Source organism: Ornithodoros turicata, chromosome 5, assembly GCF_037126465.1.
Source record: "Ornithodoros turicata isolate Travis chromosome 5, ASM3712646v1, whole genome shotgun sequence".
NCBI classification, from domain to species: Eukaryota; Metazoa; Arthropoda; class Arachnida; order Ixodida; family Argasidae; genus Ornithodoros; species Ornithodoros turicata.
Window position 1 is genome coordinate 58235438 of NC_088205.1, and position 53809 is coordinate 58289246.

At 44.9% G+C, this 53809-nt stretch overlaps 2 protein-coding genes across 2 annotated transcripts; both read right to left on the reverse strand.

Moving 5' to 3' along the window:
• Positions 1–2987: 2987 nt before the first annotated feature.
• On the reverse strand, positions 2988–38053 carry LOC135394506 (protein disulfide-isomerase A5-like). The gene is made up of 22 exons (XM_064625281.1): positions 37896–38053; positions 35204–35339; positions 31031–31121; positions 30787–30852; positions 30578–30623; positions 29682–29774; positions 28472–28532; positions 24434–24501; positions 23750–23841; positions 23137–23205; positions 21070–21209; positions 19902–19969; positions 18803–18897; positions 17129–17194; positions 14767–14906; positions 12582–12652; positions 11962–12090; positions 10611–10800; positions 10457–10524; positions 9353–9447; positions 5781–5914; positions 2988–3162 (listed from the first exon to the last, which is right to left on the reverse strand). Exons 1-21 carry the CDS (start codon positions 37947–37949, stop codon positions 5815–5817), a joined length of 1938 nt encoding a protein of 645 aa, XP_064481351.1. The 5' UTR covers positions 37950–38053; the 3' UTR covers positions 2988–3162; positions 5781–5814.
• A 753-nt stretch (positions 38054–38806) lies between these two features.
• LOC135394508 (ATP-dependent DNA helicase Q4-like) lies at positions 38807–43500 on the reverse strand. The gene has a single exon (XM_064625282.1). The coding sequence runs from the start codon at positions 43373–43375 to the stop codon at positions 39581–39583; it is 3795 nt and encodes a 1264-aa protein (XP_064481352.1). The 5' UTR covers positions 43376–43500; the 3' UTR covers positions 38807–39580.
• Positions 43501–53809: the final 10309 nt, after the last annotated feature.

The window sequence follows — 53809 nt, forward strand, 5'->3', positions numbered from 1 at the left end:
AATGAATCCTTCTTCTACGTGTCGTACTTAGCGAGATACAAGCCCTCGAACACACTCCCGAGCAAAGCGCAGACATCACAGAGCTCAGAGTTGCGTCCGTTCCAACTGGCAACTGTCAGCACGTGACTTCTCGTGCGCTGCCTCACAGGCGGCGGCTAGGGCTGTGATGTCAGAGCCACATGAGTTTTGATATTCGCGGTGCCGATTTTCTCGTCTTTTATTACCCTCTTGGCTGTGAAACTTTCAATGTAGATTCACATCGGTGAAAGGAACCATCTCTTACGTTTTTCTGGAATAACGTGGGATGACCTGTCGCAACCGCTTTAACATCTGGAAGAAAGCGGTCGTTTTGTTCACTAGGAAGTGTAAGGCATTACCTTACGCATACTTTTGCCTCAGTGAATATAAGATGAGAATCATGCGTTAGGGACCAGAGTCTTCTTTTTGAAAATTCTTCTACTTTCCATAAGGGCATAACAAATATATCCATCTCTGGTGCATAAACTCGGCACAATTTCATGTATCACAAATAATTTTGTTGAACCTCAGGGTATGCTTCACTTATTATATATATATATATATATATATATATATATATATTTTTTTTTTTTTTTTTTTTCACTGTTATTCCAGACCTTGAATTTGCCATCTGTGGTCCGGAACTCTATAAACAAAGCTCAATCCTCCGAAATAGAAACTATTCCACAATGTTTCATTTCTATTTTTATGATTAGCATCTTGGTAGAAGCACATGCTACAACTACGAGCATATCCTGGAAAAACTTGTGTACCTACTATGACCCACTGTAGAAAACTTGGAGACTAATATTTCTTTTATAAATTCGTACATGTAATTGTTGACTGCTGCATTGATCAGCTTCCAGCACCCTCACATGCACCGAGATGTCATCTTATATTTTATCCAGAGCTATGCCCTATCAACCATTCTATGTTGTACAAGAGAGAAACTGGTGTTCTGAGGCTGGAACAACATAGAAGGGACAGATACAAACAAAGCCTCAAATTTTGAGGCTTCCTTTGTATCTGTCCCTTCTATGTTGTTCCAGCCTCAGAACATCAGTTTCTCTCTTGTTCAACAGGTGCCGCTTGCGTCGATTTCCGTCGTATGAATGTATGTATGAGTGAGCAAAAAATGTAAGAGTGAAAGCAGGGTGAGTGAGAGTGAGTGGCTGGTTTGTCGTCCCTTCAGATGACGCACCCCGAAAGTCGCTGGTGAGGAGTGTTAGCTTAGCTCAATTGGTAGAGCCCTGGACCGGTAATCCAGAAGATGTGGGTTCGATCCCTACAGCTGGCTAACCTTTTCAGTGACTTTCATCTTTCATCTATGTTGTATTTGAATGACCTGTCTTTGAACCACACTACTGACATCCTTGCACACTTTGTTATATACTCTGTTTTGTTAGTTGTGTTACAGTTACATGTTATTACCGCAAAATGTACATGCCCTAGAAGCTTTGTATGATTCAGTGATGCACCAATCCTCGACCTCTATGGTCTGACAAACAAAAAAATATTTATTATTAACATATAGGTCAATGGAATATTCACTTGATTTATGTTCTAAACGAGCTGCGTATGAATACCTGCTTGCTATATAATATAAAAAGTTATGTTCTATATCTTGTCAGGAGACAGATATTGCAGTCACTAAGTTATTCAATCTTGAGGTACAGATTTATAGTTCCTCCTAGTGGCAAAACAGGATTGATGGAGTGCTTAGGTCGGCATTAAGAAGTGTTTCCTATGACAAAAACTTTGGTTTTTCGGAATCTATTTATCGAGACGGAAGTCATTAAACACTTTTGGAATGATGAATATAAGATTGTTAAAGCTAGTACTGTGCCTGAAAGGCAGCAGGCCATATACAATATTCCGAGAATTTGCACATTACGGCAAAGGTCGGCAAAAATTCTATGTGCCAACTCTGTTTAGCTCTTTAGTGCTAGACTTCTTGCAACTGTCATCAATCAGGTCTATAAAAATGGAACTTGGAAAGTACTTTTATAAGTAACATTATTCCCTTTATTATGATGTTTCAATTAATGTTTTGTGATAATGTGCTGAATATATTAAATAAATTATTATTATTACAGTAGAATCTCGATGATACAAATCTCACGGGGTCGCGGAAAAAATTCGTATCATCCGAATTAAACCAAAATAAAAATTGAGGCAAGAAAATAGACAGTGACTGTTCATTTTCCGTTACTGTCAATGAAAGAGGTCGGTTGTAACGCTTTTGGGTCTTCGTTTTTGGCCAATGCTGCCCAAATACGCGAGATGATTCAAAAGACGTAGCACGTGCTTTTTCACCCGCGAGTCGCGCGACAGTGGCCTAAAGCGAGCTTCTCCTAAAGCAAGCAGGCGTTAGGTGAAGCCGACTTGCGGAATGGTGACGCGTAATGGTGCCACAAGTTGTCCTGATATGTTCCCTCCACGTGTTCTGGGGTTCTGGTCGCTGTTTTCCGCAAGAGCGATGTCACACGGCTTCGCGGTTTATTGTTGCGAGGGGGGTAAAAAGGTCAAACCAGAGATAAGGATAAGGTTACAAGGTTCCGGGCCGTTCAATCTTATCTCCACCACCACCACCAAAAGGAAAGTCATTGCTTGCATTGCGCTACATGATGTAAGGGAGTTCGTGGTGAGGAATGAGGATCGCCCTCCCTTTCCGAAAGACGCAGCAGCATGACTCGCATGCTCTCGCGTCAAGGGGGAACGACCTCTGTCGCATCCACGGCTCATTCGTATCATCCGTAAGGGCAAGATAACGCGTTCGTATCATCCGAACTCTAATACACGGGAAGAATAGGCATTCCGGCCGGGACCGGAAAAATTCGTATCATCCCGAAATTCGTATCATCCGTGATCGTATCATCGAGATTCTACTGTATTATTATTATTAACTGTAGTACACATGATGTAGCTGCTTCATTATTATCTCACCTCAGATCAAAAAGGCAACACTGTTGCAAACGTATAAAACTTTTATCTCAAAACATCGACCAGCCATATCACATTGTGCTAATGCAGCTGACACTGAAGTGCAGCCATCACAAGCAAAAGATGTCAAGGCAGCGCTGCACGTTCCAAAACAGCAGAAGAGGAGGAGGAGGAGGAAGAGGAGGAGGAGGCAGTCCCGAGCTAAATGTAGCCAGAAAAAGAAATTTGAAAATTAGACAAACATCATGGTCACAAACACAGTTACGAAGTTTCATTTGGCTGACGTCATTTGTAACCAGTGCTGGATTTACAATGGTGGGGGCCCCAGGGTGCTGAGCTCTAGGGTCCCATCTGCATGACCCATTAATGGTTCGTATGAATGGGGGAAGCCAAGCTTTTACATAATTTTAACTTCAGTATGACCTACCCATATTACTGTATGATACATGTTGATGTGCACAAGAAATTGCAATATGCAGTACTTGCTTCATTTATTAACTCGCTGTTGTCAAAAATGCTAATTCACTTCTCGCCACGCCAAATTTCACACAACAGAGATTCCTGCCACGTAGTTGTCTTCTGCCATAACGTCCAGGTACTCAACACAGTATGAAGACAGTTTCTTATGTTTATTATTTATTTATTATTAGTGTTTCTTCTATTTTTCAGTGGTACTACTAATATATTGTACAAAAACATTCTGACTAGATATAAGGGATGTTTACAAAGATAAAAAAAAAGCGTTATAAACTGATTGTGCGAAAGTAGGGGCACTAGGGGTGTACACAGTGTCTGACCCCTTCAAAACTGGCACCGCCTGTAACTCATTCGTGCATGCATGCATTGCCTCTCCTCCACCTTTGGCAGACCAACCTCGCGGAATTCAAAATGCGAATGCAAGTAAAAATGAGGGAATTGAAGTTACAAGAGGACAAAAATTTAGTAGAGAAAAGCAAGTGCAGCCTGGATAATTTATTTGAAAAGGTGTTGCTGGGAAGGCTTGAGATATCCGTGGACACAGTACGGGTAATTGGAAACTGGATTCGGCAGCATTGTGCACTTAGAATGCCCACACAATGCACCTTCTAAGGTGCCATAGCAACACGTGCACTTACACGCACATTCTCCCAATGGCTCACTTTCGATTAGTAAATGTACACTGGATATTTTGTCCCACTAAGCCCTACTGTGCACTCTACTGCCTTTTACTTCATCACACAGATTTAATAATGTGTTCTATCCAAAAACAGTAAAAGACCAACCACGAAACAGACCTCAGAAAACAGTTATGTCAACATATATTTATGTTTTCTGAAGGTCCAGATTCCTTCTTTGATCACAAATAAAACTTCTACAAACACAACTGCGGGCCAATGTAGCACTTTCAACACTAATTTAACGTAAAATTTACAAAACCTGTCAAGACCTGAGGGTCAATACGTATCGCACGTCACTGACACTGATATCTCCACTGTTGCTGAGCGGACTCGTGTGGTATCAAGACTGTTTTGTGACATGGATGCGTGAGAAATCACAGTGAAATGCCTGCTGGGAACCAGTGCAAGCATTTCTACTGCACGAACAATTATCAAATTTCTGACTTTCACACAACTATGGTGTTGCTAAAAGTTGAGACTCTAGGTGCTGCACACAGCTGCACTGTACCACTAAAATGAAACACTTTTGTGAAAGACGTGTGCTTGTGTATACTATTGACAAAAATTTCAAAACATCCTAATTAGTAGTGTGCACTATTATAGGCAAGCTTTGACAACAGATAATTCGAACAGCATCGAGTGGATGGCTGGAAGAAGCTTGAACCAGAGGACGTCCCTACCGCACTCACTCATTTGAATAATAAACTACTATGGACTATGATCACGAGAGTAGATTTTCACCTCGCCGATGGTACTGACCGGAGAGATATGTTCGGTGTTCGTCCGTGCCTTTGACGGCGGTGCAGAAAGCAGACGTGAACTAGAGGTACACTATCCCTCTCGAGTGGCAAGTCCTGAGTGCCCGGACGGTCCAGTTTTCCTTTCCGCGACACATCGGTTCGAGGTCAGGTTACAGACCCCTCCCACACAAGCATTGGATCCCCGCTGTTACCAGCCGACCCATTTCGGGGAATAAGCGTTCCCTCTTTTTTCTACGAAGGCGACACCAAGAGTTTTTTGTTTGTTTTCCTGCCCCTTTGTTCCGAGGGTAACCTGTCACCAGGCCAGACACAACACAGATTAACAACGCCCTTTCCTTCCTACTGCTCCCGAACGAGAGTGGCCTTGAGTCGCCGCTAAAACAGATCACTCCAAGATTCGTCAGAAGTCCACAATGGGGAAAGTCTGCGGGAAGCAATAACTTCACAATGAGCGGCGCCACAGTGGTCGGTCTGTGGATTAATTTTGTCCACCTGTGGGTCCTTTAATGTGCGCTGAAATCTCGTCACACGGCAAACAATATTTAACGTCCCTCGCAACATGTCAAAGCAACTTGTACCCTGCCTTACGCTTTAAGAAACAACCAACACAATTGTACAAATGACCACAATGGCAGCCAAGCACAACTGTGTTGACTGCCTATCAGTAATCTGAAGTGTGGTCGCATAAAATGAAACATCGTGTTGTCAGGTTCCGCCTAATGGTCACACTCTCCCCGTACATTGCTATAGGCATACCTACCCCGCAGTTCAGGGGATCCCTCAGGGGGTAGGACTTGTCAAGGTAACTGCATGTAACCACGACTGATCCAGAATGGAGTTTGGAGAAAATGCATTTGGGACACTAAAAACACAATTACCCTACAGACATATCTGTGCTCACCTGGAAAAGTCTGATTCAGTACTACTCCTCTGTGCTATAGCTCTGTCTTTTTGGTAGATGGAGGGTTCTTCATGTAATTAACTAGATCATCCGCTGTCCTCTGCTTGTTGTATTCTTCCACCAGATTTCCATTCCTGAAGAGTGGCATTCAGGCATGTCAGCAGGGAACAACATATATTCTGTCAATGTTTATGGGCAAATGACATTTTCTAGCATCTAGCGTGAAGCTGCTGCGATTGAAGGAAGAGTGAGATAACTGCACTGATGGCATTCTGAATTCTGTGACGTACTCCACCATGGTCACTCCTACCCCAGTTTCTTTCAAGGGAATTGACTGTCTTGACTCTTTCCTTACCACGCCCATAGAGCGTCGATCACCGGTGACCGACGGTTTGCGAGCAGCACTACTCGGCCTACAAAGCAGATGTGGAAAAGTGTTGACATTTGGTGGATACTATAAACACTAGTGAATGAGTTTCGTTTTCACTTTTAGCTTTTCCTCGTGGTGGTGATTTATGAAGCTGGCTCTGCACCATGAAGGCAGTGTGGAGATTTTACCTTGGTTGTGGTGTCGCGTTCCTGCGGCAGACCTCTTTCGCAAATGCGCAACACTCACATTTGAAGCATCTTTGGGTTCGATTTCGTTTATTAGCACACAAATACCGTAACAACTCTGAAGGTGTTAAATAATCAGATTTTTCTCCTGAATGCGTGGATACGTGTAACTTGCACTATTGCTGTTCTTCCTGCCTTAAAACTAACTGGGAGGAATAGAAAAGCATCGAAATAGGAAAATGTGATACAACAGGAAGGTTGATCATGAAACTAATGTTTTCTGCAGAAATCATGATGTTCAATTCTGTTTTATCCCTTCAATGAACCCTGCCACTCAGTTACATGAACAACGTGGCTGTTGACGTTATTTTCCACAACTCATTAACTTCTTGATCTAGAGTGTTGATGTCTGCAGATATTTCTGACAACATTTGCCACTTTTTCCATATTTTGGAACTTGTAGATTGATATTTTTGTTCAAGATACAGGCGTATTTTCATGAGGCTTCTCCTGTTCGCACAGATTTTTTTGTGTTCCAAAATTAATTTTGGAAATACAGGGATAGCTTTGTTTCTGAAACATACATCACTCGATAGGGCATTCATTTGGCTACATTTTGCTATGTAGCAACACATTTTGAAGTGATACTGTCAGCCACACAAAATATATATTTGTTGAACCATACGAAGATTGCAATCCTTCCGGCGGTAAGGAAAGAGTGAAGGCACCAAAACTTTGCTATATAGAGTAATATTGAGAAACTTCCACCTTTGAGTTTAGTCATACTTTCTGGCTTTTTTAGAAATTGTGAAAGGCTCAATAACCACTAATGTGTAGAAAAACAAGCTCCTTGTGTAGCATTCATACCAGTGTGCAAGCTGTTGCCACTCTGACAGCTGGTGATAATGGACGATATACTGTAGAAGTGGTTTTTTCCGCGTTTTCGAGCAGAGCTGCTTTGAGGATTGATTCGCGAGAACTTAAATTCGCGACACAGGTTTCCGGGAGTGCTTTGCTCTTCCATATCGTGCCGCCGTCAATACTCGGGCATACTTCGGCACATACTAAGACATCCGTTGTTCACGTGGATTGCGGCATTCTAGGTCTATTCCTTTCTTCTCCTCACAGAGATAGGAGGAAAGGTCCTGTCAAATGGCCTTTAGGGACCCTGTAGGAGGCCATAGTACTGGCCGTGTGCAAGTTAGCCAGTTTATATTAGCAGTTCTTATTAATTATCACTCGGGGCACTGACCAGTTCGGTTGAGATGTGGTACTCAAGCTGGTATTCAAGCTGGTTTTGAGAATGCGGGGAAAGGCATGTTCTGGCTTCGTGGTATAGTGGTATATTGCATGTATAGTGCAAAGCGTTTATAGGAGTAACAAAAGCATGATGAATTTTCATTTCTTTTCATCTTGCCCGATGGGATAAAACAATCTTCTGCGCTAGCTTATACTCCCTATGCTACTGTAAACGTATTTTTATTCGCGATGTATTAATTTTCGCGAATCGCATTTGGGAAGTTGTTCACGAGTATTTAATTTCGCGATTCCTGGCCTGTTTCCTTCCGCGGGATCAGTGTCAAGCTGTGTTCGCGAGTACAATTTTTCGCGATTTTTTAGCGGTCGCGAAATTCGCGAAAATTAATACACCGCGAATAAAAATACGTTTACAGTATATGGAGTAGAAAGTATCAGGTAGTCGCGGTATAGCGTCGAACGCCGAACGATTTTCGCCCTCATATGGCAGGAATTATTCGCGGGAACTTAAATTCGCGATTTTGGAGGTGTGCGCGAAAAACGCGAAAAATAATTCAGCGCGAAAAAAACCACTTCTACAGTACAGAGACTTCAACTTCATTACTCACTACGGTATGGTTTAAGTGTTTTGGAAATACTTCATAAATAGAAGAAATTAGGTTTACAGCAGCTTGCAAAAAGCTACAGTACTCAAATCTCAGGCAATATGAAGATGAACACCTGCTGTTGCAGTCCATCATCCAGTCGACAACATAATCTACAGCCCTGCAGCAAGCACCAGGGATATAGGATGTGCTCCCCTATGAACAAGCAGATTATCTCATCGAGATTGGGTATTGAAAAGAGATTTATGCCAACCACAGCCACTCTATGTTGATAGTTGTCGGTCATGGGTTGCTCAGCAAGGTGCTTCGGTCAAGCAACAACATCGCGGAGAGAACTAAATTCCCAAAGAAAAGGGTGTAGATGTGGTAAAAGCACACTTAAACCTCCTGCTTACACATTGTGGCAAGCTTCAAGAGGGCTCGGCGAAACGCACGGCTTTAACAACGCAACCAAAGCAAGCTCACGTGCGTAGCGCTCAAACCAAAATCCAATATTGGAGAGAACGAGACACTGCTGGCGAGCACTTGCTGTGTTCTCACTTTTTGAAGCTTGCATAAGTAGAGCCCGAAATTTTCGGGAAATATTTTTTCCCAATTCGGGGGATTGAATTAAGGGAAATCAACATGTGCTCTAAATTCCTGCGAATTCGGACGGAAAAATTTCCAGTATGCTAAATTCGGGGATAAATCGGGCTCTATTACTCAAACAAACTGTACTGCCTTGGTACAAACTGTGATGTAATTGCATTTGGTTCCAAACAAGCTAATGTGCAATCCTACAGACGTTTCAGCGAGGGCAATTTGCCGGGTAAAAATCGGGTTTCACCCTGAAGAGGCAACCTACGATTCGGGGTGCAAATTTGGGGAAGAAACCGGATAAACCCTAAAATTTCTGTTCAGAGAGAAATGTCCTGTCGAATGGGTCGCACAAAATCTGTCAAGTGCGCGTAGAATATTCCTCTGCACCTTCAAGATCAAGGATGCCCTGAGTGTGCGCATAAACAAGTAGGAAGGAGGTCCAAACACCCACTCTTCTAGCCCTCATGGTAGACCCTCACTCAGAGAGATTTTAAATGCAGCGGAAGCAGCACTGCATGTTAACAGTGGTGTGCACCAAATAGCACTGATATTCTACGGATGAATGCGGCTTCTCACTTGAAATACTTCAACGTCGGGAAGCCCCGCACGTTGTACTTTGACGCCAAGTCCCTCTCGACTGTTGCATCTACAGCAGCCAGGGCTCCGGGGATCTAAGAATGTAGAATAGAAAAATGTTGAAGATTAGAGAAAGATTGGAGGTTTCAAGCGCTTCATAAAAATGCTTCATAGGCAAAGATAACACTACAAACATCACTATGCCTACCTAATCTAGTACATGCTGGGCCTGACACTGTGACAGTAAGCCATAATGACAAATTAATGCTAACGCAAGCCATGAAAGGGTGATATGTGAGGTCAATGCAATTACTAAATTCTGTGCTGGCTCGTATTTGTTCCTCTACAAACCTCATGTACAAGATTCTGGTGAGGAACAGGGTTTTGGAGCACCTTCTAGAGCAGCTCAGGAGCAGCTTACAAATAACTGTGTCTCGATTTTAAAGAAAGCGTCGTAGCATATTTGTACCAGGAGTTCTACATGCCGCAAATGCAATGTGTCAAGCAAACCAGATTCATGGAAAAAATTACAACTTCACGGTGACATATGAAAGCATCAGAAGCAGGGACGATTGCAGACATAAATCATGCATTTGAGGTGAAACTTGCTTGAAAAAGTAAAGGGGCATAACTCGAAATATTTATGCTTAGCCTTCTTCCATGCCCCTACTCTTTTCCAAGCGTGTGTTCGGTTCGGAGTTACCGTTGGTGAAAGATATGTGGCCATGTCTACAGTGCTGGACAAAAGCTTACGGAACACTTACGCTCCGGCACATTCCTTCCTCAGAGTGACACACGCTAGCAGCAAACGGGACCATACAGACTTACAGACATGTACCTAGGTGATTCAGTCACCTGTTTGCAAGTCACTCTGAGGAAGGCATGTGCCAAAGTGCATTCCGTAAACTTCCAGCACTGTACGTACCCTGTCCAAGTCTGTGTTTCACTTCCGAACTGATTAACTTTCCTGCAATAAGGGATTTATCTCAGCGAAACAGATATCACTGCCGCTATGGGAACTTTCATTAGACTTCCTGTGCATGCTTCCAGTAAGTGAACCATCTGTTAAAGGAAGTGTGAGGAATAGGGAACCAATTCATTTACCTTCTGCGAGTCCATTGCTGCAGCTGCCTCGGCGTATGCTGCCTTCATGTTCTTACAGTGGCCGCACCCTGACATGGAAGATATGTGACGACACATAGATTACAAAACAATTCATGCAGCTATAGCTTACATGCATATGACAGCACATACTCACAAGGGGCATAGAACATAACAAGTACGGAACTCTTTTCCTTGAGTACAGAGTCAAAGTTGTCCTTTGTCAGCCGATGAACATGATCTGCACCGGGACCCTCCCACCATTCCTCCTTGGGCTTCTCTGTGGACGTTGCAGATTCTGCTGCACCAGCGATTGGCTCCTTCATGAAATTAACGAAGTCTGCTTCCTGGAAATAATACGAAACACGGTTAAAACTTGGGCTGGTTGACACATTCTTCGTTTAAAAGCAATAATATAATAATTGGGAGGAGATTTACACACAAGATGAGCCTGTCTACACTTGTGTGCGGCTACATGCTGCACATGCCACAGGGTAGGACTGCAGAAAAATAGACAACTTTGAGTTCTGTAACGTATGCTGGAAATCTCCAGCACACAGTGCTAGAAGCAATGTTTACCTATCCCACATTGCTACCATCCTCGTCCAGGCTCAAACTCACAACCTTGAGCTCAGCAAGTGAGCACACTGGCAAATGAACTACAGAGCCTAGCTAAGAGAGGTAGGACCCCCAATAGAAGGCATGCAGATGCATGTCATGTGTCATCTCAGTTATTCCATTTTTCCCATCACTGGAGGTTTTATTGCTGTAAATAATGTGTACAGTGCTACAGGGAGGAAAAACTATTCATTCCAAAAAACTACTCAAAACCACTCTAGTAAAATTTGTTTACACAACCAGTGCAAGGATTTGTAAAAAACAAAAGAAAAGTCACACAGATTAAGAGAAGGCTATGTAGTGCTATCACTCAAAGGCAGGGCTGCTTCAATTGAGGTGTCATTAAGGGAGCAGTACAAGCATGCAAGCATCGATATTTAATTTATTAATCATCAATACTGAAGTGTCACAACCAACTGTATATTAAGTGATTTGTTGATGTGAACCTGCAAGAAAGGCATAAGTGGATTGCATGCAACAAATATTTTAAAAATCATTTCAAACTGTCTTTTGTGACATCCAGCACCTCACCCACCTGGTCCTACGTAACGTGTTCCACTAGAGCAATTTGATTGCTCATTGATCAAGTCATACAAACGCGAGTGAAAATCCCAATTTTCCTCCAACTGTCGAAATACAGAGAAAAATTTTCATCTCCATAGTCATGTACATGGACCAAAAGGCAGAAGGACAGGCAGTCTGGGAGACAAGCAGAAAAACAAAATGCACTCAAGCACACAATATGCAATAATGCAGTATGCAATAACATATGCAAAACAGGTACAAATAGGGTTCAAATGTGTTAGCTTCTTGTCTTAATCGAGCATTTTTTATCAGTACCAGAACTGTTGTGATGGGCACAAGCTAAAACGAATTTTATTAGTTATTACCTTGCGCCCTCCATCATACTTAATGGCCGTTTTGAAGTAGGAGAAGTACTTGAAAGTTGGGTACCCAGACACATCATGTGCAGAACACACTCCTTGGTTTTCTGTGCAGTCTACAGCTGCATATTCCACCTGCAACATCATCAACGCTTTCTTTACACAACAGACACTCACTCTTCAAGTCATCTGCGAGAGATTTCAGAGTCACTCTGGCAAAAGCTGCAGGTGCTTGGGAGAATTTACATCAATGTAGAGAAATTAATGTCTCCCCAGAAGCTTCGTGAGAATGAGCTCAAGATGCATGACACCTCGATGATCAGAGTACTGCAACGCAAAGCCATGACGGTGGTCCCCGAAACACTCATTTAGGTCACATTTAATCAGATGTTATTCTATCTGGTTAGATGAGTTGAAAAGCTAATTGCTTTGCCCTAAGTAGCTTTCCTCCTCTATGTTAGCTTTTCAATATTTGGCAAAGCATTATTCTTCTCTCAAACCACTCAGTAATCTATATACAATTTAATCAGTTGGACTGGAATAATACAACTTCCGTTTGTTGCATAGCACCTCGTAGAGTAGGACATTCTTTTTCCATACATTCAGAGGTCAACAAAACAACAAACCTTGGGATCATCCTTAAATTGGGCAGCTGCTGCTTGAAATTCTGGCTTTGCTCGTTTACAATGACCGCACCCTGAAGAAAACAATGCACTTTGAGACAGTGTTGAAGCTTTACCATTTCCATCAGCCAGGAAAAGTGTCAGACCACAGCAACAATAAAAAGATAATTCAATAATAAAATGCAACAAATTCAAATAAATTTAGAACTTTCCTTGCATTTACTGACCAAGAGGAAGGGATGCTCCGCCTCCTGGCAGCGGGCCAATAGGAGGACGTACAGGGTACGCACTTCCCAAGCCTCTGCTCTTGCCTAAGAGATGGCGCAGCGTTACCGTTGTTTTGCATGTCGCACGGCTTCCGCCATGGTGCACCGATCTAACCAATGCTTTGCCGTCCGTTAACCAGCAGCTGCCGCTGTTTTGCCTGCAGCAAGGCTTCTGCCATGGCGCACCAATCTAACCAACGGCTTCACTGCCCATTACCAGCGTGCGCGCGACTCCCGCCTGGTCTCATTCCCATACTGACGGACGGCAAAGCCATTGGTTAGATTGGTGCGCCATGGCAGAAGTCTTGCGATACACGAAACAACGGTAACGCTGCGCCATCTCTTAGGCGAGAGCAGAGGCTTGGGAAGTGCCTGCCCTCCTCCTCCTCCTATTGGCCCGTATCCAGGAGCGGAGCCTCCCTCGCTCTTGGTCAGTAAACGCTAGGATAGTCTAAAATTCAACAATAAAAAGAGAAGTTGAAAGTGCCAAAACCACTCAGGAACACAGAAAGACGAACACACACAACACTGAGCGCTTACTATCAACAGTTTCCTAGCAAGCATACAATCTGGTTACTTTAATGGTACAGAAAAGAATTCCCTTTCCTTTATCTGATAAACGCACACTCTCCGACCGACAAGCACACACAGACAGGCACGAAAGGACGTCTTTGTGCAAAGAAAAAGGAAGTGCGTAGAAGTGTAATAAAAACCAAAGTAACCTTATTACTGAAACAGCTATAAATAGTTGCACTGCTGATGGCAACAAGTCATCATTGCAGTGAAAGAGAAAAAAAAGGAAATAACCACTACTACTGCTACTGCCCACTGAACAAGGAACATTAGTTTTTGTTTCCACAGCACCATACATATACAATTTAACAAGCAGATACGACATGATCAGTCTCATTTGTGAACATATACTCAAGTTTGCATTTGTTGCATCTTACAAGTACATGAAGCTCATGTGATGTCCTAGCAGGAGAAACCTACTCAGTAGGGTATGACAGTCACTTGACAGCAATGTGTTACAGTCGCCGACTGAATTTTCGGACCCCGATTTTTCGGACATGCTCGATTATTCGGACTCGTTCGCGGAACGGCCGCGGGTCCCATAGAGTTGGTGTATAAGAGCGTCCGAAATTTCAGACGTCGTGCAGCTCCGTCGCTCGATATTTCGGACTCTGTTTGCCCAACCAGCGAATTTCTCTCTTGGGGTGACGAATAAATATTGGTATCGTCCGAAATTTGTATCGAAAGAAATCAACCAACTAAAATATTGAGGCAAAATAATAGGCACTGATGATTGTTCATTTTCCATTCCTCTGAGTAGAAGAGGTCTGTCGTGGCGCCTTTGAGTCTTCAATTTGGCCAACGGCCCAGCACGTGCTCTCCACCCGCGAGTCGCGCGACAGCGCTGTAAAGCGAGCTTCACCTAAAGCACGCATGCGTTAGGTGAAGCGGACTTGATGACGGCGGTGCCTCTGACAGTGTACATTGACGAAATGTCGCTTCGGGAAATAGAAGCTGATGTCATCATGCAGAGCTGGAAGCGCGTTACGAAGGCATCGACAAATTTTTCCAGCTTACTAGGGCTTAGTAAAGTTTATTTTGAAGCGAAATTCGTTTTTTCGGACTGCTCGATTATTCGGACTTTTGCGCGAACCCCGTCGAGTCCGTAAAATCGGACAGCGACTGTAATATGTTTGATGACACAACCAAATGGCCCTGTCTCAATAACCTGCAGAACAGACTTTTTCTGTGGTCTTTCAACATGAGCAAGAGAAGGAAGTGTTACATGACATTCTACATTAAAAAAAACCCAAATGTAAAGAAAGTGATACCACTCTTGATTCCATTATTTAAATTTTCCACTGTACCACAGACAACACATTTAAATATTAGACATTTAAGGGACTCACATGGAGCATAAAACATGACGAGAACATGCTTCTTGCGTTTCAGGAAGGTTTTGAAATTATTTTCATCCAGATGCACCACATCGCTTGGCACTTGGCTCCAGGGAACTTCTGGCGGAGGGGGTGGTGGAGGTTCCTTTGGACTGAAATGTCATTTGAGGGTGGATTCAAATATCATTGGTGCAAGAGCTACTCGTTGCAAAGGCAAACCATCAATGCATGTCAATTCAGTCCAGTAGTCTTGGGTAGACTGAGCACTAGATTTTGATGCCTCTGCACTACAGTGTAAAACTGCATTGATGAATGCAGTGGTTTAATCAGTGCCATTGGGGATGGGGCAGCAAAATTACATCTTGGAATTGCCAACAAAAACTTTACTGCAAATTGCTCACTTCGATTTAAATTGCAAAACCAATGCTACTGACAGCAGTTATGAAAAATTGATCTGTACAGTTGCAAAAACGAGGTGATCATTTAAAATCTAAATTTACTGCCAGCCCCGCCTTGTTATCAATAACCTAACACCCAAACATACGCTTAATTCCAGTTCCTGAAGCAGGCTTTCTTCTTTTAGGCAGAACTAGTTCTAGAGGACTCAGTTACAGATTCAAGGATTCCATTAAAGGAACATCGGGGGCACCTCGAACATATATATTTTATATATCTGCTACAAAATATCTTCTGACTGAGCTGCAGGATATTCCACACGGTTAGAAGAGCACGAAAAGGCATAACTCCCATAGCAGACGACACCACTGGTTCTCTCGTCTGCTACAGAATATCTTCTGACTGAACTGCTGGATATTTTGCGCAGTTAGAATAGCGCGAAAAGGCATGGCTCACATAGCAGACGACACCACTGGTGCTGTAGTCTGCTACAGAATGTCTTCTCACTGAGCTGCAGGATATTCCACGCGGTTAGAAGAGCACGAAATGCATGACTCACATAGCAGACGACATCATTGGTCCTGTTGTCTGCTATGGAATATCTTGTGTCTAAGCTGCGGGATGTCTTTCCGTGCTCTTCAAACCGCAGAGAATATCTTGCGGCAGAATCACAAGATATTCCTTGGCAGACGACAGGAACACTGGTGTCGTCTGCTACGAGCATCATGCCTTTTCGCGTTCTGCTAACCGCGCAGAATATCCTGCAGTTCAGTCAGAAGATATTCTGAAGCAGACGACAGCACCAGTTGTGTCGTCTGTTATGTGAGTCATGCCTTTTCACGCTCTTCTAACTGCGAGGAATATCCAACAGTTCAGTCAGAAGATATTTTGTAGCAGACGACAGCACCAGTGCAGTCGTTTGCTGCTCGAACTCCCAATATCTCAACGTCGTGCGCATGTTCCACATAAGACATGGCACAACTTCAATTCCATCAGCAGTTTTTTTTTTTACTTCCACTAAAATACTCTACAAAAATGTCCCTCGTGTGGACACACGGTTATAGTGCTTAAAAACACCATAGATTAACTGTGATGGCGCCAGGATTTTTTATTTTTTTTAAATTGCGTGTTAGCGCCGCGAAGCAACTGTGGCTATGAGCGGCGTACAGATGTGGACAGACGGAAAGAGGACAGTAGGAAGGGGTGGGGGACAGGTGGATTAGTATGCGTCCTGGGCCGACTTCAGGGGGAACTGTGCCGACATTCGTCTGGAAAGTCTTCGGAAAACCTAGGGAAAACCTCAGAGAGCACCAGCCGGAGGTAGGATTCGAATCCAGCACCTCCCAGTCTTCTGCACGACCTTGGTTACCACCAACGAGCGGACGCCTTAGCCCACTCGGCCATGCCACTGGTGCACCGGGATTAAAATGAATGGCGCCCGGACTAAAATGAATGGCGCTTGGATTATTTCAGATGGTACCTAGACTAATTCAGATGGCACTTGGACTAAAATGGACGGGAAAACCTGTAGACACTGTCCCACCTGTGTTGGTCTTGCAGCATGGACAATTTCGTAAAGCAGGCTTCACCTCATGCACAGAAGCATCAGGTGAAGCCCACTTTTGGGTTGAGTCCTTTATATTCGTGGAATGGGCGAGTGTTCAAAAAATCCAATATTGGATATTCGATTCGCGAATTGAATAGTTTGAGCGTTATATTTGCACACCCCTACTTTATACTATGATGTGATATTCAAAATTTGATTCGATATTTGAGGGCAATCTTGCAGATACATATTTGTATTTGATTCATATTAAAAAATTTCAAATATTTCCACACCCCTGCCAAAGAGGCCATCTAGGTCAGGTCATGCAGCATTTGTAAAGTAGATATCTCTCTTGTTGCTGTGTTCCTTTCAGTAAGTCCGATCAAGATCATTTAGGAAAAGGTCTGGGTGTCTGCACACACAGTTACTTACTCCTTCATGAACTCCACTATTTTTGCTGCTGTCCGCTGGTTCGCATCAAATGCAAGCTGTCCATTCCTAGAACAAATACGTCGAACTCATATTGTCAATCATGATATTGAACTCAATATGCATTGCAGAGTGCATCAAATAGATTTGGATGCCATATAAGACAAATATGCAAATCACATATTCTTTGCATCACTCCTCTTCTGACTGCTGAAGCATGAATAAAGCTGAAGAACAGCAGAACCGTTCACCATGCTCAAATGACTACTTCAAGTGTCATGACTACAAAGCACAAGCACAGGACTTGAGGGCAGCACATCATTGGGGTTGGTGAGAACACATAATTCAAGACAGTTGAGCAACGATTGCAGCAGCAAGTTTGACAAATACAGGGCAATCCCATTAACTTCGAGACTAAGGGGACCGAAGATCTGTTCAAACTAAAGGGAGGTGTTCTGAATGAGGGTGTGATGCGTTGGCAGTGCATGCCAGTTGCATCAGAGACGAATCATGGCTCCCTAGGCCTTGCCATACATTCACGGTCATGTGATGCTGGAAATACAAGTGGCTCATTCATATTTCAAAAGGTTTCCTTACAAGCAAGCATCAAAACACCTTAGGGCTGAAAATGATCTGTTATATGCGTTTGCATTAATTTTTTCATCCACGACTCTATCAACATAATTGGCGACGTTGAACCCAACCCAACAATGAACTCAATTTGAGAAAATATCGTCCGTCATCCGTGCCCTGTTGTTGGCTATGTGGTCTGTAGGAAGGGTCTTGACCCAGAGAGATTTTGAATCCAACTCAATCGCAAACCCTGCGAATTTGTAAGGTTCGGCCGGTGTAGTTGGGCAATCTTGTTCCAACGCATTTTTATGCACGTTCCTGTATTTGAACTAGCAGGTGTTTCCCCGCTTCTGAATACACATGATGTTGACGGGACCCAAGCTCCAGTTCTAATTAACCGAGCTCGAATTAACGGGATTCCACTGTACCATCTTGGACAGACACAAGCTCCTGATAATGTTGGCACGCAACAATACATAAGTAGGGCCTGACTTTTTAGGGTTAAACCCGTATCCGCCCGATATTTACCCCCCGAACGAAATCTGTAAAATTCGGGTTTAACCCGAATCTACCCGAAAACATCCGGGTCGCGTGGCACACTCATAAGCGTGCATTAAAATAAAGTTTGATAACATTGCTAAACATTAGTTCCACGTTAAGACAAATTTTTATTAAACAATAAAAAATCACCCGAATTCCTGACGACAGAATATGCCGTAACGGGATTTAACCCGAATACACCCGAATTTTCCAATGAAAAATATCGCCCGATATTTACCCCCCGAATTTGGCCAAAAATAAAACCCGAAAAAGTCAGGCCCTATACATAAGCTTCTGCGCTCGAATCGTGTAAAATTCGCCACAGAGATAGGCTCTGCAATGCTGCAAGACACATGAGTTAGTCTGAGTGAACCTTTCTTCTCCAAATGGTTTGAGCTGAAGTTAAAGGTCATTTCTACATTCACACGTAAATGTTCTTTAATACGGGATCGTCCAAAGCAGGTCTACTGTAGTGAGGGTTTTTCTCCAGAATTGACAATTGCTAAAAAACCTGCATAGATGCAGCACACATGGATAACAATCAAGGCTTCATAGTGACCTTACTTGAAATACTTTACAGTAGGGTATCCAGTAATCTTGAACTTTTCAGCCACAGTTTTTTCAGTCGTAGCATCAACAGCTGCTAAGACACCAGGGATCTGCATCGAGGTAACTTTATTATTCTTCGATAATAACAGACAAAAGTGCATGCCAGCAAGAAGCCATTACATCTAATCTTTGTGCACAATATGTTACAGGGACCATCGTTCGGCACCACTTCCATTCCACAGTCCATTTGCCAAGTTTCACTTCCAAGAACAGCTCACATCTTAAATAAAGGAGTTTTAAAGATTCACACTCCCTCTACAGCTAAGGAAGCCCCAGCGATAGTAGCATCATGATGACATAAGTTAGGCACACGAATGGGAGCGCAGCACAGGCGATTGTCTCAGAGCTCGTCTGCTTCACGTTCACACCGCAATACACTCCGCAGATTTTTGCTTACTAGTGTGAGCCCTGATGCCACCATGTCACGCGGAGCATGTCGTTATGCTCCTGGCTGTATGGACACGTATGACACTGACCCAGAAACTACATTCCACAAGCCGATCACAGACTCTCTGCGACCTGCAGACGCAGTCTCACCCGCCTGACAGTCGGTCGCCAAAGGCACTTCGGCCACTCTCTGATTGGACTTGTCCGCACCAAAGGGCGCTTCCTGATTGGCCTTGTCCGAGTGATGTTTTCTCCGACTTCCAGAAAAGGAATTCCAGCATGCTCCCAACATCCGTATTCTGCTCTTGCCATGCATTACATCAAATTGCACGGAAACTACCGTATTTTCTCGAATCTAAGACGACTGTTTCAAAAAGAGATATTCCGGTTACATGTATTTCAGGCATCCACTATTCCGATCACACAATCAGTTCAACTGCGTCTTTTGTCCGGGCACCACCTTTAAATTTTTGCTGGGCATAAATTACAGCAATGCTGTTTGGGAGATCATTCCAGTGCTTTGGGATTCAGACACCCAAAAAAGTTAAAAGAAATAATCGTGATGGCTGCCTGGTAAATCAACTTTACTGCTATGATGAAATTGCAGGGAGATAAATGATTAACTAAACATCAATACCTAAGAATAGTACATTCTTATCACACTTACATTGTCAGCTTTCAGCTTAGCAGCTGCCTCTACATATTCGGGCTTCATCTTCTTGCAATGGCCACACCCTAAAAATAAAAAGCCGGATCTGTTATGTTAAGCTCAGCATCTTGTCAAATGTGCATTTCAAACTGCACTTCTTGTGTGGAACCTGGACATTACGTAGAAGTTTGTAGATTTTGCCATGTCTGTTACAGCTGACACTGCAATAAACGCAGTACAGATCAAAAGGCTATAACATGCATGCAAAATGAGCATACTAGGTGGAAGTCAAGCAGCCACAAGCCATAAGCTTCCCTCACTAAGCCATAAACGTCCCTGACATTCAGTACTAATTGCTTAGTGTTATGAAGAACGTTCAGAAACATTCATAATACAGTCAATACTAGTCACAGCCATACCCCACACTAAAATCCACTTTCATGGGAACTAAGCCTATTTTCATGCCACATATTCTCAACGGTATGCTATACAGAACGCTGTAATATCAACGTTAAGAGCTGTTATCGCCAAGGTTTTCAGGGATCCCAAGTTAACTTTGGCCCCCTAAGCAACAACACAGAATCAGGACAAGTGAAAAGTGTTGATGCTTGACATGGCTGGAAAAGCAACGTTTGCGGGTCTTCGAAATCAGAAAGAGACCTCAGGAAAGAGACAAAGCAACCGGGCCGTCGCTCACACAAGTAGTGCAAAGGCTCAGGAGGAGTGCCAAGAGATTCTCAAGTAAGGGTAGAGGCTAAAAGGGAATCCAGAATGCATTCTTTCTTTGTTTGTTTGTTTGTGTGTGTGTTTGTTTGCGTGTGTGTGTATTGCACTATGTTGCCAACAGTGAAAGTTTTCAAAGAATTATTAGGTGCAAAAAGGTACAGAATGCCTGCAAGCATACAAAATATTCACTGCAGTCGTTCGTACTCATTCTGTGCCCTGCGATGCCTTGCTGACAATAGCCCACACATTTTGATGTTGTGCCCTCGCAACCGGTCGCAACACAGAATGCTTGTCCATTAATTCATTGCAGTATCAGGAAGTGAGGTAAATATGAAATATCTGTCCATCCATATCCATCCATCCATCCATCCTAGCACCACACAGTCTACACTCAAATCTAAATTTCTCACATATAAATTTTGTTCTCTACAGCTCTCATGAAGGATGGTAAGCCACTTACAGGGTGCATAAAACATAACTAGCACAGAGGGCTCCTTCTCCAAGAATGAGGTGAAAGTGGAGTCTGTCAGGTGGACCACATCACTACTTGTGTCTGCCCATGCTTCATCTTCCTTCGGTTTGCCAGTCTGCCTCCCCGGGCTAGAACACATCAAGCGGTTGACAAAATGTCACGTATGACATATAGGAAAACAACAGAGTGTAGCATAAAGACCAAAAGGCTGCTTTAAATACCTTGGACATAGACACAGACATAGCTTTCCATAAGCTTGTAGAAGGCTGTATCATGCTCATAACACAATTATTCAATCATGATTTTGAGGCACTAAATCCAGGCTCAAATTTTAAACATTTTCTTTGCATGACATTATTCTGAAAATCACCAATATGATGAAGTGTCAATGACGGTTCACATTGAAGCAAATAACTGCCATTTATCATTTTCATCATCAACAGTTGTCATTTGCATCTCTCACAAAGGCTTAAAGCAGCACACTGCTCAACCTGCAATTGATGCGAGTATCGAACTATAGACAATTTCGCGTCCTCAGGGTGCGCCAGGGCGTGCGTCATCCAGACGTGCTTCCTGTAAGCCTGTATTTGTGTCAGTCGTTCGTAAAGACCCTTTCACCGGTTCCACACCACTAGGGTGCGTCAGCACACGTCAACCGGATTTTGCTCCCTGTACGTCTTCCGGTTTGCTCTGTTTATTTGCAAACACTGAAAGCACCAGTAGGGTATTTACGTAGCAAAGTGTATAAAACTCCTTTCGGTCAGCTTTGATCTGATTCGCCTACCACACTAACTCCACTGTAGCCATGCTGATTTATTGTCATCTCTTGTTTTGACCTGAGTAGTCTAATTCATTTACGACCTTTGGGGAAAGCTCCCTTGAACAAGCATAACGTGTGCTCACGACTAGAAGGTCTGTGCGCTCAGTGGTGCAGCCAGAAAAATATTTCGGGAGGGGTTCTATGGGGACTTGCCGTGGGGGAGGAGGATTTCCCCTTTGTTTCCCTCTCCCTGTGTGCCACTGTGTGCACTGCTACTAATGTGAAAAATATGAAATGAAAGAAAAACAGGAACAAATGTTAGAGCTGGAACCAGAGAATGAGGAAAAGGAAAAAAAAAAAATGAGGAATGTGCCGCTGAAACCTGATCATTTGTCATTCCCAAGTTTTTAACATTGTGGTAAGCCAACTTGACTATTCAATGTGCATTATTTGCATGCATTTTGCATCTCATTGGAATATAGTTTTCACAGTGGTAGGTTTGTAGCAATTGCTCTATAAAGCAACGAGAAATACAGTTGAACCTCGATATAGCGAGCATCAATTTAACGAAATCCTGTATTTAACATAAAATATTTGTTGCATGTACACTTCTCCATAGAGGCCAATGCATTTCTGTGCTTGATTTAACAAAGTGTCCTCATTAGAGTTGTTCTATTTAACGAAGCCTGCATGCGCCGGTCCCCAACTGAGAAAGAGAGGTGAGGGAGGATGCCACATGTTGGCCCCACCCCATGTGAGGAAAAGAGGGGTAACATCGATGTCACAGTGCGTTGTTATTGGTTACTGATGTTGTCACGTGGGATGACCTAATTCGCAGATCGTGCCGATCGGGCATTCACTTCATCACTTTTGCTATGGGAGCCACGTGGTCGCTCCCGTGTCACTTTCGTGTTTCATCTGTTTCCTGTGGTTCTTTGCGATTAGCGTAATCCAAAAACTACCGCATTTCTCAGTGGACGAGACACTTGCGATAATCAATGCCATGTTCGACAGCAAAAGAAAAACGATGTTGCTATCCATGAGATACGAATGTTCCGTGATTGCAGCAGAAAAGACTGTTCAGGCTAATGTTTTTTTCGTACACCCCTGAATGGTACTATAAGTATGACGATGACGTTTGCATTCTACAAAACTTGCATGATATTAAAGAATGAGAGCATCGTTTGTATTTTGAAGCCAGTCAAATGACACAACGCCATGCGCGGTGTGTAAAGTGTGGTCATTTTCAATTTCGTTATATAGAGGTTCAACTGTTGTAGGTGCCTTGAACTTACTTTTTCATGAATTCTATAAGAGAATCTTTGGTGTTTGCTCCATCATACTTGTGCTTGAGATTCCCATTCCTGCATTCACAAGGATGAAAAAAGCAGTTAAAGTACGCATATATGCACTCCAGAAATTGCAATTACTCTACTGCAGATGATGCCTATTTATCCCATGCCTATCCGAAGCCTACGTTTGATGTGCAAGAGCTATTACTTTTCTGAGCATACATGATATTTACGGTTCCAAATTTTCTATATGAGTAGGAATGATAAAAGTATGACAAATTTTCGCAGAAGTAAGCTTTACTAAAGTTAGTAACTGAAGCTTAAGTTTAACCAAAAAAGTTCAGCATCTTAGGCCAGTTTCAAGTGCAAATATTGACAGGGCATTTCCCAGAGCTGCCAACTCTGCTGTCATGAACAGTGTGCCAGTGCATACAAAAAGGGCAAGATGAGGACCACACAACCTTGTGTTAAAAGCACCTGTAAACATCCATTTGAATATACTATAAAAAGAGGAACTGCTCCAGATAAAAACATGAAGGACACAGAACCTTCATCACCCATCCATATTAGGTACAGGCACACTGCAGTTTCAACCAGCAAGTAAAAATGTACCCACTCAAAGTACAACAAAGTTGGGAAGCCAGTTATGTTGAAGTGTCTCCGGACGACAGCATTCTCAGGTTTATTTACGTCCATCGCAGCCAGCACCTGTGTCAGAAAAATTGTTTCATGAACGACCTCGTTTTGCACTACATGCATTACATACAGTCGCCGTAAACGTTAACCGTAACGTGCGAGCGTGAGTCCTGTGCAGATGCCAGTGCTGCAGAGCGTTGACTATAGATTTTGAAATTAGGCCACAAAGCCACCATATGAGGACTAGGTTGTCGGAAATTCCCCATCCGAACTTGCACAACTTGAACTACGACTGGACCTGTCCGGCTAATAACCTATGTAGTTACACCTGATGAAGTTCAGATTCTGCACTTATCAATAAGACTAGATTAGATGATCCTAACCATTTGAGCTGTACTCTACCAAGCTACACAAAATGCTAATAAATTGCATAACGATAGATTGTTAAGCACTCACAGAAATAACGGAAGGCACCAATAAGGGCAGAGCTATCTTTTTCATTCATAAACGAATCCTCCTACTGAAGTGTAGATTAGCTAGAGGGGAAAAAGGACTGCACAAGGACAGCAACTTTATGGTGCACATGTACACCTTCCAGAAAGAGAGCACCGAATTAATGCTAATCATATTTGACTTATATCGTATCTTGGTGCAACTGACTTACAAATTGTCCCTTCAACTCTGTTGCTGCTGCACTGTAGTCTGGCTTCATTCGTTTGCAGAAACCGCACCCTTAAAAAACGAAAAAGAAGCAAAATTACGATGCAGGAAGCAAAAATTTGACATGAACACACACAGGGTGGTTCACATTGGGAAACACAAAAGCGTGTGAGCTGTCAAATTCCCATGACATTATCATTGTGTTGCACTATGTGCTATGAGCAATCAAGTGAAAAACAGAAAAACAATACACGCTTCAATTTCAATGACAGGCTTTGGCTTCAACTTTTATATGAGCTATATTAAAGGAGGAGTGACACTACAAATAAGGCATTTCAAGGCTTGTAGACCCAAAAAATCGGCATCACAAATATCGAAACTAGGGGTGTGCGAATCCAAATATTTGAAGTCAAATTGAATATCAGATCCAATGGAGGAAAAAATGTCGAATACCGAATCGAATATTGAATAGTCATGCAAAGTTTACAATACATGCTTACTGCACCAAAAGTTTGAAATTTCTAGCCACGAGACACACGTAATTCTTCTGTGGGAAGTCACTACTCTTTAATATTACATGATAGTGTATCCCGCTTTTCAGGTGAGTACATACTGGGGTAATGATCTTAACTTGAAAATCTGGTGTCAGGCAGCGGCTTGTTACACAGTTGAGGCTGCAATTGTTTCTGAACATCCATAGGTCACTTGTGAAACAAACAAGTGGGCATCCTGCCTCAGCTTTGTCATGAATGTCTTTTAGCTTCTTTGCTGGAGTGTGTATGTCTCGCCTAGGGAAGTTGCTTTGCTTTGAACGTAAGGAGCATCTTTAAGACACCGTTTCTGTTCCTGGGCTGTAGGCATTATTTAAAAGTCTTAACTTTTTAAAGAAATCTCCCACTGGCACCGCTAAAATGCACACTGGAGGGACGCCGCCCCTTCTTCAGGCGAAGTATGCTCAATAAACTTGGGCTAATGTTATCTTAAGCTGAACTACAATGTGTCTGTGTTGGTCATGCAGCACTGGCAATTTTGTAAAGCAGGCTTCACCTCACACAGGGAAGCATTAGGTGAAGCCCACTTTCGGGAGGTGTCGTTCACATTCGGCGAACAGTCGAATATTCGGAAAACCGAATATTGAGTATTCGATTCGATTCGATTCGAATACTTCGAGTGATTGATATTTGATTCGAATTCGAGGACTCAAATATTCGCACACCCCTAATCGAAACTGTTTCGGCTGTGAAAATTCGGCTGTGGCATCACGACAGTCATCCCTGCCAGTGAGGCAGACACTCATAACGCTTGCAATGACCAATGCAAATGGCAGAAGCTCTCCCAGGCTCAAGAGCTCGACAAGCGTGTTGAAGGGTCTGTACATCACAGACTATGACACGACATGAAAGATTATCTTTTTTCCTCGAAGCTATGGCACAGAATGAGCCACATAGGTAGAGATGAGTGCGGGTATAAAAATTTGTACCCGCATCCGCATCGCATCCGCAGCAATGTCATTGGTGCAACCCGCATCCGCACCCGCACATCCCGACGGGTACCCGCATACCCGCAGGTGCACCCGCAGCTCAATGTGCATACATGTTTCAGTTACGCCACATGATCGTCATAGCACGAAATGATTTATTGATGATGGGTACACTGTCCGTTAGCCAGCCACTTTTCTAACAGTCAGACACTGGATGGATGGATGGATTGATTGTTGGTGCACCCCTGGTGGGCCTCTTTGAAACGAGGGTCCAGCAAAAAACAGCGAACTGTGCGGACATGCTAAAAAATTTCTTCGCCAGGCTTTGTTCCGGTTTAAAGTTATTCCTCTTTACCGACGGGGTGTGCGGTGTGCAGTATGCCCCGATTTTCCTTTTGAGCTGATGATGATGATGATGATCTAGTGGCTGTACTCTTTGTAGCAGGCAGACAACGCTAAATAGCGCGTCCTAGCCTAAAATCCGAAAGAAAAAAACCCAACTAACCAGTTGACATGGTTGCCAGCTTACTAACGCGAAGCGAGTCGTCGTGTCGAAAGATAGCCAAGTTTAGCCCTATGTGGCAAACACAGCCAAAGAGTGACAATAACAACTTTATTTTGAGATGATGAATGGGGAGTTTCAGCGCCAGGGGCGATAACCCACCCCATTTTTATTGCCCACACTAACAACCTTTCCGGTCTCATAATCAGCTGGACTCTCACCCTCCCTCTCTCAAAGGACTGGAAGGAAGGACTGGATATGGAACGTCTTGGAAAATATTTTGCGCACAATGTTCGCGATAAATCGGGTCGTACACCAAAAGCAGACAGGCTGGTTTTGTGCCCGAGGGTATTGCGGGTATACCCGTGTAATCCGCGGAGGCAGTGCGGGTCTACCAGCGCCTTACCCGCAACCTGCTATGACACGTAAATGTGTACCCGCGAAGAGCAAACTTGCGTGGATACCCGCGGGTATACCCGCACCGCACTCATCTTTACACATAGGTATGTTAAAGTGTACCAGCCCCTGAGCCCCCTTAACTTCAATGGTACCCAGGCCAGTGGCGTCGCTAGGGTACGGCGTCACCCGGTGCGGGAGCTCTTTGCGTCACCCCCCCCCACACACACACCCCACCCCGTGCCCCATTAACGTACCTTTCCGTACCAGGCGATTCATGATAAACGTATTACACCACACTCAGAAAAAAAAAAGTGCCTCACACAAGGCACCTCATGGTGTTTTTGGAGTCATTGTGCCACAGAGAACGGGAGGAAGCGGCAATATTGGTGCGGCGCGTCACCTCTTCCGTCGCTGCACCCGGTGTGGACCGCACCCACCGCACCCCACTAGTGACGCCACTGACCCGGGCACTGTAATGGTCCATAAAGTGTTTGTGCTGTTCCCAAATAGTGATTAGTCACACTTATTTCTCCCTCAATGAAACTTAGTTGGTTGAGACATCCAGAGTGGATGACATGTAGTGCACAGAGTGCACCATGCAGACATCGTGTTCCAGGTTAGCTACGTTTCTTAAAAATGTGCAACTTTTCAAGTACGGTGACCAGAATACAAGTTCGTTCTTAACATATAACACATTATTGGGCTCATACTACCACTATCCAATGCTTGTGCAGCTGATTATGCATCACGGGAGTGTTACAGAGTAGGACATGGATATTCTCAGTACCGCCCCAAAAAGTTATCAAAAGGAACAGGGTGATCTCACAACCCCTCATAATTTAGTTTCGATGGAGTCCAAAAGGAGCATGCGACCTGACTGCCTCCACCACAGCATGCACATGCTGGCTTCCATAAGGTTTTCATATATTTGTAAACCACACCGTACCTATCTCAAATATACGGATTATTAAAATAATCAGGAAGGGGTATTATAAAAGCAAAGCACACCATGACGTAGAATCTTGTTTCGTTGGAGATGGTGCAGTTTCACAGAAAAATGGTGCAGACCTTTTCACTTAGAAATGGCAGCTAGTGTTACTCAATGACCAATGTGCACAAACATTAGTATGTGAACAGTGTGAATAGAAGAAACACAACCTAGCAATAAATTCTCCTTACATTGCTCCACAGAATCAATGAATCTGAAATGGATGAAAACAATACTCTTATGGAGTGTACTGCTCCTCCACGGTGTAAAAGCGACGTAAATTGGCAATCCCTCATGAAGGCATATTGGATGCACTTGTTTTCTTCAAAGTCGTACGAATGTTGCTCTGAAGACTCAAAATAACCAAGTTACTGGCACTAAGTGATTGGGTATTCCATGTAGGAGAAGTACACAGGAAATACAGCGGATCAAATAGAAATTTTTGTTATCTACTCATGAATTATCCAAATTATATTCAGCTCAAATCAGACGTAGCACTTCGCTACTAGTATTTCACGCAAACAGATTGGAAAAATTGCATAATTTTTCACGCCAATAAATGCGTTCATCTATCGTTACACTTTCACCCAGTTAACACTGTAGCGTTCGTAATGTAGAGTAGATTTCTTGCACAAGATCAAATCACTTTGTGCACTCATCTATTGAAACTTACATGGAGCGTAGAACATCACCATGACCGGATTCTTTTCTCTCTGCAGAAGTTTTCCAAGACCCTGGGTATCACAGCACAAAACATTTAGTGCACACGTCCAATTAACCACTTCCGCCATGCCCCCTTAGTTCATTAGGTGCATGTGTTTTGTTACAGATTCAAGTATAGGCACAGAATAATACACGCAAGCCATTTAAATTTTGAATGCACTGAAAGTGTTTAGCAGTGATGTCACGAACCTGTCGAGGTTAAAATTCCCAAAAGCAAATTAAGCTCCTATTCCAAAAAATTAAAAAAGCTTGCCAAGATTACACTTCTTTGCACACGTGAGTGTACTTCTTCCCTTGGAGCGGAAGGAAGTGTTTGATGGCCCGAAAAGCTGCCGCATACTGGTGTTGTTTGGACTATGACACATCATATCTAGGACCTGACTTTTTAGGGCTATACCCGATTATGCCCGATATTTATCTCACGATTCAAATAAGAAAAATAAAAAAAAGAGAGCAGGGTTTAACCCGATATTTCCCCAAAAACTGCTGGACCATGGGAATCCGAACGCATCACAAATAGCGCAGAACTTTGGAAACCATGTTTTAAATGCATGAATATGCACATACATCAGATCTCTCATGCACATACAAACTGTCAAAACAGTGACCCTGCTGTCTCTTAGATGCATATGGACTAAATATTGATGCTTTGTGTCTACTGGTATGTCGTGTATTATGCCAAGTACACCAAAGATTTACGCCTGATCCAATCCGATTCAATCAGAACTCGGGTGAATCAGGTTAAGTTCAACCCGAGTACACCCGAATTATTGAAGCGAGATAGAACCGGATATTTACCCCCCGATTTTTCTGGAAAATATAACCAGAAAAAGTCAGGCCCTAATTATATCTTGCTATGTGCTACATGCGCTACAGCCAGACTGATTGCGAACCCTCATATGCGTTAGTCAGAGTAGAAATTTGGACGTTTGTCCAATCTTGCAAACTACATGTAGCGTGTTTGACTGAAAACGTGAGGTTTGCAAAAAATTTGTATCATCACTAGTTATAAGATGACATTTTTATAGATCATTATTATACTTTAACGACATTCAATCAGTCGGGGGGTTTTCAGAGGCAGTGCACCTGACCTGTGGGTTTCCACCTTTAATGTGATGTATCCAGGATCATCAATCCCATGAAAAATAAAATGGACTCACTTCTGCATCGGGTACGTGGTATACGTCTACTCCTTGCTCATCTTCTTCCCAGGGAATGTCGCCAGTTGGATCTCTCAGGAAATTCACCATGGACTGTTAAAAACACGAAGGTTTAAAGAAACGGAACAAATATTGATACACATGCAACCAATTTCTCGTGCCAATGGCCACACATCTGCACAACATACAATTTAAAAAGCTAGATGTGCATAAGCACCCCTTCATTTTGGTTCTCCAAACACACAAAAACGGGACCGACACGCAGGGTTTCAGGAGGGTTAGAAGCTTTGTTTAGTGAACAAATCTGGCACTAGAAGTACACTGCCAATAGAGCCAGAGGAAGTCACTAGATTGTGTATGCAGTGGACGGATGTTTGTTTCAATATTTTGTTGTTTAGGAGCTAAACACACAGCATGACACTAAATCATAATTAAAAAATGTCACTCGGAAAACAGGATTTTTGCACTAAACTGTACTTTGCTCATTTCTTTTGAGAAAGAAGAAGAAGAAGTCATAGAATAGAATGCAATGAAAGGAAATATTTCATGTTTACATGATCAAAGACAGGGCATGTCATTCCAAGCTAGAAAACTAAGATATTACATGTTAATCACTACAAAATGCATATGTATGCCCCAAGTTATGAGTGTCCCCTTCAGAGATGGCAATGCATGCATAATACGTTATCTTTTCATCTATAGCAAAACATTCTTTGAATTTATATAACCCAGTGTTCACTGAGACTCTCAATCATCGTGATGCACAAGGTTCACGTAACACCAAGCAGTATCACACTGGGTCTAGAGCTGCACCTAGCTAAATGTTTGCACGATGTCTGGTGCATTACACTGAACATCCCGTGTGTGGGAAAAGAAAATGGAGTATAGAAGCTTACCTGAAGCGCGACCTTTCTGTCATAATCCTTGTGAAATTCGCCGTCCCTGTAGTGCCAAGACAATATACAGCAAGCTCGTGACAAAGCAAGGCTCATCAACACCAATAACGGGATGCAATTCAATTGAGGGCCAAAGCAGAGCATCAGTAAAGTTGCAATAGAAAATTGTTCCAGTTTCTCCAACACCAGCAATGCACAAATGTACTCACTTGTAGTGTTTGAACACAGTGGGATCAGGGACTGCCTTCAGCTTTTTGCAAAGCTTCTTGCCGTCACTATGAAAATGTTTATACAAGATAACATGTCAGCTAGCAGGCACCAGAATAATGCTTCTTAAAATTGCTTCAGCTACGTGCACACTGTAAAGTTTTTGTTTCAACAAACATCCTGAAGATTTGTTGTAGTTTCCTGCATTTCTAGTTTAGGAAACATGTTGGAATGAAGCATACCTACCCACCACAGTCAATGTATCCAAGTGTTGCCTGCCCTTTCATTTCCAAGGCAACATCAGCACATATGCGCAGGAGCTCCGACCCATCTCTTGCTGCAAATACAACACAATACATGAGCTTGTTGCTATCACGCTTGAGGTCGTTACATCAGTGAAAACCTGGTTCACCAAACAGTCTTGCACAAATGCAGCTAATACATGCTACTCAACAAACAAAACAGTCTTCAGAACTAGCTAGTTAAATGTGACCTTACACTGTTGGGGACGAGCAGAACACGAAGGAGGTAGCTATTGGAATACATTCATTTTCCTGCGGTCTCGTGCATCTTCGGTGCACGTGAACCCAAAGAGAGTAATTCTGAAGTTTAGTTTATTGCTGCACCGTGTTATGATTTACTGTATAGCATGCTGGACAGACTAATGCTACTGAGGTTCAAAGGAGTAAAGAAAGGGCATTTCAGGTTGTTAAAGCCAAATTTAATTTGTTATGCAGCGTGTCAGAATCACTCGCAAAAAACATTTTTAGCAAAGCAACCTGGGCCATTCCAGCCAAAACCAGCCAAGGTGTAGCTCGACCCGCTTCAATTTTGCTGAAAAAAATTGTGTGCATTCCTTTAGGGGTGTGTATGTAGGATATAAACTTTTTTTCTCAAGATTTAGTTTCCTTGCGCATTGGGGGCACCTCGATCTTGGCCCAAACATGAAAAGTGTTGTCCGTTCCACGCGTCCTTCTGACACATACAGATGACATTTCTGCGCTTTCTTTGATTGGTGTTAGAGGAGAAGGGTCGATCTACCTTACCGAAGTCCATATAGAACGAGAACGAATCTGGTGACATGGTGAGAGTTTAAGAACGCGCGTTTTGGGCCAAGTTTATGATTAATTTTCACCAAGTTTGCATTCTCGCAGGATCCCGAAATTATTTATGCTCATAAACTACTGTATGGAGATTAGCTTCACGTAAAAATATGACGCTGATCTATATTCATTGTTTAACTAAGCGACCGTGAATATCCACAATTCGCAAAAAATTACACTTTTCAGGTAGTATTTTCAAATACCTGAGGTCGTCTAGGAAGTGAAACAAATTGTGCCATTTGCAGAACAAATCGTCTCCTGTAACATATTCAAAATCTACAGGTATATTTTTTCTTAAACGAGAAAAAATATTTTTTTCCCTACCCATACTCCGCTGCAGCTCATTCGTTAGTTGAGGTCGTCTAGGAAATAAAAAGTGACAACTTTGTGACCCTGTTTTGTGAAAAGAGAACCTCTCCTTTACAAATTTTGAAAACTTAGATGCATTTGTTCTTACGCGAGAAAATAAGATTCGTCAGCGCACTTGCATCCCGTCTGTAAGGTACCATTATCACCCTTCGGACGAATTTCGCCTTCTGCTGTTCTGCCAAGTTCTACCAACTTAACACTCACAGTCGCTGCTTCGTAACAGATTCGTCGTCATTTATGATTGTTTTCACATACCTGAAGTCGTCTGGGAAGTGAAACAATCACACCATTTCAAGAACAGACCATCTCCTATAACATATTAAAAATATGCTGGCGTATTTATTCTTAAATGGGAAAAAGCTTCGTCAACGCATTTGCATCTCTCTGAAGTACCATTATCATCATTTTTCTTCCACTGTTTGCTGTGGATCTTACTGCGCGAGCTGAGCATAGCTATTTACTGACAGGACGTCAGAACGCGACGTTCAGTCTTTGGAAACCATTTGTTATGGTCTTGCGTGCACTTCTTTCACAACAGAAAGTAAAAAAAGGAAGAAAAAAATAGCTGTTCATGCACTGTCTTTGTTTCACTGGAGGTAGACGTTTTTGCTGCATATGCATGAACAAAAGATATAGTAATAGTACCTCCTGGTGCCCTGGATGCAGTATGCCTCATTGTGCTCCACGTTCAGCAATTTCATCTCTAACCGTACGGCCTTGGCGTTGAGTCACAACGCATGCTCCCTCCTTAAGCTTTTTTTCACCCAGAGGAACAGCTGTGCAGGTGTACAAGAACAGCAACAATTGTAATTTCTTTTTTTCTATTGCGACGCGCCATCAGGGAAGTAGTACATTTCTCGGACATTGTTCAATAAACAAGTGGCGAATGGTGTGTACCGTAACATTGTCATGAATCGTGAGTCAGACAACCAGGAACGACGATGAAACTGCTACGAAGAGGCGGCTGTGAGTACTCGCGGTAGAACTAACAGCAGAAGGCGAATTTCCTTCGAAGGGTGATAATGGTACCTTACAGATGGGATATGAATGCGCTGCAGAATTTTTTTTCTCTCGCTTATGAAAAAATACACATGTAGACCTTCAAAACGTTATGAGAGAGGGTGTTTTCCAGAAAGGCACATTTATTTGACTTCCTAAAATACCTCAACTAACGAATGAGCTGCAGCGGAGTATGGTGAGGAAAAAAATCTTTTTTCTCGTTTAAGGAAAAATACACCTATTGATTTTCAATATGTTACAGGAGACGACTTGTTCTACAAATGGCATGATTTGTTTCACTTCCTAGACGACCTCACGTATGTGAACATATTATCTGAAAAGTGTCATTTTTTACGAAAGCTCGATATTCTCGATTGCTTAGTTAAGCGATGAACACAGGCAAGCTTCAAATTTTTATGTGAAGCAAATCTCCATACAGTAGTTTATGAGCATAAATAATCTCTGGCTCCTCAGAAAATGGTAACTTGCCAAAAATTTATCGTAAAGTTGGCCCAAAATGCGCTCCGTTCTTGAGCTCTTACGACGTCACAGGATTTATTCTCGTTCCATATGCTCTTTGGGAAGCTAGATGGACCCTTCCCCTCTAGCACCAGACAAAGAAAGCGCAGAAATGTCATCTGTATGTGTCAGAAGGACGTGCGGAACGGACAACACTTTTTCATGTTTGGACCAAGTTCGAGGCGCCCCCAATGGTCAAGAAAGCAAAATCTTGCGAAAAGAGGTTTATATCCTACATACACATCCATAAGGGAATGCATACAATTTTTTTCAGCGAAATCTAAGAGGGTCGAGCTACACCTCTGGCTGGTTTCGGCTGGAATGGCCAACCTGCTATCACAGCACAACTTTATTTACAGCAGCACTACAGATAGGAAGCATGGCCATGGCACCTCCAGGGAATAATTTTGGGAACAGGGCACTTTTGCTGCTATGACTGAAAGTGTTCGCTCATTCATCCTCGAAAAATTCATCACACTATTTGTGTGCGTTTCTCAGTTGCACTGACCCATGGTGGATGACCTTTGTGTCTCCATTCCACTGATTGATGTTGACGTCCTTTACACTGCAGCGCATAAACTCGCGACCTGTGGCATGAGCCACACAAAGACAGGGAAGTGTGCTTAAAGGAGCAATGAGGTGACATTTAACATGGCTCAAAGCCCTGTTGCATTCCTCAAACTTTCCATCAGGAGCCACCATGCAAAATATTTCTGTTGTGCAGTGCACTGTCACTGCACAATCAAAGTTACAAGGGCACTCTGTGAAGGCAGCCCCAGACAGAGGACCCCATATCCTTGTGTGATATTGGCAGCCTTTGCTTCTGTGTTTCTCTCTTCTTTGCTCACACGATGCTGCTTCAGTTGTGCCCTCAGTCTCTTACATGCTCTTTTAAAGAGGGGAGGGTTTTTGAAAGGTGTGCAGCAGAGGCCTCACAACATGTGGTCGGTCACCTGCCATTGTTGTTCTTTTGCAGGAGCTCATTTTACTTGTTGCAGAACACACCATAACCATAACAAATAAAAAATATCGGGGAGGGGGTCACCACCTCGCTGCTCTTTTAACACGCGAGTAGCAAACGCCTGCTTGTGCACGTGATTTGTGCTTGTGCACGTGGTTTGTATTTCTTATGTTAAAATGTTATGGATGTCATTCATCATCTCGTAATAAAGTTGTTGTTTGTTATGGAGTAATTGAACATTCCATCACAATCAAAAACATTTCTTGGGGCCTGCATTGCTCCTTCAAAGTTATGTTAAAAGAATGCAGTACAGTAGAACCTGTGTATAGTGAACCTGCACACTATGGAGATTTGGGTATAGTGAATAAGTGGTCTCATTTGAAATCCCCAACTACGAACTACTGATATAGTGAAGTCTCTTAGCAGTTCGACCAACTTCACTATAAAGAGGTTACCAAATGAGCTTACCTGTCTTGGTGAACAAAACAAGCACATTCTTCTTTGTACGCAAAAGCTTTTTGAAGTCCTTAATATCTGTTATATCTTCCATAAGTTCCCGTCCAGTTGTCTTTTTGGCCTCGGCATAAATGCAGCATGCGATGGCCTAAAAATAAATAAAAAAGCATTTTACATTCAATGTAATTATTTTTGTAACATGAGTGAGAGGGACATGCTAGGAAGTTAAGGGCAGGACCAAAAAGTAGACTCTCTCATTCTTCTTTTACACAGGGCATTGAGCATGGAAAACCAGATAAATATTTGTTCAACGGAGTAATCTCATGTGCATTAACAAATGTATCGCAGTTCCGTAATTCAAGATATATATATATATATATATATATATATATATATATATATAAAGAGGGGGGAAAAGCCATTAAAAAAAAAAAAAGGTAAATGATGCTAGACGTGTTTGAAATTCAAACTTACAGTTAAGATGGCTTCTATGGCTGCACGTAGAGAAACAGATACTCATTGAACGATGCGACAGCACCAGAGGACACGTGTTTCGCCGTGTTTGCGGCTCGTCGGCCCTGGGTAGCTGCGCATCGTTCGGGATTGGCAAACCAGGGGTCACTCAGCGAGCGAAGTGACCCCTGGTTTGCCAATCCCGAACGATGCGCAGCTACCCAGGGCCGACGAGCCGCAAACACGGCGAAACACATGTCCTCTGGTGCTGTCGCATCGTTCAATGAGTATCTATATATATATATATATATATATATATATTTACTTGGAGCGAGACGTTGAATAAATATATTTAACAACGGTGCAAAAATTAATCAAAGGCACACACACAAATATATCACATCAATGTCTGTGGTGGTACACGCCCTTGGCAATCTTTATTTTTCAGTCAAATAATTCCCTAACATTTTTAATAAGAGTGCTAAAAGTCCACAAGGGCGCACACACTAAAACCACACAGACACTTGCAAATGTGCAAATACCAGCAGGCCCAACATAATACATTTAGCTACATAAACTGAATAAGAGACATGGCTGACCTCAGAAATAAAGATGGTTTTAGGTGTGCCTTCAGATGCCCCCCACCCAGCCCCAACTCCCACATGGAACACGTTTGTAAAAATATGTAACCACTACCATCGTAGTAATCTGAATACATCAATATGATGTTAAAAACGTGCACCGGCTACACCACAATAAAAGCAACAAAGGGTAAAATCATAAACATTTCAAAGCAAGAGATATCCATTCCTGGCCCTTGGACTGTCTTCACCTAAACGTTATGCAGACCATGACAAAATTTTGTGTGCGTGAAACAAGCAGCAGACTTGTGCCACCGGCAAGGTATTTATACGCCACTTTGTTGGTCGTTCTATACTGTTCAATCGCATTTATCAACTCCTGTTCAGAACAGAAATTGATAGAAAACAGGAAGTGCCCCATTTCCTATCATGACTGGCTGCAAAATATTCCTCTAGACTACAGGGTCTTTGCAACTCTTGTTCGTAATGGTTGAAAAGTGGGAATACATTTAGCATAAAATGAATGCAAGAGTCATTAGAAATGTTACTGATCTTATTCACCAGCCCCTGATGCATCCTGGGAGCTCCTGCAACCAACAAGCGTGACATGCGAACGGGCTTCTACAGAATTTCTTAGATAATCTGCAATTGATACCGAATGGCAAAGCATCTGATGAGAAAGCCTGTGTTGACCCACAATGTTTTCAACATAGAATGCATTCTCAGGGAAGCATGAACTCTGAATTTTTCTGGCATAGGCTTTCCAAGAATTCTACAATTTCTGCATGAAAAATCTTCATATACTGAGCAGAGCTCGAACTAGGGTATTTGGGTTCCTATATATAGGAACTATAGGAGCTATAAAGCCACATCGAGTCGCATCCGATGAATTAATGCAATTCATCAGGTGGACTCAGCCCCCCCCCCCCCCCCCCCCTCTCTCTCTCAAAATTGCTTGGTCCCTGGCCAAATCCAGCCCACCAACGCTCTGCCCTCAAAGCTCGTTTGGCCTTTTTTGACACCATAGGACTTCGATTCTTATTGTGAATGGGGCTCATTATTTCATTCCTCACATCACCACCAGCAGTGGGGTAGAGTATCGCCCCTGGCGATGAAACTCCCCATTCATCACCTTACAGTAAAGTTGTTGCCAGTTTTGTTCGATGAGATATTGCGACAGCATTGTCAATACAAAACAGCGAGCAATGTTATTCGCCACACATGCACACGTCATGAATGCCATACTGTTGGGCTCTTGTCGACCGCAGATTGTGACCACCGGCGTACAAACGGTTCAGCGATAAACAAGTGTTCTAATGTCCAATAACCTTGTTTTCAGCCACAACCGGCTTCATTGCACCACCGTGACATGTACACGCTGCATACCGTCGGTTTCTGCTTGTCACAGCCGGCAGTGTTGAAGTAGGAGCAATGAGAGCGTGTAACAGTACCATGCATTACGCAGCAATCCAAGGACACATTTACATTTCCGAGTAGTAGTTATATGGCAAATGACACAATCCAAACGAGATGTCATTGACCGACGAGACAGACACCGGCTCGCCACATTGTTTGATGAAGTAGACTGCTGCAAAACGTCGATGATAAAGTGACACCAAAGGCATCACGTACCACGACAAAATGTTAAATGAGCCGTGAAGAATACTTACAGCAAGGAGAAAGATTATACTGCCACGCACTCCCAGCCCCAAGTATCGCGCCATACCGCACCTCTCCGATGTACCGATGGAGAAGACGGCCTACGGCTACGATTACCACGGTCGTTGCAAGCGCGAAATGCGAATACGATTGCGTGAACGAACCTGCGAAGCGACAAGGAGCACCCTAGTGGCCTCAACCAATACTGTCGAGTGTCGATTTCAAAATAAACGAAATGTTATGGTATGGTAACTTTTAGATTGAAAGGGAATGACATGTAAAAGACGTGTCAGCATGAACCAGCCTTCCAATGATGGAAAGTCATCTGGCGGACGTAGGGTGTGTGTGACGCCCCATGCATACCCATACAGGGGCGGATTCCAGACCTGTTTTTTTTTTTTCGTGGGGAGGGCAATTATTTTATCGAAAGGCGCATAAATGCGGGGAGAGGAAGAAACCTTTTTCTTTGGGGGGGGGGGGGGGGGGGGGAATTCCCCCTGCACCTGTATCACCCCTATCTGCTACTTTCCTGGCCAATATTTTGAGTGTGCAGTGATCTGATAGAAAGTACTTTTCCATAGCCTGAACACACAACTTTTTTTGACGACACCATATTTCAATCTTACAGTGTTCCAACGGGAATAGGCACGCTGAACATTGGCACCACAAATACTAAAATTCATCTGTCTGCGACATCACTGCGGGCGTCTCTGCCAGTGACGTGGCAACCGGGAGAGGTCACATGCCAATAGGAAAAGCAGACGCTCTACCTTCTCTGACATCAGAGCTTGATGCCGAAGCTTGTTCGAGGGTTCATATCTCCTCAAGTACGATGCGTAGAAAAATAAGCATTTTTTCGTCCCTTCTCTGGCGTTCATGAAGTACAGTGCATTTATCATGTAATGAACCACATGTACTGAAGTGTCACAACACTTTAATTTATTGTCCGTGTGCATTTTTCTTGCCGTCACAACTCTCATTATGGATCTTTGGAACCAGTAACGAAGTAATTCGTGTCGACCCACTAACAGGAGTTGTAGAGGTTACTAAGTGTGGTCTTTGCAGACATCCCTGTCACGTCCACTGTGCACATGCAACCTTTATTGTTTGTTACCCCGCTGATCCTGTCCGAAAGTAAAAACACACAAGTATTTGGTCTGTTGCTGTATAATCAAAGACAAAGTAGTCAGCAAAATACATGAGGCCAACAGGCATACAAAAGCTGAAAGTCACGTCAATTGTTTGTCCTGTCAACGACCTATGTCACAAAAATTTGATACTATGCAATGTCCCAGAAAAAAATTACACATATAATACGTAGAAAAATATTTACAAAATTATGCAGTCAACAATACCACCTATTAATGCCAATTACCATGACGAGAAGCTTCAGTGAAAGGTGAACAGGGCAGGCTTATCTCTACCATACGGTCTCATTATCTCCGACTTGTTATTTTCCTTCTCGTTACGCTAAAATACATGGGGAGAGACAACGTTTCCTTCAAATAGGCAGAAATCCACCGTGCCTTAGATTTTCAAAAAATTGCAAGAAGCCTACTCAAATATGATGTATGCGGCAGTCAGTTCTGGAAGAAAGGTACAGTGTACCCAAGTTACAAATTAAAAGTGTATGACATGACCGAACAGATAGACGATGATGGTTATGCATATGAAAATGTTTCGCTTCTAAAAGAGATTAGAGATAAGCCAACTCTTGATTTGCCACCTTAAGAATCTCATTGAAGTCAAGATGGAGATGGCTTCTCCAAAACCTGCGTACACGTCCCCACACTTCGGCGGGGAAACGAGGGCTGCCTATCCCGTGAAAGATGCGCGCTACAGCACGTCCGTTAAACTTGTGGTCTCTGTGAATGTTTACCAGTGCCCGAATTTCTTGCTGTAGGGAGCCAATCTCTCCTTCCCGCAAGACTGCTCCTTCGTAGCATTCATCCGTCTGCAACTTTTCACTGAAGTAGTCCCGAATTATCTGTTTCATCTTCTGACTTCTTTCGAGGCTCGCGGAGTCGATGCATTCCAAGTAGCTTTCGTAAGCCACACTCTCGAAGCAGGAGTGCACTTGTCTGAGGCGAAGCAGTTCTGTCCGTTCCTGGTCCTTGACTCGGTCGTGCAGGTAATCGAGGAGCTCATCCTGGTCCTCTTCCGTCAGTGTGGTCGAAACGATCAGGTGAAACGCGAGTTCTGAGAATTCCACTATGACTCCCGTCTTTCGATAGCCCGCTTGCAACGAGTTGTCCCATTCTAGTCGCTTGAGCTCTCTTTTGACAAGTCCAGAATCCCAGCCCATGTACGCTGCCATGTCCACAACGCAGAATGTCACACTGCTCGCGTCTTCCTTTTGTGTGCCTTGTGTCAACGCCATCGCAGCTGCCAGTGCAGCACTCTTCGAGGCGACCGATCTCAACTGCTTGGGTCCACCGTAGAACTTGATAGTACATGTTGAATAAACTTTATTTAGGACCTCGAGGACCTTCTTAGGATGGAACTCCAAAAAACACAGGAGGGTTTCAATGTTCTCTTCTTTCAGATCCAGCTCTTCGACCATTGTGTCGATGGGGATTGCCACCTCATACGTAGCCGCTATCACGGGAAGGTCTTTCCTGTCTGCATCTCGAAGACGTCTGTTTAAAGGTTCAAATATTTTTCCAAGCAACTTGCGGAGCACACGGCGATCTGTAGAATTGGCGTATATGTGACGCTTCAGCTCGTTCTCATCGTTGCCCTGGGGCTCTAAGAAAAGGTGGCAATAAGACGTCAGGCCGTCCCTTCCAGCACGTCCAGCTTCTTGGACATAGCTCTCAAAGCTTTTTGGCATGTTATAATGAATTATGGCTCGGATGTCGGCCTTGTCTATGCCCATGCCAAATGCTACAGTTGCCACGACGACTCGTAGCTTTCCCGTCATAAACCTCTTCTGGATCGAACGCCTTCGGTACGGTGTCATTCCTGCATGGTACGCTTCTGCATCCCACACCGGATGTTTCTTGGGTTTCTTGTCGTCCACCCTTCTAGCTGGCTCTTGTCGAAAGGAGATGCGGGTCAGTGTTGCCAGACGTTCCGTTTCTTCGCGCCTAGTGCAGTAAATTATGATGCTCTCACAATTCTTGAGACGGTCCCCTTTGAGGAGCCCAATGAGTGCCTCGTCTCTGCATTCTTCGTGCGAGACGGACAGGACCAAGTTGTCCGGTACACACGGCCGTCCTATTATTCCCCGTGATACATCTTCTATGCCTAAACGGCTGGCAATAGCTAAGCACGTGGATTCTGTGGCAGTTGCCGTTAGTGCAAGGATGCAGCGTACTTTCAGTTTTGTGGTCAGGATCTTGTAGAGTCGAAGGTAGGAAGGTCGGAAGTTGTGCGACCACTGGGAGAGGCAGTGGGCCTCGTCAATGCAAGCAAAGGCCACTCGGGGCAGGTGATCGAGAATCCCCCCACTCCAGCTCTGTGTTAGCATCTCGGGAGACACCAGGACAAAGTGCAGCTCTCTAGCCTTGATGCGTTCGACCACCTGTTGTTTCTGAGCAGCAGGCATGGCGCTGTGCAGGAAAGCAGCCTTCAGGCATGGAGCCAAGCCGACCACCTGGTCCTCCATGAGAGAGATGAGAGGCGATACGACCAGTGTGATGCACTCATATTTCTGTGCATATAGATATGCAGGAAGCTGATAGCAGAGTGACTTCCCTGAACCCGTGGATGACAACACCAGCGTGGACAGGCCGGACAGTATTCTCACGATTGCTTCTTCTTGACCAGGCCTGAACTCGGAGAAACCCATCTTCTGCAGTGTCTGATAAATTATATCAGGAGAATCTTGAACCAGCCCATCTGGACCAGTCGAAATGAAAGGCTCTAATGCAGGAACGTCGTCATGTTCGGGTGTCTGAGGAAGTTGCGGAACACAGGAATCGTGCGCCGCATCAGGACCCGACGAGCCTTCCGAAGTTTCGGCTTTCTTGCTGAACACTTGCGAAACAGCAGCAAGGTCTTCCGCTTTTGCACCACGTGCCATCTGAGCTGCTTCTTCAAGAGTTGGTAAAGCAGGAACGTCTGTGTCTTCAGAGTCGAACCCCTCGTACTTTATTCCAGGGCATGACCGTGCCCAGTGGCCGGCTCCCCCACATTTGAAACACGTTGTTCCTTTTTCTCCCCCTGCTGATTTTTTCTTATTTTCTTTCCAATTTTGATACTTAAACTTCCTCATATTCAGCTTGTGGTGACCACGAGAGAATTTTTTCTTGTTCAGGTTGACACGCACAAAGTTTTCATTGACCGTGCCCATTTTCACTTTCTTTTCGAGAGCGTCTTTCGCAGACCTTTTCACTCTTTGGGCCTTGCGTGTTTCTGTTTCAACATCACCGCTGTCCAGTGCAAGCCCATTTTCAGCAGACAGCTTTGCTCTTTTTTTCATCTGTCGAGTTTTGCTTGTTGCAACTCGCTTCCTTTTCTTGGAGATAGTGACCAGCTCTTCTTCGTCAGAGACCTCGGATACTTCGTTGGGTGTAAATACCTCTCGGCACTCGCCATGCTCTTTATCGGTAACAATAACACGGGGAGGTATGTCGGAAGGCCCAGCAATCCTTACATCAGCCGACAATGAAATTTTGCTACGTGTATATTGCCTCTCACGTGCTTCATCCAAAATTTTGTGGTTGTCCTTTCGAGACAAACTCTCATCACCGGTTGTAGAAGGCAGACTTCTTGATGAAAGTTGGGCAGGTGAAGTGATTTGACCAAGCACTTTTGACGTTGCTTCCCTGGGTGGTGGTGATGAGAACATATCACTGTTGCTACTGTCGACACAGGATCTCCTAAATTTGCTGGAGGCATAGTTCTGCCCAAGTAGAGAACACATAGACACACTTGACGATGCCGGACTGTGGAAGACGTCGTCGTCACCATCGGTTTGGCTGTTTCTAGACAACCACGATTCATCCAATGATTTCTTTAAATAAACTGCTTTTCGACCAGAATGAACCGACTCAACTGGAGAGGGAGTTCTTGCTGACCTCACGTTAGTTCGGGCGGGTCGCGATATTACGGTCGGGCTTTGCACGATATCGTTTTCAGCTCGCTGATTACGGTCAACTGGTGCGTCAGCCTGACTGTGGTCAGATTCATTCGCATTTCCCTCGCTTACGTAAATTCTTCGTTGGTGAGGCTTGCTGTTGAAAGTAAAGGTCGGCAAAATCTTATTCCTTATACGACTTTCATAGTTACATGCCCCGTCTGTAGTGGAATTCTTTTTTAAAACAGTTCTATGCTGCATGTTGAGATCCTTGCTCCAAACGTCACATTGCAGTTCGTCCCCTTTGACGCGGGAGTCCGACTTCTTTGCCTTCCAGTAGTTGGAGTAAGCATCCCGAATCTCTTGTTCTGATGCTTTGATGTCGTCAGAACTTGGCTTTCTTCCGTGCACGGTGGCGAAAGAACGTTCCCATTCTTTGATTTTGCTTTTTAAACTTAACACGTCCATAAGGAGCTGTTCACGTTACTCATGATGTCCCCTCATTTAGCTTTTATACCACCGCACCGCCCGCACTTCGCGCTAAAATGGATGGATAGCTGTGGATTGGTGAATGGCTCATAGGCCGCTACAGCAAACAGGCTGCGTGGATGGAAGGTGGTGCCTCCTGGCAGGCCGTCCTGTTCCAAGCCCGGACGGGATCCCTGATAACCAAACCAACTAACCAACCACAGAAGAAGCCAATTATTCGAAGACGTCGACCCGAATTGTCAGCTATGTGGGTCCGCCCGCGAATCACTGTACCACGTACTCCTGGAGTGCAAGGACCTAAATATGGACGTAACGTACCCCGGGACTCTCCAAACAAGTGAGGAAAACGTCATCGCCGACATACTCGCCCAGACCGAAACCGAAACAGAAGTCATCACGCAAGTGAAGCGACGCCTGTTGGAGTGGGACCGGATGGTGACCTTGAACAATCAGTGACTCTTGTGAATATTTGTACATATCTTCTTCTTGTTTTGTGCTATTTTTGTTGTTTTCATTTCATTTTTGCACCTGTGATGCGTAGACGTCTGACCTGAATCGAAAGGGAAGAGGTGCTCTCACTCACTCACTCACGTCACCTGCCCCATGACCTGCCCTGACTCAAAAGGGGACCTAAACCTAAATATAGGCCTCTTAGGCATCATTTTTGCCGGCGGCACCGCACTCCCACAGGAATTGCAGCGCTTTTCGAATGATATTTGCAATCTTTTCAGCGTCATTGAAACGACCGAAGAAATGCTCAAAACGCAAGCGAGCATGACATGCCATTCCTAAATATAAGAACTAAATAAAAATCAGAAACTGAGAATAAGAAAGGCGCACAATAACAGAACATTACTCGTATGAGTCATTTTTATTCCCAGTCTCGTTTTCCTTTTTTTCGTTATGGACCTTGCCCGTTTCAATTTCGTGTTGGAAAATGGCAGCGCAAGAAAATATCGTGGTCTGGTTTAAAAGGAAAATTATCAAGTGTGGATGTTACATTTAATTCGTAAACCTGAAAACCTAAATTCGTACTGATATTAGTACTGTCGTCGTACTAATACGCGGTCCACTGAAAAGATGCCTTTCCTCGGCATCGCAACACACAAAAGGACGAACGACGTTCGTCTGTCTGTGTGTTCCAGGCCCAGACAGGGGCGGATTTAAGGGTCTGTCATGGTGGTGGTGGTGGTGGTGGTGGTGGTGGGGGGGGGGGGTCTTAAGGAAATTTCGTGCTTTGCGGCACAGCATCATCCAGGAGATAGGGTTTTTACATAGGGAACACAGCCGTATGTGGGGGGGGGGCGGTCGCCCCCGCCCCCCTTAAATCCGCCCTGGGCTCAGAACACTACTTTCCATCGCATGCCTCCGCCTCGTTCTGCTGTGTGTTTCCCAAGCGACAAACAAAGATTAGGCCAAGCTTGGCAGTATCTGGCCTTGCCCAACATGGGGATATGTTTATTAAAGATAAAGAAAGGGGGAAAGGTCAGACAGGCCAAGGCCGACTTGCTATTCCCAAAAGAAAAATAAAGAAAGAAAGAAAGAGAAAAAGAGAAAGTGGCAGGGGACGATGGGGGGGGGGGGGCTCAAAGGCTCTCAAGGTGGGGTGGCTGATGGGGTGGCTCAAGGCTCAAAGGCTGCTGAGGATGTCCTTCAGGTAACACAGGAGGGCTCGGGTGACTGCCCACTGTCTGGAGTGCCGGACAGGTCCCAGCAGCGTCGCCAGGGAAAGTTCCCTGTGGCCTAGGGAAGTGAGATTTGTGGCGAGGACGGCTCGGGGGCCGGCGTACCGCTTGCAGTGCAACAATAGATGCCGTATGTCGGCGACTGCAGCACAGCAGGGACACATCGGGGACGTCCGTCTATACATCTTAGAGAGGAGCAGCGGGGTCAGGGCAACATCGAGGCGTAGGCGATGGAGGATCGACTCCTCCTGTCGCGACAGCCGCTGGGAGAGGGTGAGTTCCATCCTCGGGTCGATGGAGTGGAGCTTGTTTGTTGATACGGATCTGTACCCTTTCCAATGACTTGCCAAGCACTGGCCAGCCTGCACTGTGCCAAGCTTGTGCCAAGATACAGACCAATGCATTCCTGCGGCGTAGCTCATATTCATACTCAATTGTCTCGTGGCCTAAGGTAACGATTTATCGTTGTTTGTTTGTTTTGTCCGCAATGGACATGAGCACGGCGTTCTAAAGCAAAAAAATTTCCCACAACGGACAATGTGCACGGGGTTTCAAAGTGGACAAAAATTAAAATAGAAAAAAGAAAGAAACAAATAGAGAGCGGGAGAATCACAAAAGCTCGCAAGATGACTGAGACCACTAGGCTCACAGCCCACAAAGAAAAGCAATTGCATTTATTTCCCGAGGAATAACGGATACTATACGTATATAGGTTGTCTCGCGAGCCTCTACAAATTCGAGAGTCCTGTTCGCATGTTAGTCAAAGTGAACGGTGAGGTGTCTGAGCTTAATTCGATGCGTGCACAAACAAAACTGAAATGGTAAATTGCTTGTCGTATTAACTCACCATGAAGATAGCGCCTATGTTTCTTACTGATTTTGGTTTGAGACATTCACTTGGTCCATCGAAAGTCGAACTTATGCAGTGCTACACTATTCCGCGTTACCCTCTCCCCAAGGCGGCATACCGAGATTGGACCAAGCTTGGCATGACCTTGTCAGGACTTTTCTTTCAATAGGGAGGCAGGGAACAAGTTGCCATTCGTGGAACCGAGCCCTCCTCATCCGATTTGTTCCGGTTTCAGTCTGTCTACCAACGTCATGACGACGTTTCTCGGGTGTAGGTCAATAGCCGATGGCCGACGGTTGGAAAAGAGTCGGATTACGGACTACAGCTGGCCAACTCCTTCGGCCAGCCAACATTAGCGCAATATTGCATAGTGGGTAGAGCGAGGTTTGGCAAGCCAAGAAACAAGCTCGTTGGCCAAGCACCTGCAAAGCATGGCTAGGTTTGCAGTCCTGCAAACCTAGTAAAAGAGTAGACAGACTTTCCCTATGTAAAAGAGTAGACAGACTGAAACCGGAACAAATCGGATGGGGAGGGCTCGGTTCCACGAATGGCAACTTGTTTCCCGCCTCCCTATTGAAAGAAAAGTAGGACCGAAGGTCGCGTCCCTTTCATGAACCCTCGTAATCCCATCAAGACCGTGGCGTTCGGGCGCGACCTTGTTCGCGCCTAGCTTCGAGTGTAGTTCAACTCTACCAAATAGAACTCTACCCGAGAAACCTCATCATGACGTTGGTAGACAGACTGAAACCGAAAAAAAAAAAAAAAAAATCGGAAGGGGAGGGCTGGGTTCCACGAATGGCCATTTGGACCGAAGGTCGCGTCCTTTTCAGGGACCATCGTAATCCCCTCAAGACCGTGGCTTTCGGGCGCGACCTTGTTCGCCCCGTAGCCTCGAGCGTAGTTCAACTATACCAAATTGGTGGCGCTGTCGAACACTATGACGTCATTTGTTTACAAACAGGGAGAGGTCTATTGCTTGCTTGGGTTGTATATGTGTGTGTATGATAAAACAAGTGGGAGAAAACCTGAGGAGAGCGAGTGCGTGTCCCGTTCGTTGAATGAAGCCCTTGGCATGAGTCAGGAAAGCTGTGCTGTGCCAGAGTAGCGTAGTGGTTTGTGCACTCGACCGCTGGACGGTTCTATTTTCGCCTCTGCCTTCCTTTTTCGGCGACTGCCATATTTCAATCCCAAGGGGAGGTTCGTAATTTCAACGTTCACACTCTGTAGAGAGTGATCCGACATATATGAACACCTTTTTGTTCCAGCTACCCAAAGTTACGGCTTTCCTGTAGCTCCTGTCCACAGCTCAAAATGTGAAGCAGCTTCAGTTTATGTACATTTCCGATACACTGCCTGCATGTGAGGCCGGCGTACATGGTCTACTCACCTGCTCACATTTTATACTGACGAATCCGGAACCTGAGCTCGTTAGAACGACGTTTTCGAAAATGCGGCCTAAAAAACGCGATAATACAGGTTTCGTTCTTTTTTTTAGTTGCACATGATTTAAAAAAAAAAGTTATCGGCCACCTCGCCACAGCTGGAACACAAGGGGGATCTGGATTGGTCCATTTTATATAAAGAAGCAATGGAGTGCGGGCAACGTTGAGAGGGAGGCGGTGTAGCAGTCCTGACGACTGTAGCGACACGCAATGAAGAAGGCAACCGATGGGTCGATGGACTGCATGTGACGGCTGTAAGCGGCAGCCTCAGATCTAAATACTTGGGAACGGGCGGCACACCGGCGGCGAACAGATAAATGGCAAGCCGAAAGTGTAAGGGGCAGACGTGCAGCGGCAGGAGTAGCACCTGTGGCAGCTCGTCTTGCAGCCGCGTCTGCGCGTGTGTTACCGGTCAGGCCCACACAACCGGGCACCCATTGGAGGGACAAAACATGACCATTGGCACTGGGCCTGTTGTACGTATGCATGATCAGGCTGGGCATATCCTCTATGAGGGGGTGGGACGACATCAAGCGGAGTTGGAACGCCTTGGTGTCGGTGAGGACGACCCATTTCCCAGGTGGCAAGTCAGAAATGTATTCCAGGGCGGTAGGGATGCCGAAGAGTTCAGTTGAGCCTCGGTGGACGACATGGGGTAGGGCAGTTTGTAGCAGGGTGTCGAACCGACCCCGAATCGAAAACCGTACCCGAACCGTTATTTTTGCCGGAACTGAACCCGAACCGAAATTTTCATGACACTGTCGATCCCGAACCGGAACAAAACCGGAAAAAATAATAACGGTAACCGGTTCGCAACGAAACGGTTTGAACATAAAAGAAGTCAGCATAAGAGTTCAAGCGTCTCTCAATCCCCGAACGAGGACACATTGCTCTCCATACCATGGATTTCGCGAATTTTCACCTAGAAGTCGAACGAGGACGTATAATAAGTATGCTTTCAGCGTCTTTTAAAAACACGTTGAAGCGCATTTGTCCTTGTGAGCGCCGCGGCTAGCGTCCCACGCACGCACTGCGGCCTGCTCTTCAGAGAGGAGGCGCCACGCGGACGCTTGTCAAACGCTGTGTTTCCAAGCAAACGTCGCGGCCGTCCTCTGCTAGCAACTGCTGTATTTTGTGAAAGGTTAGTGGCCTGCCATCGTCCACCGAATGAAGCAGGAATGGAGTAGGCCAGTTGTGTAGCTCTATAGGAAGAATATGCGATTAAGCAAGCGCCCAACATTTCCCTTTACACGTGAGCAGTAAAAATTAAACAAGTCAGAAACATGAGAAGTGGAGAAGGAGCATACGCAGAACGGTGCCTGTATATGACTAGTGATGGTTTGAAAAATAAATGTGAGTGTAATTGTGTCGTGACACGCCTTTGTGTTGTGGATTAACTGGTACACTGCTGTGACCTCGGACAGAGCAAGGCTGGCAGACTTATTTTCGACCTGTCGCGTGTGAAAATGACGAAAAAGAAGTAGCGCGAGCCATTTGTACACTCAGGAAACAAAGTTTTTGCTTCCCTTCCTGATCTTACCGCCTTCGTCTCTTCCTATTCTCCCGACGTGATTCTCCTCCAGGAAACGTGGCTAACCCCTGGCCGTGCCTTCTCTCTTTGTGGCTTTCATTCTTACCGCTTAGACAGGCCAGCGGGTAAGGGTGGTGGCCTGTTGACTCTTGTTTCTACTGCTTTGGTTCATTCGTCTTCTGTTTTTTTCACACATACGTCGCCGGACTGCGAAGTTCTCGGGGTCCACTTGTCCTTGCCGAATGACGCCCTGTCTGTCATTAACGCTTATTACCCTCGGGGGTTCTTATCAGACTGCTCTATTGACTCTGCCGTCACTCAGGCATCTGGGAGGGTTATTGTAGGTGGTGACTTCAACTCTCACCATGTTATGTGGGGATCTAAGACAGATTCGCGTGGTCGTGACTTGTGGAATTGGGTTTGTAAGCGGAATTTGTGCGTGGCTAATGATGGCTCTTCTACCTTCCTCCGTGGGCTGGCGCGATCTGCTATTGATCTCTCTTTGTGCTCCTCTCAATCCAAGATGTCGTCGTGGAAGACCATTGATTCATCTACCAACAGCGACCACCTCCCCATACTATTTGTGGTCCCCTGCTCTGCCACGCGGAACTCCTCCTCTCGGATCCTTAATAACCGCCGACTGCAGAGTCAGAAGCTGGATGCTCTTTTGGCCCAATGTGATAGCCTTTCTTCGGTAGACTGGGCATCTCACACACTGTCCTCCGTCGCCCAGTCCCTGCAGCAGTCCTCCTTCTGCGTTACGAAGCGGACTATCCCCTTGTGCGCCTTGGTGGAACGACGACTGTGCAAGAGCGTATAGGCGCCGCAAGGCGGCATGGAAGCAAGTGCTTGCCAACACCTGCTATGTGAACTGGAAGAACTACCAGTTTTGTAAAGCTCTCTTCAAGCGGTCTGTTGCTACAGCAAAGCGTGAGTTTTACTCTGGACGCAACACCTTCCTTTCTGCACCGAACCGTAGGAAAGCGCTTCATAGGCATATTGCCTTGCTTCGCTCCTCTTCGTCTGCCGTCTCCACAGATCTCACTGTCCTCTCGGACACGGATTTTAAGGCGCGCCTTGAAGAAATTGCCAAGGGTCTCTCATTGCGTTTTTTCGACGCGATGCCCCTCGGATCAGCCCTTCCCTCTTCTTGTGTGGGCTATCACGATGTCTCTGCCGATGAATTGGAATTTGTGGTGCAGTCCTTGCCCGGAACAGCCCCTGGACCTGATGGAATTTCTGCTGCCACGGTGAAATCTCTGTGGGCCAACCACCGGCCGGCTTTACTGAATCTTGTGAACACATCTCTTCAATATGCATGGATCCCCGCTACCTGGAAGGTGGCGCGCATTGTCATCGTTGAGAAAGCCCCTTCCAATGGCCTTACGCTAGACAATATTAGGCCTATCGCCTTAACATCTGTGCTCTGTAAGACCGTTGAACGTATCATCAATCGGCGACTTCTCTCCCATGTGGTATCCCGTGGCATTCTCGCTGCCCACCAGATAGGCTTTCGCCCTCATTGCTCGATATGGCTCGCCCATACGAACATTAGCCAGATTCGCCTTGCAAAGGAGATGAGACACCTTTCAGCACTTGTTGCCCTGGACATCGCCAAAGCATATGACAGTGTCATACATGCTGTGCTCCTCCAGAGGCTGCTAGACACCGCCACCCCCCCCGTATCTGCTCACTTGGATTGCGAACTTTCTCTCGGGTCGCACCTTTTTCTGCTCAGACGGCCGATTTGTCTCCTCAGCGTACCCCCAGAGTAAAGGTGTCCCCCAGGGCTCGGTCCTGTCCCCCATACTGTTTAACATTCTCATGAGCTCTCTCCCTTGTGACCCAGAAGTCCTCACCGTAACGTATGCCGACGACATCGCGTTCTTCGCTTCGGCACCATCTTTGCCAGAGCTGTATGCGAAGCTGCAAGCCTATATGAACACCTTGTCCACGTGGCTAGACTCTGTCCATCTGTCGCTCAATGTGGCTAAGTCTGCTATTCTCGTCTTCCCACTGGATGCGGCCATCTCGATTGATCTAAGGGTGGGGCTCCAGTCTGTCCGTCAGGTGAGCCAGCTTAAATACCTGGGCGTGTGGTATGATGAGGCTCTGTGCTGGTCCCAACACATAGACTACCTGAGCGCTAAGGCGTCGAAAGCTCTCTGCATACTTCATCGATGCTGCAGCCCTCGCATTGGTATGCGCAGGACTGCCCTTCTGTATATATATAAACTGTACATCCGACCTATATTAGAGTTCGGCTCTGTTCTGTTTTCTTCTCTGCCTGACTGGCGCTTGAGTAAACTATACATCTTAGAGAGGCGGGCCTTACGGCTCTGTTTAGGTCTCCCTAAATATACGGCAAACGACGCACTCCTCTCTGAAGCCCGTCTACCTTCACTGAAAGAACGCTTTCGGTCTCTTACTATCTGTTGCTACCTCTCGCAAAGACAACACCCGATTGCGTTGGAGAATAACGAGTCCATGAGAGACACTCGGCTTTGGCTAACACGTCGTTGGCACCGTAGGAATACACCACAGCTGCTTTTCGCCGAACAGCTCCTCGCGCCACTCAGGATCTCTTTGGCCGATGTCTGTGTACTTGGTCCTCACCGGGATGCCGCCTTCATTCAAGTCTCCGAGATATTTCATGCGGATGCCAAGCGGCTTCCACTGACCACTCTACAGAGGACATTAACGGACCACCTAAATCGCTACGCGCAGTACTTGATTGTTGCAACGGACGCGTCGGTTTCTGCGGAGCGCGCTGGAGCTGGCTTGTACTTCCCACAACTTGATTTCCAGTTTCCGGTTCGCCTCCCTGTCTTTACCCCACCCTTTGACAGCGAGTTCTTAGCTATGGCCCTTGCCCTTAGGAGGGTTCCTCCCGCCTTCGAACAAGTTATCCTGCTGTCGGACTCCCTATCTGTCATTTCAGCCTTGGCGTCGCCCTCAGGCTTCCGGGCGTCCTCAGAATCATTGGTATCCATCTTGGCTCGGCTTGCCCCACCTCATATTCGCAACGTCATAATCACGTGGATTCCTGGCCACTGCGGACTCACCCTTAACGAAACCGCTGACACGCTTGCTAAAATGTCCCTCTCCGGAGAGATTCTTCCTCTCCTCCCAGTACTTGCTCGCACTTCTGTTGCCAGGTACAGACGGCTCACAAGTCTGTCTCGAGCTGCCCCCCCCCCCCCCCCCACGCCCGCCATATGAACACCTCGTCTTTTCGTGGAACCCCAACCTCTGCAGCTCAAGGCAGACAGAAGTCTTGGTGACGAGAGCTCGATGCCTGGCGCTGCCGCTAAATTTTTACCTCCACCGTGCTGGACGGTCTTTGTCCCCTGCTTGTTCCCACTGTGGCCAGGATGAAACAACTGAACACTTCTTGCTAACCTGCTCTCAGCTCGGCCAATTACGCCGCAGGTATATCTGGACACCCTTACGCTTGTTAGGAGCTCCACTCTCATTGGCGTCACTGTTGTCTCTCGGAGCATCACACACTGCGCTCTGTCATAGGGCTGTGGTAGCGGGTCTTGCATCCTACATCGTGCTCTCCAACCGCTTCTAGGCACTTCCTTCCTACTCTCATACACTTTCACGTACACACACATTCATACAGCCATCCTTTTGGCCCTGTATAGTCGCCATACGCATATTCCTACATACGTGCATATCCAGTTCCTGCATTAGTCATCACATGTCATATATGTCATAAGTTACTTGGATCCGACTTGGCCTTAGTCCCCATCATTACTGCACAGACATAAACAAACATCTCACGCCCTTTTGTCCTGGCCAATCTCCCTTAGTGGCTCACGGCCATTATCTCATTGGTAGAAGAAGAAGAAGAAGAAGAAGGAAGTCCCGGTTTGACTTGAACACCCCTCGTATGAACTCTAAAGTTCAGTTCCGGGTCTACTAGCAACGAGGAGTTCCCGTCGCCTTTTAGCCATTGCTGTCCAGTCATAGTCTGTGTAAGAAACCTGAATATGTCTTGCACATCTGCTTTGGCGTACGGCACTAGATGTTTTGATGAGGACAGATGTGCTAGGTCCGCTACTTCATCAGCCGCAGGAATCAGCCGCTTAATTATCCCGTATGTCTGCGTGTCCAGGAATCCATTGAAGTATGATGTCATGGCCAACATCCCTGGATTGCATGTACAGAGTCAGAATGTCGTGGACTGCGGGTACCATCATCCATTACGTAGGAATGCTATTATGGCTTGTAGTCCACTATATAAGACCCACTGCGCTGCAGACGGGTATGCAACCACATATTGAAGAGCGCGTAGTATGGCGACTAGTTCTGACGTTGTTGAGTGTGGGATAGCCGTGTGTCATTCCTTCCCAATTGTGTTCGGGGACAACAAAGCCAGACGCAGACCCAACTGCTGTCGTCGATCCATCGGTGAAAATAGCTGTCCTGTTGTGGTTATTTTCCACAATGGATAGACAGTACTGTCTCGGCGCAGCACGTGGCAGAGCTGACCTTCGGTGCACACAGGGCACAGTTACACATACTTTAGGTACCATAAATGTCCAAAGGGGATGCTGGTTCTATTGTGGAGGGACTGCTTTTGGCAAAGCTGGATGATGTGGAGCAATCGCTGCGAGGAAACGAGAGTTTCGACGCATAGTTTTGTGTGCAAGTGGGTGTCTATGATGTAGTGTCGCACTGTTTCTTGCGCTCGCAAAATGTCTATTGGAAGTTCTCTGGCCTCTGCAGTAACTAGTACATTGGGGGTGGCACGAGGTACACCTAAGTATACGTTGAGGCTTTTGGCTGAAATGCTTTGCAGCATGCATCTTCTCAGATGAGTCGCATATCCGATGTAAGACGGGTAGACATTCGCTCTGTCATGTGTTTGTACAAGGTAACTGGGAAACTTCGCGC

Bases quoted from the DNA above. Each gene is read 5' to 3' on its own strand.
- LOC135394506 (XM_064625281.1), bottom strand. From the start codon at position 37,949: ATGGCGCGATACTTGGGGCTGGGAGTGCGTGGCAGTATAATCTTTCTC. The intron at 30,624-30,786 runs GTGAGTACATTT...TTGGCACTACAG, and splicing joins ACTGTGTTCAAACACTACAA to GGACGGCGAATTTCACAAGG. The intron at 14,907-17,128 runs GTAAGTAACTGT...ATGACATTTCAG, and splicing joins ATAGTGGAGTTCATGAAGGA to TCCAAAGGAACCTCCACCAC.
- LOC135394508 (XM_064625282.1), bottom strand. From the start codon at position 43,375: ATGGACGTGTTAAGTTTAAAAAGCAAAATCAAAGAATGGGAACGTTCT.